Genomic DNA, 72,089 nt, shown 5'->3' with positions numbered 1-72,089 from the left:
GCAATAGTCCATCACTGCAAAGCAAAGTCACCACCAGCTTGTTGAATATGCGCTCATTCCATGTTAAAATCAAAGAGAAGAAGAAATTTAAAAGATTGAAGAAGAGATTAATTGTAGAAAAGCGGTAGTCTTTAGTAACTATATCTTTACTATTTAAAACTTTCTCCCCTCTCCTTTGTGTGTGTGTGTTAAAATACTTAGTATTCTCAAAAGAAAAAACAGTGAGTTAATCTCACATTGAAAAATGAGTGTGAGTTATAGAGTTTTAAAGTCTGTATTGTTTATCTAAGAGTTAAGCCCTTTTGGATATACACTACTATTAGTTTCTTTAAAACCTTCTTCCGTCTTCCTTTATGTGTGTATGTGTTAAAATACGTAGTATTCTAATGAGTTGTGAGCAGATTAAGTCGGTCAAGTTATGGGTTGACGAGTATTTTTTCACGTGCAAAAATAAAAAATAAATTTTAAAAAATACTAAATGTCAAAAATAATAAAATACTCAAAAATAAAAATTAAATAATACATAGATTTTTAAGTTTACACAATTCAAAGTTCACTAATAATATCATGACCATAAAAATTTAGATGCATGACTTTTCGTTAATTACCCAAACCTACTCCTTCAAAACTTTCATATATTTGTACTTCTTTTCTAATGGAGGAAAACACAAAACAACACTAAGTGGTAAGTATGAATCATAAAATGACAATGTCCAACAGCCAAAATGGTCATATACCATTATTTGGCAAAATATTTAGTGATATGCCACTGTTTGTGAATTATTTAACAATCTACCACCTTTTTGAAACTCGAATTTGTGAAACTCGAGTTTGCCACTCGAGTTCTTTGAAAAAAATAGTCTTCAAATTTGCCGTGTCATTTTTTATAGAACTCGAGTTCCAATACCATCAAAAATTTTCCATGGAACTCGAGTTTTAAAAAAGTAGTAAATTTTTAATTATTTCGCAAACAGTAATAAATTCATACATATTTTACCAAACAATAGTACTTGGCCATTTTGGCCTGTCTAACTTGAAAAAGCAAAAGAAAAAAAAGGGAATTTGATACCGTAATAAAAGCTTCCTACACATCAAAATTTTTTATTATTATTATTATTTATTTTATTTGGACACATCAAAGTTAAGTTATATTATATCACTGTTACCTTGTTATTTTTTTTAATGCCACATCACTTTTAACTTATCTTGTCTCACATTTTCAATTTTCTCACCAAAATATACTGTCACGACACTTTTTTTTTCCTCAAATGTTAGAGATACAATAATTTTTACAATAATAGAGTTGGTAAATTTTTACTTATTTTTACTTGGACATATATTAACATTATTTTTATATCTATTATTAATAGTTAACCACCTCAATAATTATGAAATTTTTTGTGACCTTAGAATTATTGATTTTTTTTTTCATGTTTCTCACCATTTTAATTAGTGGGTTCCAAATTTTACCTAAAATAAAAATAATAAAACATTTTATTGACGGTACGAAAACCCCAAAGTCGTCACTATATTTTTTTCTTCCCTCATTTTTTTTCACAATTCTAAACTCTGGGGTTTTTCTATTGTGGGGCCCAGCAATTCGTGGACCAGGCCCATTTGCCCTTAGAGAGTCCGAGGGCCCAATCCGAGGAGAACTGTGGCCCAAGCTCCATGACGCAGAGCACGGACCAATTTTTGGGAGGCAGCCGAGGACAGTCTAGTCCTCGGCTGGCCCATGATCCGCCCAGAATAAAGGGATAAATTCGTAAGAAAATCCAAAATACCTTGGGGCGATTACCCTAAATACCCTTCTGGATAAGGCCCAATGCCTGACAGAACCGTACTCTACAGCTTTATCAAGTCATCCCCAACAATTCCGGGATTAGACTGATGGGACCAATGTCAGTATTTGTAAAGACTGACCCTACACGTGAACGAAGGACATCGAACGCACACTAGTATAAAAGGAGAAGTAAGTGAATCTAGCAGGGGGGGAAAAAAGGGACTTCATGAAGAAGATCGTCGGAACGATCCATGCACAGAACAGAGAAAGTCCTCCGTTGGACAGCCGGAAAGGACCACAAGGGTCCTCGGATCAAGTCCGAGGAGCCCATTCTCAGAAGTGGCAGCATGGCGGGGCTTTAAACGTTTAGGCCCAGTCCATTTTCCACAGGGATCTTTCTGAAATCCAGACCGGACCGTCCCCCCGTGACCAAGCCCAAGCTTTTCAAGCCCACTCTCTACAAATCGTATTGTGAGGGATCTCTCCCGCGTGAACCCAAAAATGTCACTGGGCCACGTAGGAATCGTGTCCTTACAATTGGCGCCGTCTGTGGGGAAGCATGCGCGCTTGGCGCAGGTGGCGGTGGAGTCAACTCTCTACTAAGCAAAAATTCACGAAACTTCCTCCGTCTCCTTTGACGTGCAGCTGTTGTTCCGACATAAACTTCTGCTAGGGGCTACTCCTTGCAGCGCCCATGGCGTAGGCAGCCCTAGGGGCTCTTGGCCTCAAGCCGGCTCTCCCCGCCCTGATCTAGGGGCTTACATCCGAAAAACAAACAAATACCAAAAACAAATCTCACAAGTTTTGGACAGAACCAAGGTCTTGCATGGTCCTCGGACTCAAACCTATGGGGAAACCAAGTACAAGAGATGAAAACCAAAAGTTTTGGACAGAACCAAGGTCTTGCATGGTCCTCGGACTCAAACCTATGGGGAAACCAAGTGCAAGAGATGAAAACCAAAAGTTTTGGACAGAACCAAGGCCTTGCATGGTCCACGGACTCAAGCCTGTGCGGAAACCAAACACAAAAAAAATAAATCTCGTAAGTTTTGGACAGAACCAAGGTCTTGCATGGTCCTCGGACTCAAACCTATGGGGAAACCAAGTACAAGAGATGAAAACCAAAAGTTTTGGACAGAACCAAGGCCTTGCATGGTCCACGGACTCAAGCCTATGGGGAAACCAAACACAAAAAAATAAATCTCGTAAGTTTTGGACAGAACCAAGGTCTTGCATGGTCCTCGGACTCAAACCTATGGGGAAACCAAGTACAAGAGATGAAAACCAAAAGTTTTGGACAGAACCAAGGCCTTGCATGGTCCACGGACTCAAGCCTATGGGGAAACCAAACACAAAAAAATAAATCTCGTAAGTTTTGGACAGAACCAAGGTCTTGCATGGTCCTCGGACTCAAACCTATGGGGAAACCAAGTACAAGAGATGAAAACCAAAAGTTTTGGACAAAACCAAGGCCTTGCATGGTCCACGGACTCAAGCCTGTGGGGAAACCAAACACAAAAAAATAAATCTCGTAAGTTTTGGACAGAACCAAGGTTTTGCATGGTCCTCGGACTCAAACCTATGGGGAAACCAAGTACAAGAGATGAAAACCAAAAGTTTTGGACAGAACCAAGGTCTTGCATGGTCCTCGGACTCAAACCTATGGGGAAACCAAGTACAAGAGATGAAAACCAAAAGCTTTGGACAGAACCAAGGTCTTGCATGGTCCACGGACTCAAACCTATGGGGAAACCAAGTACAAGAGATAAACATCACAAGTTTCGGACGGAACCAAATCGGATGGGAAACCAAGAGATGCTTTGGACAGAACCAAGGTCTTGCATGGTCCACGGACTCAAGCCTGTGGGGAAACCAAGCACAAAAAAAAACAAATCTCACAAGCTTTGGACAGAACCAAGGTCTTGCATGGTCCTCGGACTCAAACCTATGGGGAAACCAAGTATAAGAGATGAAAATCAAAAGCTTTGGACAGAACCAAGGTCTTGCATGGTCCACGGACTCAAGCCTGTGGGGAAACCAAGCACAAAAAAAAACAAATCTCACAAGCTTTGGACAGAACCAAGGTCTTGCATGGTCCTCGGACTCAAACCTATGGGGAAACCAAGTACAAGAGATAAACATCACAAGTTTTGGACGGAACCAAGGTCTTGTATGGTCCTCGGACTCAAACCTATGGGAAAACCAACTACTCGTAAGGAAAAACTACATTACGTAGAATTTGGATTCATCTGAGGAAAGCTCTCCACTCACCATTGGGTCAGTTCCCAAACTGCGGGGATTCGCAAGTCTGCTCTTAGATCTGCAGCACCAGGGGAATCGATGCGACGTAGGGCAATACGTCACCTGAGAAACAATTTGAGTTCTTTACCCTCCGTCAACTCCTCGGACGGTACTCTCATACTTATCATAGAATATTCAATTGTTATTTTTGCTAGTTTCCTGAGTTAAACTTGCTATGAGTCATCGCCGTAATGTTTGGTAGTGTTGGTACATTAGAATTGATTGGATTATGTTTCAAAACTTCCTGCTCTAAGTATCATTGAAGAAACAGACACAGGGAGCACACCCTTCCACAAAATAATGTTGCAAAAAGAGTAGTATTCAAAATAAGTAGGCAAAATTTCCTTTCTTATTAAAACAAAGAAACAGTACAGCATACAACAAAAAGCTGAAATCAACTTGTGATAAAACTTGCTACATGATAGAAAGGAAAGTTACAAGGAAGCAAGAGAAGGCCGAGGAGGTAGCACAGACGAGAGGTTGGCTACTGCTTCGAGGCCTCGTTTCATCCTCAACGCTTTCACGTGCCCGAAACTCAGGCAGCAAAAGAACCTGACCTCAGGCTAACACCATCTACAAAGAAGATGCAGGGAGCCGGAAGTTGGGAAGCCCCCGCAGAAATTTGCCGGCTGCAAGGTAGACAGTGCTGATGGTGGAAATTCCTTCTTCGGACATACCAAAAATCTGGCATGACCAGAACCTGCTTCGGATTTTGACTAAAAGCGTGGGAAACACCCTCTCCCCTCTGTCATAAGGGAATATTTCTTTGAATCTATGCCTTCGTTGCCCGTATATCACTCTTCTGAGCCTGAGGAGAACGTGGCGCCTTTGCGGCGGAGAGAGTTTTTCTTCCCCGACCCTCGTCTCAAACATGACTTACTGCGGGAGGAAGCTGAAGGAGGAGACTAAGGAGCTGGTGCCTAGGCAAAGAAACTTGCTCTCTTGTTTATTTGAGGAGATAGGGTGGTGGCATTTAATTAGCGCAGCTTCCCAAGGAACGCTACAGACAAAACGTCTCCAGCTCGACTTCCAACAAACCTCTGCAACGACAAGACTAAAGGAGCCTCGTCGAGGTGCACCTCGAACATCGGGACACCCAAAAGTACCGCGTGGCCAAAGATTATGGAAATATCTCATGATCTGTGGGCCTAATAAATTCGCGGCCCATGCCCTTGCTACATGAAGGCCCACGGACTACGGCCCACGCCGGGTAATAACTAATGCCGAGGACAACCTCCTGCCCGGCCGCGTACGGGATACCTAAGGAGAGGGAATAAAACAGAACCAGGGCCTTGCATGGTCCTCGGACTCAAGCCTATGGGGAAACCAAGTATAAAAATTATTATTATTACAAGTTATGGACTGAACCAAGGCCTTGCATGGTCCTCGGACTCAAGCCTATGGGGAAACCAAGTATAAAAATTATTATTATTACGAGTTTCGGATAGAATCAAGGCCTTGTATGGTCCACGGACCCAAACACGGCATCAAGCCTCCAGTTCTCTCCTCGGCCAGCATGGGTAATCATTACTTTTCACTGGTCGGCCTTATTGGGCCAAACACTTATATTAGAGTTATGGCAACATCTTTTTATTATCAAGTATTTTGGTCTTAGTTGTCATCGGTTTAGATACTTTCTCATTGAGCCGAGCAGCATTTACCAATATACAAAAACATAAACGGAATATGCAAAATGAAATAATAAACACTTTTATTAATATAAGAGATTATTACAATGTACGAAAAAGGGCTCAAACAAGCCTATACAAAAGGAGAACTGCTGAAGCAACGATAACACTCGCAGTACAGAGAAGTAAACAGTCAGGCTTCTTCTAAAACTCATCTTCAAGGTCTCTTCAGTCTCTGCCTCAACATTGCTCATATCATGACAAGAACCTTCTTCGGAAAAGGATGAAGAACAAGGAAGAAGAATTGAAGGAGAAGGAAGAAGAATTGAAGGAGAAGGAAATAGTAAGGAAGAAATCAATGAAGAAGATGGAGGAGATGAAGGAGGAAGATGGAGGACATGAGTAAAGAAGGAGGAGAAGAAGAGAGAAGGGATGAAAAGAAAGAAAATGAGCAAAAGAGGGAAAAGGGAAGGCACCAAGACGGAACTGGTGCTGGGAAGACTATAAGAGAAAAGCGGAGGAGGGCACCAAGGAGCAAAAGAGGGAGAAGTAGAAGCACTTAGCCCCTGCCTCAGCCCTGACTCCTAACACGTTGGTGCCATATTAGGTATGTTCATGAGGAGCCGGGTGGTGCTGGTCTTGGTTGTTCTCGACTCAGTCACGCCGAGAGTTCGACACGACGAGTCCCTGCTTCGGATTTTGGCTGAAAGAGAGGCGAGACAGATCTTAAGTCTGCGCCACCCTTGCCCTGATCGAGTCATTTCAAGTTTTATCAGAATATGGTGTCTAGAGGAGGGGCATGATTTCTTCATCATTTGTTGCGATCTCAGAAGAATAGAAGGGAGTTAGTACGAAAGTGATGGCCTCCTGCTTGCCTTCTTATAGGAAGAGCAGAACGGATGGCATTAAATGCATTCAACCTTCCCAAAGAATCTGAAGAAAAAAGAGGCGTCCGTTCCACTTCTCCACCTTATCAAATGAGCCGCCGGATATAAATGAGCCTCGTTAAGGGGAATTCATTAAGGGCGCGTCTGGGACATCCAAGCGGCAGGAGCATATTCCGAGCGGATTAAAAGGAATCCCTCAAAAACCGCCTAACTTCCTGGGAAACCGCTCACATAAATGCGGGATCAAGCTAAATGGGCCATATTAAGGGCCCGGGTTTGCCAAAACCCTCCTTTCCAATCCGGAATTCGGATAGAAGGGTTTTGAGGGGCTATTGTGGGGCCCAGCAATTCGTGGACCAGGCCCATTTGCCCTTAGAGAGTCCGAGGGCCCAATCCGAGGAGAACTGTGGCCCAAGCTCCATGACGCAGAGCACGGACTAATTTTTGGGAGGCAGCCGAGGACAGTCTAGTCCTCGGCAGGCCCATGATCCGCCCAGAATAAAGGGATAAATTCGTAAGGAAATCCAAAATACCTTGGGGCGATTACCCTAAATACCCTTCTGGATAAGGCCCAATGCCTGACAGAACCGTACTCTACAGCTTTATCAAGTCATCCCCAACAATTCCGGGATTAGACTGATGGGACCAATGTCAGTATTTGTAAAGACTGACCCTACACGTGGACGAAGGACATCGAACGCACACCAGTATAAAAGGAGAAGTAAGTGAATCTAGCGGGGGGAGAAAAAGGAGACTTCATAAAGAAGATCGCCGGAACGATCCATGCACAGAACAGAGAAAGTCCTCCGTTGGACAGCCGGAAAGGACCACAAGGGTCCTCGGATCAAGTCCGAGGAGCCCATTCTCAGAAGTGGCAGCATGGCGGGGCTTTAAACGTTTAGGCCCAGTCCATTTTCCACAGGGATCTTTCTGAAATCCAGACCGGACCATCCCCCCGTGACCAAGCCCAAGCTTTTCAAGCCCACTCTCTACAAATCGTATTGTGAGGGATCTCTCCCGCGTGAACCCAAAAATGTCACTGGGCCACGCAGGAATCGTGTCCTTACATCTATTAACTTAAATTTTAAATACTTAAAATAATAGAGAAAACATGTTGAATAATTTTTTTTAAAAAAAGTAATCAAGGAAAGTGAACATTATAAACTATTTTGTAAGTATATTGCTATACTCTTAACACTTTGATAATGAAAAATTATTGCAAATTACATGTATATTAGATTTTTGTATGACAATTACATTCCTTTACAATTTTCTATTTATTTATTTTATTAGTATTTATTAATAATTTTCAAATTAATTTTTTCTCTTAATTTTGCCCCCTAAACTGAAATCTTAACTCTACCATTGCTTTTGGATGGTTGATATTATGTTACATTTATAGGGTTTTGCTTTGGAGTGATTTTTTTTTTTTTTTTCCTAATAGAGTTTCAACCTATGGCGTTAACTTCTAATAATTGTTCTCTTTATCATCATACTAAGACACCTATTAGTTTTTGGTGTAGGCAGAGATTCAATCGCAGATTTTTTATTCAACTATCAGAAACTTTACCAGTTGAGCTAGTTTTGAAGTGATTTGTTAGCTTACATGGTCTGCCTTTTTTTAAAAAAAAAAAAGCATGAAATTACAGTAAAGTCATATGTTGTTAGGCCTGTTTTCACCTTACCTACCCATAGTTCAAAACTTAATACTTTACTCACCTAAAACTACCTCTATTTGTTTCTTGTTACCCTCATTTATTAAAAACATGAGTAAATATGGTAGTTCTTCGAGGGAACTAGTCCTCCAATGATTCTTCGAGAGAATCAACCTCCAAGCTAGTCTCAATAACAACTAAGCAAATGCATTCTTATTCAATTCTTCTTTTTACAATCATCTCAGTCTTATATTAGTTACTGTGGTACTGTTAGTAGTAACTAACTAACTAACCACAAGGTACACATATTACAGCTCAACCCTCCAACTAACAATGTACAATACTTTGATGCTTGTTCTAACTAACTCTGTACAAGTACCTATTGCACACAATTATCACAACTATGATGTCTTGTATTGAAGTCCTAACATGTCTCTCTCCTTGATAAAATAAAAAAAATAATAATAAAAACAAACAAACAAACAAGAAAAAATAAAGAAATTATTAAAAACTTTTATGCAATATCTTGGAACTTCAATTGGACAACAAATTAAAACTCCCAATCCAACGCAACAACCTTAATGTTAAAAAGGTTCCAATAAATCAAATCAAGTCTCCTAATTTCACTCAAACATGACTCTTAAAGAATCAAATAAATAACAAACAATCACATAATATGGAAAACATAGACCCTGCTCCTCACGTCTCCCTCTCCCATTCACATGCCAGCCAACAAAAATTTTAAATCCGAAAATCGAGAAAGCAAATTAAAACACCTAATCTGGAACGATAATATACATTGAGATTTGAGACTATAAAGACTAGGATTAATCCTAGTAACTGAAACTTGTAATATATTTGGACAAAAAATTTGTAACCTCCAAACGGCGACGAAAGTAGAGGAAAAATCTCAATTCACGTGGCCACGGCCCTACAATGTCAAAAATTTGACTGTACCTTATTTGACTGAACTTTAATGGGCATGACTGATGTAGAAATATCGCACAGTGATCACAAAGGACGGAAAGGAGAGAGTTGTTATCGTGTGGGGCATGGCGAAGTGAATGATTTAGGTGGCTACTACACATACAAACAAAGATGGTGCCTATTGTTTTAAAAAATTCATAATGTATGAATATTCTGCAATTGTTTAAAATATTACCTTAAAATCAATATTTGGCCCCTCCAAAAATCAAGAGTTGGTTCTTGCAAAAAAAGAATTGAACAAATAATTGTTGGATTCTAAAAAATAGTTGTTAAGAACAACAAACTATCCACCTTGTAAGATAAATAGTTGTTACTTTCAAATTTTTAGTTTTTTCCTCTCTTAATTGGTAAGTTTTGTTTGTTGAGTTCAAAAAATAAGTTTTTAATAAAATAAATTTCTCTTAGAGTTATTTTATTTGAGACTAAGTCTTTTTGTTGTTTTTGTTAAGTTTCAAATTGTTTGTCAAAACTTAATTAGTTAGTCACAAAGCATCAAATAAAAAAAATTAAAAAATTAAAAAAAACTACATTATAGATATGTAATGTTAGAGAGTGACAATAATTAAAAAGTAATTTTCTCTTGGACACACACACATATAATTTTTATATTTAATTTTCAATTTGGGATTAAGTCTTTTATTGTTATTATTGTTGTTAAGTTCTCAATTGTTCTTGGATGCTTGATCTAGACTAAACATGTTGAATGAAAAAAAAAAGTAAAAGGATAATTTAATATTAGGGTAATCTAAAAATTCTGGCTAGGCCCCTACTTGGGGAAGAGTCTGATTTTCAACAATTTACCATTGTTGAGAATTTTCAATGGAGTGCGTGCTAGATTTATGTGGTCAGACTTTAGAGGAGAAAATCAAATATAGACCTCTATACAATTTGAAGGCCAAGGGACCTTTATTTTTTTTTTTTTTGGAGAAACAAGACAAAACTTATTCAAACTTCACGAAAACTTTTGTCCACTAGTGCAAGTTGTTTCACATCATAGGGTATATCATCATACCAAACCCGACTGTGAGAGTACTTGGCTAGCTTTGCCAATTTGTCAGCTACAGCATTCCCACTCCTCTGGACATGCATAAAAGAAAAGGAGTCAAAAAACAAAGCCAAGGTTCTGGCATCGTCAACAATATGGCCAAAGGAAGTAAGACACGTAGAGTCAGAGTAAGGCCAAGGGACATGAATCTACATTAGAAAGGAAATAAGGGATGTGACAATTAATGTGGGTTTAATTTTGTGAGAAGTGATAATAGGGCTGCTCTCAAACTAGCCTACCATGAAGTCAGATTTGGGGTGAAGGTCTGGGGTGAGTTTGGTTCACCATTTTAAAACTGAATTTTTTGAAAAAGTAAAATTTTTAAAAAGTGCGATATGAAAAAATATTTTTTAAAAAAATTAAGTATTTGGTAAAATCTGTTAGAAAGTAGTTTTTGAAAAAATTGAGTGTTTGGTTAGTACTTATAAAAATAGCAGTTTGTAGGGTAAATTACCAAAAATAACAATGTATATATAAAAGAGTTTATTTCATACTTAAATCAACTACTTCATATACTTACTAAAAAAACTAATAAATAATAATAATAATAACAATAATAATAATATTATTATTATTATTGGTATTATTTTAATAATGTTTGTGTTTAGTTCTTTTTAGTGTCATAATTCTTTGTTATTATCATTAATGACTTCTTATCAATATTAATTAAATCTAAATAATTTTCATCATCATGAAGCACAAAATGAAAATGTAAAAAGATGATAAAATATATACCAATGATCTAAGTTTAAATTGTACTACATAAAAATGTAAAAAGATAATAAAATACATACCAATAATCCAAGTTTAAATTGTACTACATAAAAATGTAAAAAATTGTACTACATGAATTCTGTTTCAGTTGCTGCAACATCCCTAAACATTCTATCAAGTTGTTGTAAATTCTGTAGACCTTTATGTCAAAATTTTGAAGCTTTGGGTACTTCCTACAAAATGTAATTGTTATTTCACTCATATTACAATAATATACATAACTATTTCAAACTAACTACATATTAATAAAATACTCAACTCACCTTCAACTTCATGTCCCATCAATCATCACTAGCATCAATTGTTCCCTTCACTGCATCTCAACCTAAATTTGTGTCAAGACCCTTCAATTTTTCCCACACTCTCCAATCTGCTTTTAATGCATCCCACCTACATTTTAATTGTTCCTTATCATGGTTTAGACCAGTCTTATCACATAATTTGATTACCAAATTGCTCTAACCTTTGGCACTTAAGGCAACAAAGAATCCGTTATTCCTAGCTTCAATCTCTTCCGCACAAAGGTTACAAAAAGTAGTTGTCCAACTTGGATCCCCCCATAATGCTCTTGTTTTGTTTGCCTCGGAGTTGGAAGTGGTGTTTTTACCCATCTATAGAGTTAAGCAACCATAAGACACAATAAATCGATTAACTTTGACACACCAACTGAAAATTATTGCTGAGAATCTTTTTAGAAATAAGCTCCTATACCTAGTAGCCTTTAGAAACAAATTCCCAAAGACCAGCTTTGAAAAGAACAAATCTAGAAAAGTACCCTTGCAGAACTCAATCCCCCAGAAGACAAAATTATAAAAAGAAGCACATAAATTTCAGCTACCAAATTTAGAAATACCAAAATGTATGTGTGTTGAAGTAAATTCCCAAACTTAAGAAACTTAAATCTCAAACTGCTAATAAAAAATCAGAACCAATCCCAGTTTATATTTGGTGATTCTATTTTCTGGTAACTATATCTGGTGATAAAATGAAACAAGACTAGGATAGAGCAATCTGTTTTGCACTCATTGTGGTCTTTCTTTGGGTTAAAAGCTATAGACAAGACTACTGTCCAAGCTTTGACTTTTAGCTAGCAGCATGCCAACAACAGACTTTAAATGTGTTATGGGTTTCCCTCATCTGAGCCTAGTGTACAAAACTCAACTACTTCATCAATAACTATTTTTTCTTTAAAAAACAAAAACAAAATAGAAAGACAAAAACCAAACCAACCCACTTGAAGCTAATTCAAAAATAAACTTGGAAACTTCAACAACTTTGCTTTTCATCAACTGGTAAAAACTTATACGATAATAAATAATATACGTGTCAACTACTATATTAATCAAATACTAAAAAAGAATTAAGAGTACTGGCCAACTCTTTCTAGAAGGTCAATGAAAAAGCTGTAAGAAGCAAAGAATAATAGAATGAAATACCTAGATAGAAAGTGCAATCTTGCATGAACAAGAACAACTCAGAAAAATACTACATAGCTGGCATTCTGGGACTGATTTTTTTGTGGTAACTAACATGCACAAACAAATCAAATAACTAAAACTCTAGTCTAATACCCCTCCCTAGTCTAATACCCCTTTTCATACACCTCTCCCTAGTCTAATAACCCTCAATAACTAACTCTAAGCCAGCTGTGTAACCACCTTGCCAGCCCATTCCCTCTAACTAACTAACTATATCAACTAACTCTAATGCCATACAAGACTGATGTAAACATATCACCAATACAAGTAATACAAGTATATCTATACTAAAATACAAGTATACAATGCCAGCTAATCAAATACACCATTATCTAAAGCACAGACACATTATACACTCAGGCTACACTAGCACATGCACACCTCATCAGCTGCACACGCATGCCCCCATCAGCAGCAGACGCACCCCAAATCAGCAACCCATGCACACCCATACACATGCCTCATCAGCATCACACGCACTTCCCATCAGCAGCCCACACACATATACCCCTACACACTCCTAACATTAAGATGTGACACACTAACATGTATTTGCATCCTCAATATAAAAACATATAGGCTCCATGGCACATCTTTGACACATTCTAATTACCAGAACAAATATTTTGTTATTTCCTTTGTCTTCAAGTTTACAACTACAGCCCACTGGTTTTGAATAGTTCATTGACAGCTGTATTTTCTGCAAATAACTTAAAGGTGGAGCTGCCTCAATCTAGCACAGAGAATATATTGTTCAAAAAACTATCCTATTGCCTCAATCTAAACATAAGAAAGTTCAAGGAAGTTGATGAACTAAAATCCTTATATGTCTATCAAGTTAACTTCAGGAAAAGGAATGCTTTATAAAGTTCCCTATTACAAGTTCTCTTAATTTATAAGGTACCTTACCATCTATACTGCCCCAGAGGAACTAAAATACCTAATTCCAATTCCAAAGAAGTCAAACCTGAAACGAAAACTAAAATACCCAATTCCAAAGAAGATCCAAATCATGCTAAACTTAAAAAATCAGATCTCAATCCAAAGTGACTTAAACAGAGAAAAGGGGGTTGGACGATTTTTTGTCATAAATTAAAAGATGACTTGAACATGGAAATATCACATAACTTAGAAAGACAGAGCATCCACAAAAGAAAAAAAAAAATACAAAGCATGTACCCACAAATTTTTTCAGTACCCACAAATTTTTTCAGTACACAAAAGAGAACAAATAGATCATTAGCGAGAACAAATAAAGCATGCGCAGATCTGAAAATTTTTCAACAACTATTTCAAAATCTCTGGTGGTACCTAGTGGTTTTTGGTAGCAGATCAATGTTGTTTGGTATTTTGTTGATCAAAACTCTACCTTGAAAATGTATTTCTCAGATCAGATTAGACATAAATAAAATTTTAAAAAAAAAATACGGAGGAATGCACGTTGAAGAAGACGAAGAAAGAAGAAGAAAAGGAAGAAGATTCAACGGATGACAAAGGCAAGAGAAACTTTTACCACGGAGAGGCTTGTAGCAGCATGGAGAGGGCAGAGCAGAGAGAAGAGATGATGGCGTGAGTGAGCTTCAGGGCAAGGGGCAGAGCAGAGAGATGAGGGGAGTGAGGAATCTGGCGTGAGAACTGAGAACATTTTCTGATTTATCAAAGGGTAAAGTTAGATTTTCAGTAAAATGTGAAGGGCAATTTGGTAATAGCACACAAAGTCCAACGGATATATAAATCAACGCGCACGGGCTTTTCCAAAATGCACCTCACAGCTCCATTCTGCGAATGCGCGTTCTTTTCACAAACCCAAAACGCAACTTTTTTCAAAAAGTTGTTTTTTATACCTAACCAAACACCTATATTATATTTGTAGTTTCAAAACGGGCTTTTTGAGTTAGGAAAGCTGAAACAAACAAGCACTTGAAGTTGTGAACACGTTTTGCATGTGTTAGATATCAGAAATTATTAACATCAAAACAACTAAAAATAGATGTGTGGATATTCTTTGTATGCTATGGAGATCAAAAATGATATAGCATCAGAACAAGTATTTGTTTTTAAACCTACCTCTTATTTATTAAGGCGAAAATATATTTTTGTTCTCTACATTTTGGGCCGATTATCGTTTTGGTCCCTACTTTTTTTTTTTTTTTTTTTTACCAGATTCAATCCTTGAAATTAAAAAAAACGTTCTCATTTTAATCCCTACTATCATCTCACTAACAAAAATTGCCTATGTAGCAAACAAAATGCACCATTAGCATGTTAGACGCTTAAAAATTGATATAATTTATTAAGCCCAACTAATCTTTGTGACACAACATACAAGTACAACCCAAACCAGCAGCAAGTCAGGTTTCATCAGACAGGTCCTGCTATGCAGACTACCCTCTCATCCCAAGCTGTGGTATAGTTGTTTCCAGCCTTCGCTTTCTGCCAGTCGCAAATCCCTATTGACACCAATACTAGATTTTCTAGTCCTGCATTTAGGCAGATAGACTAATTGCTGGTTTTAAACCAATTAATTGAAGAACCCACACATTGCAAAAGTAAAAAAGATTGTGATCATGAAGAACTATAATAATGGTTGACAACCAACCTTTACCATCAAAATTGTGGATTGAACTTGGTTTTTTTTTTCGGATAAGTGGGGATCTGAACTTGATGTTTTAACAATATATAGATGGCTACTGCTAGTTCACATAGACAGCAGAAAATTTATCTCAGAGGACTAGAAAGAATAATGCTTCAGTGTGGCTGAGAGTGCACCACTTTCCAATTGTTTGCCTCATCATACCTTCACGGAGCCAAGACACTGATAATAGTAAAAAATCATCCATCACGGGCAGTGATTAGTCGCTGACTTTTTGAGTTCTCTAAGCAAGTTGTGTTTGTTTTTCTTCACTAGTTTCCTGTGAGTATGCACCATGGCTTTTCCTTGAAATCTCTACAGCAAGACCTGCATGACCTGACTCTAACATGAGAATATGAGATTGAGCTAATTCCATCTTACAAACCCAGCAGGGCCAGCACCCCTCCCCCCTAAAAAAAAATTAAATAACAATAATAATAAGAAGAAGAAGAAGAAGAGGCCAATGATATATATAAATATATATATATATAACCAAAGGTGAAATCAAAATAACAGAAAAGAGAAAAAAGAAAATGTCATACCAAATGCATAAGGCTTCTCGCTTCTATGAGGTCTAGGAGAAGTGGTTAGTAGGCAACTTTACCCGTAATTTTTGCAAAAAGTTGATTCCCTGAAAATACAAAAAATAAATAATAAATTATATTGATCAACAAAAATAATGAATCAAGTACAAAGGAGGTATACTAGATGAATAGCATTTAAGTTCTAAGATTACAATGATCTATAAATTTCAAAAAATTAGGGACAGGATACGTCCCTGCAACTAGCATCCATTAAAACTGTGTTTTGAAAAATTGCATCTTCATATGAAAAAAAAATAATAATAAAATCAAACTAAAATTCCAATTCAACAAAATAATTCTTTATTGGTAAGTTATTTGCGCATCCAATGGATTTCAAACCCACAATCTCACTGTCCATCTCATTTTTTGTTAATTCCCTAGACAACAAAAATAAACTAAAGATTTAAAAATATAACTAAAATTCCAATTCTACAATAATTTTTTATCATAAGTCATACACGTCCAAATCCACAATCTCACTTCCCCATTTTACTATTATGGGAGGAAGTGACATTTGAGCTAGACTCATTAGTGTTCCAATCCTACAAATATTGAGATGTTCACGGCCTCAATTGATTCTCATTCCAATCTAGGAAATAACGTAACTCTAAAATCCCTCAGTTAGAGTTCTTTTCTCATACATAGATTATTAAAGCCTTTAATTGGAGGCAATAAGTCATCAAAGAGCTATAAGGTCTACAATTCATGTTGCTCAAATGATCTAGTGGCTAGGCCTCTGACATATAAATCGAACTGCATTCAATGTTCAAAGATTCCTTAACTTCTTTGATACCCAAAATGAGGGGAACTTGCAAGTCAAAAGATATTCCAACATCCAACGTATTGCCATCTTTTGTAGTCATTTATTCATTTTGAACATAAAGTTTCAGCATTAGGTTCTTCTTGGCAACTTCTGTTCTTTTTTTCTTTTTCTTTTTTAATAATACTACTATTTGAACATTGTTTGGGCTTGTTTTAGTTGATAAAATTATCAGCTGAAGAATGTGGATAAACAATGAATTGCAATATCTATAATGAAAATTATCTAAATAAATTTGTATGCAAGTAGTCTTTCATGTGTTCGAAAGCAATCATGCCCCACAGTGACATTTTTGGCAAAATGGCCACGTCAAGCTTGGCCATGCCATAATATAGCAGTAATGGGATGAAAAAAGGGGGGGGGGGGGGGGGGGGGGGGGGGACATCTTGGTAATGAATACATTGAAAGTAACTTTTAAAAATTAATGTTTCAAGTTTAATAGCAATTTTTAAATCATCACTTTTAATTCATTTTCAATCCCATGCCTTGCATGGATAAGGAGCTAGCGAAAATTATATCAATCTGAGTCCTAGTTAAGTCTAATAACAGATGCAGCATGGTGCCTATAGTTATTTGACCACAGCAATAACAGCATAAATATGAGATTCTTCACAAGTGTAGAATGCAGTTAGGGCAAGTTGGATAATCAAATGAATACGTGTTACAACCAACCCATGCATGTCAATTATCCAAATTAACAGTCTTGAAACTACCCTCCAATATTACCTGTAAAATATGTCACATCCAATTTAAATTATGATTTCCAAATATGTAAAAGCTTGCTGCAAAATTATAGCACTTCCCATTGGCATTAGACATGCATAACACGTGCACCTCAAACCTCACCACTAACAGCAAACACTAAAAGATTATGATTTCACACAGGCATGGGCTATATACCTTCAACACTTTAATATGTCCTCTACTCAGATTTGTCTATTTGATGATAAAACATAAATCATATAGAGGCTGTAAAAAACTAGAGCTGAAGATGTAAATATCCAACTAGATTATTGTTTACCAATCATCCCATCTCAACAGGAACAGGAAGCAAAAATAGAATTCAGATAACTTCACATCATAAGAGTCAACATTGCTAACATGCTTAACAAGAATATACCATATTCAAACATAAAATCCACAAACAATAGAGACCCAAAAATATATATTTTTCAAACTTATTATTATTAATTTTTAATGTAAAATAGAATAGTACCTCAAGTTTCTTTTTTCACCAATAATCCCGGCAAGAGCACAACCCATCTTTGAAATGGTGGAACCTCTTAGCATCTCGTATGATCAATTCTCTGCCAACGATCTTTGAGATGACCTTTAGTGCTGTATGGCAATCACCACAAACACGAAGATTCTTGATTATCCTAATGGGTGAACGAACTGGACTGTTAAGGAGACCATCGGCAATAGCAAGTCTCTCACTATGAGCAAGAAGAGCTTCCTCCTTGGATTCATGGTCTATGTCATGCAACACAAATCTAGTCTCTGGTATGTAACCAGCCTCCTTCATTTGTTCCCTTAAATGCCTAAGTTCTGCATAGAGCTTATCAGTGTTAGGATGAGATCTATCTCCCGCTCGATATTCATGGACCCGGCTCCTAACTTCTAAAAGACTTTGACTTGCTAGTTTCTTCTTCTCTTTCTGTTTTGCAAGGTCTGAAGGTTTTACAGGTAGAAGGCCATCCTTCGTTTGCTCATTCATGCGTGAGGGGTCCAGCTGCTCAACAAGCTCAGCACAGCGATCACCAAGCTCCATGTGCCCATGAACTCTGCAGAGATCCATCAAGGTTTCCCATATATTAACACTTGGCTCCAATGGCATCTTTTCTATGAACTCAAAAGCTTCATCCAGATATCCTGTACTTCCTAGCATGTCTATTACCTTCACATAATGATCCATGGATGGGGCTATGCCATAATCCTTGATCATTGATTCAAAGTGCAACATTCCCTCATCAATGTCTCCCAAAACACTACAAGCAGATAAAACACCAATAAACATTCGACCATCAGGCTTCATTCCTGTTTTCTTGAACTGAGTGAACAAATCAATGGCATCCTCCCCAAGACCATTCTTAGCAAGCCATGTCATCATAGTGTCCCATGACGTCAAATTGCGGGTTGGCATTGCATTAAACACCATGAACGCATCATCCATAGAACCACATTTCCCATACATCTCTATGATTCTGTTATAGGTACTCACTTCTAGTGGTGAGAGTGATCTTATGATGTGTTCATGAACAGATTTTGCTTCCTGCAGAGATTGAGCCTCACCACACTCCCACATTAACTGGAAATATCGGGGCAAATCCACAGGTTGACATTGCTTAACTAACAACCCTAAAACTTCCACAGCTTCCTTCACTTTCCCCTCATTGCAAAAACCATCTAGCTCCTCAAGAGTACCAGGATATTGGTGACTCTCAGGTGTCTCTGAAAATTTCCCCTCTTGTTTTGGATTATTTGATAATTGAGAACCCTCTGTCATACCCCGAAAAGTATTCAAGTTTGGCGGATATTGTACGACATGTTGGTTCTGCTGATACTGTCCAGAGCTTCGGCTATGCTGAAACATTCCAACATTGCCCAAGTTATGATCACCTGGGGCTTGCTGAGTTTGCCCACAGTTTTGTCTGTAGTTCCCATTTAGGCTTCCCTGAGATTCTGAAAGGCCTTGGGAATCAAACCCATATGGGTTCTGCCTCACTTCACTAGCACCCTTGTGGGACGACCCACATGAATTTTGTATATGTCCATTTCCCCCATATACATTATGGTTCTGCAAGAACTCTCCATTGTTATACCCATAATTCCCACCAAAATTCCCATTTTGCTGAACTGAGTGATTCTGAAATCCATCCCTTGTGCTTTCCCTATAAAACCCACTTGAATTCTGCTCCAAACTTGTTAAATTATTAGTATGAATCCCAGTTAGGTTCTGCTGCACCTGCCCAACATTTTGACCACAATTTCCTCTAAAATTTCCATTTTGCCCAGCTGGCTTGTTCAGATATGTACTTCTAAGGCTCTCCCTATAAACCCCACTAGAATTATGGTAAAACTCATTTTGCTCATTAAACCCACTAAAACTCCCATTTTGCCCAACTGGGTAACTTACAAAATCGTTTGTATTGCTTTCTCTATAACCCTCATTGGGATTTGATTTGTGATGAAAATCTGCAGGGTTTTGGCTCTCACTATGTTTTTGTTGATATTCTAAATAATCATCTACTTGGCACTGAGACCCATTGGTGTTTTCAAAATCTAATCTTTGAGCGGCAGTGCTAAGATTCTTGAGGAAGGTGAGGATTTTTCTTGAATTTGAGGAGTTGAGTGAAGAACATACCTTGGATAGTGCTGTGTTTGTGAGAATTGCAGCTCGCTTAGTGGACATTTACGGTTCCCAGACTATTGCTTTAGTAAATACTTCAAAATGAGAGAGTGAGGGAGTTCTTCTAATTACTGTCACAAAGAGAGAATTTCAGGGAGAGATGCTGGAGTTGAACTGTGTTACTGCAGAGCCGAACTAAGTCACTCTATAACGTTAAACCCTGTTGGGCTAAAAACGGGTTGGGCCATCTGTTGATATTTGAAAAACATGCCTTGGGCTTTTATTTGTTGGTGTTTTTTTTTAGAGTAAATTCCAGAAAACGCCCCTGAGATTTGGATTAATGACAGTTAGGTCCAAGATATTTTAAAATGGCCAATTTAGTCCTTAAAAGACCAAAAAAAAAAAAAAAAAACCTTATACACCGTTAACCCTCTTAGCCAAACCATAGCATCAAGACCCAAATCCAAAAATAGCATCACCCCTACCAGATCATAGCCCATCACCAAAACCCTCAAGCACAAGCCAAATTAAACCAACCATCACTGTCAACCACCACTGTCCACCTCAACCACAACTGCGAAAAGCAGCCCATTACAACCCATAACCACCACAATCCACCAATACCAGATCGACCCAAACCACACCAAAAAAAAAAATATCCAAAAAAGAAGAAGCCACAACTAGATTAAAATCAAAACAAGCTGGTAAGAGAGACAGCAATTGGTGGTGGAGGCGTCTTTCAATGGTGGTACTTGAGAACGGCAGTGTGGCTTCAAAACATGGCTGAGATCGATGGTGTGGCTTCAAAACATGGCTGAATATATATATATATATATATATATATATATATATCTCCGTCCTTTATTCATTTTCGTTTATCAGCTGCCTACTCTAATTCTATAGAGTAGGCAATATCTCTTGCCCTTGTTCATTGTCCGCATAAGAAGCTTGTTAGCAATCCACCCTAGTTATTAAGGGTAAAAATTAGTATCCCAAGTTAATGTCTAGTCCCCTGCAAATTCTCTCATCTCAGCTATAAATATATACTCCCTCCGTCCTACTTTATTTGTTTTTTATTCCATTTTGAGATATCCTAAAATATTGTCCTATTTCTAAAAATAAAAGTCATTAATTTACTAATATTCTTATTATACCCCTATTAATTTACTAATTCAATTTTTTGATAAATTTATTTAAGGGTAGTTTTGGAAACTTATATATTTTTAAAAGATAGATAAGATAATAAATGATGTTCGTTTAAAAAATTTAACTTTTCAAACAGGACAAACAAAATGAGACGGAAGAAGTATATATTTTTTGAGAAATATATATATATATATATATATGTATATATGTATTGCTAGAAATAATATAATATGGTGAATGCCACTAAAGAATAAGTAATTCATATATATACTTACTCTCATGTGTTCTTTTTCTTATCTTTATATTTCCCTTATTTTACAATAATTGATGACTTTTTTTTTTTTTTTGGGAGAAGATATTTTAGTGACTTCATCATCCTCAATAAAGGGTTTTTTTTTTTTTAATTTATTTAAGAGAAAATTAATTGGGTTGGTAGGGGTGGAGGGAAAGGATGTGGAAATATAAGATGTTGTGCCTCGTGTGTGGGTTAGAACCAGTTACACATAGTATAACTATTTGTTAATATCGTACCACTTAAAAAACGTTTTATTTGATTATTTTGAAATTACATTATATGCTCACTTTGTTCTTAACACACACACACACCAAATTTCATACTAATACAATGTTATTTATATATATATATATATATATATAAAACCGAAACCTCTGAAACTCCCACAATTTTCCACGTCATCACTATTTTATTTTTATTTTTATTTTAGATTCTTTTTATTTTAGGTTTTATATTTTCTATATTTTTTATTTCTCTTCAATGTGTAATTATCTTATCAAGTGTTACAATAGTTTAGTTTAAATAAAATTCTATTAGATATATGGTTCAAGAGCTTGAAAATTCTAATTCAACTAAAATTCTATAACAAAAATTTCAACAAATATAAACTCTTGCCAAGGTCAAAACTTCATACTCACTAAAATTTTCACAAAGAAAACACACACAGGCAAATTAAAGCCATGGTAGGAAGCATGAAGGTTCAGAAGAAACAGAGAATTGAAAGAGATGATGACAAAGACGAAGACGACATAATTGAAGGTTCATACTCTTATGATTTCCATGTTTATTTTGTTTTTTATTCTACACTTTTTCACTATAACGTATTATAAAAATCAGTGCTCAAAAATTGTTTTCCTCATAATTTATATATAGATAAGCAAAACTAACTTTTAATTATTTTAGGTTTAATATGCATTCACACAACCAAACGTTAACCATTGTTTTCAAGCCACTCCAAAAATTGAGCTGTTCAGGCGGTTTTGTAGGCTTGGTTTTTAATTTTTAAGTACTGTTTTTAATTTTTTTTTTTTAAATATAATCCTCAACCACAACAACTAAATCATGATCTAATATATTTTTTGTGGTCGGTTATAGATGTTTTAAGATATTCGTTAGGATTGATCACATATATATATATATATATATATTCATTATTATCATTTTATGTAAATAAAATTATTTTTGTTTAGTCAAAACTTAATAAGGAGTGAAACTCTATGTATTTAACAAGTCCAACTTAAACTCAAAATCATCATTATCATTTTTTTAAAACAAAATTATTTTTGTTTAATCAAAACTTAACAATGAGTAAAACTTTATCTTTCTAATAATTCCAACTTAAATTCAAACTCAAACGTTGATAATCTATATAAAAACAAAGATTCTGATAAGACTCAAAAACAAAAATTCAACTTTCTTCTTTGATTAATGAATTTTATGTCAAATTTGTTTATATTGTTATTATTAATAAAATTTCAATTCAACATATGTGGATATTTATTTATATTGTTATTAATGAATTTTATCTTTTATGTCGAATTTTTTATTTGCTTTCATATGTGCCTGTGATTTTCTTTCTATCTTATTCTTTTGTTATATTTAGAATTAATTTTCTTTCATATATTGATCTTGATTCTTCACCTTAAATGCTTTTTATTTAGGTTCATGTGATTTTTTGTTTTCTTATTAAAAGCTATGATTTTTGGTTGATTAATTATTTGTTTGGATTAATTTCAATTAATTATTTGTATGGATTCAGCATAAAGATAATGGAATTAGGTATTATAATTTTGAATTGTCTATATTGTTATTACTACGAGAAAGTTATATTGCTACTCAAATTTGAAACTTGGTGTATCTTCCTCATATCATGGCATTTGTTTATATATTTGTAGTTTATATTAGTTTTAAGTGTGTGTATATATAACTATTGGAAGTTTTGCTTTATTAATTTAAGAATTGTAAATTATTTTGTAAGTTTCAGTAACTATACACTTGCAACTCAATAACGTTCAATGTTAGACAACACTTTTAAATTATGGAAAAGTATAGAAGGTAAATATTTCTTCATTTTTTTCAGAGTCAATAGTTTTTCCGTGCATCGCACGGGTTAGCGACTAGTTTAATATACAATCCATTAACTCACATATATTTTGTTTATAAATATTTTTTTCTTAAACAATTAACTTTAAATATTTTATAAATGAGATAGCTATTAATCTCTAATAATCTTAATATTTTGCAACCATGTAGGGTTGTGTACAATGATATAATATAATCTAACAATGAGTTTGTTAAAAAAAAATGATGTCTATTAAAAAATTATAGAATTGTGTAACATTGATAAAATTATATTGTGTACAAAAATATTATACTGTGTACAAAAATATTATACTCAGTGGGTTTGTATATCAAAATTATACTTGAATTTAAATTCTCTTATTTTGTTTGTATGTAATATGTGTGTGATATATAGTATTTTCTCTTCTAGAACGATGCAAAATTATAGGAAAAGAAAAGGTCAACTTTGCCCCTCTGTGTTCCCAGGCCACGTCAAATCATTCATCACAACAAGGTGGTCTACACGGGTCCGAATTAGGTCCATTGCTTCCTATGCACTAACCCCAACACGTGTCATCATCTCAACGAGTCCAATGCCACTAGATCCAAACTACTCCCAATCTACACAACCATACATGAAATGAGCAACCTCACAGCTTCGAGGCATAAAAACGTGGCCAACCCTCCTTGCCATGCCAAGAGCATCCACAGTGGTAAAGCCATAATTTTAGCTATTTGGCCTTCTATTTTACCTTCTCACTTTACAAACCACCCAACATCAGTTATTTTATTTTAGCTTTCAACACAATAAAATAATATAAATAACACAATAAAATAATATATTCACTACAATAAAATAATATATCCATTATAATAAACAACAATTAAAACCACGTTGCCACCACCCCTGCTACCACCACCACCCAAAAGTAGCAAGTCAATATGAATATCCTCGTTTATGATACCCGTGTAATATGGTAAGTCTCCTTGTGACTCCATAAATTAGAAATAGCAATATATATTTCCAAGCATACTGAAAGTAAAGACTAGTACTGTAATAAATTAGAAACAACAAAATATAAACTTCCCTGTACAAAGAAAAATTCATAAACGAACATTTACACCAATAATTTAGAAACAAAAAAACATAAACTTCCCTGCAAACAAAAAATTCTTAAAACCATTTCCAACATAACTGTGGGGACCAGTTAGCTAGAAGGTACTATTTAAATTGTATGAATTGGGCCTATGGCCCAATCCGAGGATATTAACTAATCCGAGGATGGTCAAATAAGGCTATTATGGGAATGGTATGAGAAGAAAAAATAAGGATTGTGTATTGTAAGGACTCGATTTTGCGACGAACCTAAACAGTATTGGGTTCGTGCGTACAAAGGCTCAAACAATATCATTTGTAGAGCGTGGGTTTAAAAGGCTAGGCCTTGGTCACCAGACGGTGGGTTTTTCGTGATGTTCCCACATGGTTAAGTTTTCTTCACCCCTGGAGTCTTTCTCCTGGAGGTGGGCTGGGAGGCTCCGGTTTCTGGCCATTTTTCCCAGCCCCTTCCCTAGGTCACTTATTTTCCCTTTTATACTGGCCTGTGTTAGCTGTCCTTCGTCCACGTGTAGGATCAAACTTTCCAAGACTGATACTTGTCCCATCAGCCCATACCCAAAGTCGTTGGGGGTGGTTGTAAAAGCCAAAGAATGCGGCTCTGTCAGGTGCAGAGCATTGAATGGCCGTAAGGGCAGCTTTCCCCGGATATTTTAGATTTTTCTTCCTAATTTTAATCCTATATCGTTTTTACCCCTCTTTCTGGTGGGACTTTGGGTCTGCTGAGGACTGAACTGTCCTCGGCTGAATCCCAAGGCTATCTTGCCGAGCTTGGGCCATAGCCTTCCTCGGCTTGGGCCTCTGGCCTCCTCACGGGTAAATGGGCCCGGCCCATAAATTATTTGGGCCCCACATGTATGATAGTTCAAAAATCAAAATATGTCTGAAGAGAAAAGTCATCTTGGAAATAGAGATCCGAGATCAGTAAGAATGTTTTATCATCTTGGACACTCTTCAAGGTTGCATCACGATTAGAAATCGAACATTGGATAAGGGATGAGTAAAGGGAGGCAACAAATATCTTCAAAGGCTGCTACCTCCACATTAAATGCATCCCAACTAACTCTTTGGCCTCATTAATGTGGAGCTGATACCTAAATAGTGGTTAAGCAGCCTTACAGCTACTAGTTAAAGGTTCTAGAAGGTGTTGGATGGGACAAGAAGGAGTTCCTAGAAACTAACCTACACGTGTATGGTAGGAATGATACCAAAATTATAGTATATAGCATGGAGAAGTGGCCTAAAAAAGAGGATCGAGAAATCAAGAAATTTTGGTAATAATCCTTTGAACTCATGTAATATTGATCATCAACTGGATATTATAATATAGCTCCTCGGACTGTGCCGAGGACAAATTTTCTCATTTCACTTGTGTTTGATTCTCATAAATAAACAACTGTTTTTGTCTTTCTTACCAAATAGAACTAGTTTTTTTACCCATGCTCTACAAATTCATTGTTTGGCCTTATTGGCCTGAACTCAATCCTATATTGGGTCCACTCCAAACTCTGTCCTTACAATGACATTTATTGTAATAAATTAGAGTTAACAAACAAAAAATCGGGGAGAAGCAAAAACAGAAAATTTATCATTCCAATTCCCTGCAAATTTATATTGCAATATAAAAAAAAAAAAAAAAAAAAAAAAAAAAAAGAAGGTAAACTTCCCTGCACATAGAAAATTCCCAAACTAACATTTACACCAATACATTAGAAACAAAGAACATAAACTTCCCTAGAATCAGAAAATTAACAAAACAATTTCCAATATGACATTTATTGTAATAAATTAGAATCAACAAACAAAAATCGACAAGAAGCAAAAACTAAAAATTTATCATTCCAATTTCCTGCAAATTTATCATTAGAATCAACAAATATAAATTCCCTGCAAATAGAAAATTCCCAACTGACATGGAAAATTTATCATTCAAATTCTAGGAGACTAGAAGCAAAAACCCCAAATCAAAAACCCTAAGCATTACATGATGAAGAAGACGGAGATAACTTACCTGTAAATTAGCAAGCAAGCTTTGAAGAAATTGGTTACCCAAACAGAGAAGAGAGGGCAAGATGGGTTAGAGAGGGTGAGATGGGTCAGCTTGGGACTTGGGGCTTGGGTTAGCGGCGAGGGCAAGATGGGTCAGCGTAGGGCAGGGGAGCTGGGCTAGCGAGGAGTGGAGGAAGAAAGAAAAGAAAAATGAAAGGGAGAAGAGTACCAGTGGCTTGCGTCGGCGGAGAGCAGGGATGGAGCCAAAACTTGAAGTTAGGGGGGCAGTTTTGCTGTTAGTTGCGTGTGGCGGCTTTAGCTTTCGGCTTAGTTACTTAATAACTAATGAGTTTTTTGTGTTTTTTTATGTGTGCATCCAGGTATGGACAAAACTATTTTATTTAAAAATTTTTAAAGGGTCAAGTTGTTTGTTTTAGGTAAAATTGGACGATTGAGTTTAATTTTTTTTAGCTTTACTATTGGTAATTTTTGTTGTTGAATAATTTTTTTGGGCTTGTTTATTTTGCTTTAGATTTTTGTGGGGCCCAAATAATTTATGGGCCGGGCCCATTTAGCCGTGAGGAGGCCAGAGGCCCAAGCCGAGGAAGGCTATGGCCCAAGCTCGGTAAGATAGCCTTGGGATTCAGCCGAGGACAGTTCAGTCCTCAGCAGACCCAAAGTCCCACCAGAAAGAGGGGTAAAAACGATATAGGATTAAAATTAGGAAGAAAAATCTAAAATATCCGGGGAAAGCTGCCCTTACGGCCATTCAATGCTCTGCACCTGACAGAGCCGCATTCTTTGGCTTTTACAACCACCCCCAACGACTTTGGGTATGGGCTGATGGGACAAGTATCAGTCTTGGAAAGTTTGATCCTACACGTGGACGAAGGACAGCTAACACAGGCCAGTATAAAAGGGAAAATAAGTGACCTAGGGAAGGGGCTGGGAAAAATGGCCAGAAACCGGAGCCTCCCAGCCCACCTCCAGGAGAAAGACTCCAGGGGTGAAGAAAACTTAACCATGTGGGAACATCACGAAAAACCCACCGTCTGGTGACCAAGGCCTAGTCTTTCAAACCCACGCTCTACAAATGATATTGTTTGGGCCTTTGTACGCACGAACCCAATACTGTTTAGGTTCGTCGCAAAATCGAGTCCTTACAATTTTAAATCTAGCCTTTAAAAGGAGGAAAATGCTAGAATTACAAACTTTTTTTACAAATGATTAATGTGGTGAGTGATTATTAGTAAGTAAAATTGTGATGTAATTTATGGGCCTAGATGCAAACTAATAAAATTTTACTACTACAACAGTTTGTAAAAATGTTATAGAAAATTTTGTGGTTAGAGTAGTACTCCTAAAAAATGAATAATAATATTAAAGGGGGCAAAGTGTGATTTTATAGAACAAAATTGCTAAAATTGGTGACTATGTATATATTAATTAAAAAAAAAAAATTAGGGGGGCCATTCCCCCCCTAGTCCAAGTCTCCCTCCGTCCCTGGCAGAGAGTGGAGGAAGAGGTGGTCGAAGCTAGGCAGTCGGATGGGTCTGTTGGCGGCTGGGTAGGGCGAGGTTAAGGAAGAGATAAATCTAAGGAAGAGAAGAGAAAAATCTGAGGAGAGAGAAGAGAGACTGAGAGCTGCAATGGTAATAACAGAGAAAAAGGAAAAGAAATCATTTAAATATTCTTCATCAATTTGAACGCATATATAAAATACTTTTTTTTTTACCTTTGAGCTACAGTGCACAACCAAAGATGGCTATGCACCATAGCTGAGAAGCTAAAATATATACATTTAGTTCCACCAATGTGCTCCCATTTTTGTAGTTAGGGCAATGCCACCAAGCTCACCCACATCAATGCTACAAAGAGGAAAAAAATAAGCTGTCACTAGATAGCCTATAAATCTAGAGTCCTTCAACTTGAGACAAGTATGAAAAATCTATGTTCTTATTCAATTAAAGTTCGATCTTTTTGTAGTGAGATCACTAATAATTTAAACATCGGAATACAAATTAGCCCAATTACCTTCTTTTATTGTCTATTTTTTTGTTGAATCACTGCTATTACCTAAATTAAGTCTTTGCTTCTTGCATATTTCATTGATAGGTCAATCACGTAGCCACTGAATCATCATCACCAACATCGATCGTTCGTGTTAATTTTTCTACTATATACTATCCTTTGTGTAAGTTTTATTACTCAATCTAGTGCCAGCTTAATGGGTGAGCCAAATAGGCAACTACCTAAGACCCCCAATGAAAAAAGACCCCTAAATTTTTACCAATAGAGATATTCTTATACTAATAAAAGTATTAATTAAGCCCTAAATATTCACCAATAAAAAAAAAAAAATTGTTGTTTTTTATCAAAGAAAAACCAGTTAAAGAAAAATATTTTCATTGGATGGGTCAAACATTTAATCTCTCACACATAAATGTTAAAAGAATTCATTAATCTTACACTAGTAAATAAATTTATACTCAAATTCTATTTAGAAATATCAAATATATAACTTTATTAAAATTTTCATTCATAATTTTTTAGTATTTGGTTACTTCATTCAATAAATAGTGTTTATTTTAGTTGTATAGTCATTGAATAATGCGATGGATTTGTTTTAATTTGTAATTTTTTTCTAAAAAAATAGATTTTAAATTTAAAAAAAAAAAAAAACCAAAAGTTAAATAAATATTCTATTAATATTCAAAGTATAAAAATAGACCTCATTTAAAGTTGTTGTCTTAGGCCCCACAATACCTTGAGCCGGCCTTGACTTGATCCACACCTGCGAAGACCTTGCAACATGCAAGGTCACGAAGAGAGTTTACCCTTAAATAATAAAATAAATTAAAAAAAAAATGGTTTTAGAGGGCCAACTTGCAATTTGAAATCAACCATTAAATTAAAGTTTGTATCTAAAAATAAAATGCGGTTCAATTCCAACTATTTCATTGTCCATCTAATGGACTTCTTCTGTTGCTACTTCTTAGTAGACTATATGATATTATATACGATATCAATTATGCAAAAATTGTAGCAAACAAAACAGACTACTTATTTATCTTAAATATAAAAGAAACCTACGAGATGTCACTTTTAAAAGTTTCAAAACAAGTTTATGCCCGCTGTACTTATACATGCCCATATGAATGGTTTAATGGCCAAAGAGTGACAATCATAGGACACCAGATAATGCATATAATTGATAATAATTGTTGCTGTCCCCAGACAAAATATAACTACATTACTACAAATATAGGGGTACTTATTATAGTGACTTCTAAAAAAAATAAACGGCGTCATGCGGATTGCTAACAGGCTATTTAATTGTTTTGTAAATTCGTGCTCCCAAAAAAGAAATCTAAATGTGTATGATCCTTGTTTCTTGAAAACATCGATTGGAACTATTGGAACACCCGCCAAAATTAAGAATATATTATGTAGTGAAGTAGCCTAAGAGAAATAGCATTGTACAACTACAAACAAACGTGTTCCTATCGTGAGAATTTGACAAACGTTCGTCTCTTATAATTAAACCCGCCAAATTAGGCTTATTATTAGTGTCAAACATTGTCACAATACTGTGAAACCTACTTTCTGAAGCAAAATGAATAACACTACCTTTGCCCTCCCTCCTAACCTTGAACCAGATCAAGCTAGCCCGGCATGGATGAGCAAAGGTGACAATGCATGGCAGCTCACCGCCGCGACACTAGTGGGCCTACAAAGTGTTCCGGGGCTCATAATCCTATATGGTGGCGCGGTGAAGAAGTAATGGGCAGTGAACTCAGCTTTCATGGCACTCTATGCTTTTGCTTGTGTTCTTGTTTGTTGGGTTTTATGGGGCTATAGGATGTCTTTTGGGGATGAACTGCTTGTTCCATTTTTAGGAACTCCCAACTTTGCACTAGACGAAAATTTTCTTTTGAAGAAGGCATTTTCCGGAAATTTTCCTAATGCCACAATGGTGTATTTCCAATTTGTCTTTGCGGCAATCACTTTTATTTTGATTGCAGGGGCCTTGTTGGGACGTATGAACTTCTATGCATGGATGCTTTTTGCGCCTTTATGGTTGACCTCTTCATACACTATTGGAGCGTTCACTATATGGAGTAATAATGGGTTTCTCTACAAGTTAGGAATCATAGATTATTCTGGTGGATTTGTGATCCATTTTTCCTCAGGAGTTGCTGGCTTTACAGCAGCATATTGGATATGGAAAAAATTTATCCTGTCTTTCTTTAAAAAAAGAAAAAGAAAAAAAAGAGGAGAATAGACATATATTCTTTAAGTTACTTGCAAAAAGATGCTAACAAGTGTGAAAGTTTACTCTCCAATATTGATTCCTCGACTCATTTGCCAAAACAAAACATAGGGCATTAGTGCATTTATCTACCCCTTAAAACTTAAAACCTCAGTTACAATTGAAAGAAAACAAGTACATACCTCTAGAATCGATTCGCCGGTTGTTTTACATGGCCAATAGTACTTCTATATTCTTGCTCGTGGTGGTGATTGTGATAAAAGCAAGACACAAAATCTACAACCTATAATATAATAAAGAGAATCCAAGAGCACTAGAGTAAGGGAGAGTTTTTTTTTTTTTTTTTCTTTTTGCTATAAAGGGAAAGGGAGAGTTATCTTTGTTTTTTTTGCTTTCATCCTTACATTATTAGTTACATTCCTGTTTTTTTTAACCCACCCTCATGTAATGTGTATAAATGTTACATATACAGGAAATCAATTTCATTATGTCATTGATGGGTGACCTGGTTGACCAAGCTTGGCCAACTTTTAGCAAACAATAATCACGTTTGGCCAAAACCTCTATAGCAATTAACACGGTATTACTATTTCTATGATTTTTTACATCATAAGTGGGTTTCTCTTCCCCCTCCCCCACTTATGATGTAAAAAATCAATAAATAAACAATAATCACACATTTGAGAAAAATGACATATTACTCTCCATAATAATTCATGGCAGGTTGGTCCTCGTCTATACAAAGATAGGGAACGGTTCCCTCCAAACAACATCTTTCTCATGTTAACTGGGGCAGGATTTTTGTGGATGGGTTGGACAGGGTTCAATGGAGGTGACCCGTATTCAGTAAATGTTGATGCTTCCTTGGCCGTTTTGAACACGCATGTCTGCACCGCTACAAGCTTGCTTACTTGGGTGATGTTGGATGTCTACTTTTTTGGGAAGGCTTCCATTATTGGGACGATTCAAGGCATGATCATTGGCTTGGTTTGCATCACCCCAGCAGCCGGTAAGTCTACTGCCCATTAATAGAAAACACACCCTATTTTCATAAATCACTACAACAAAAGTGGACTATGGTGATGAAACCAATCGTCACAATATGTCCTTATTTCGTTACCGAATACATATGGTGACGAAATGGTGACGAAACAGTGTTCGTCACCTAAGCTCCGTCACAGAATGTATTGGTGACGAAAATGTTTCGTCACTAATAAAAAAATGATAGGTGACGAAATTTTTTCGTCACCAATAAAAAATGATAGGTGACAAAAGTTTTTCGTCACCTAATATTTTCGTCACTAAACCTTATTTTCAGTGACGGAATATTTCGTCACCAAATGTTTTTTTTTTTTCCAATTTCAATAGATTAGGTGACGAAGTTTTGCGTCACCGTTTATTTTATTTTTTTATTTTTTTATTTTTAATTTCAATAGATCAGGTGACGAATTATTTTGTCACCAATTTCTGCTTATAGTCAAATATGGCGATGAAAATTATCGTCAACAATTTTATTTTTTTTATTAATATTCTTTACATTTATTTGCCATTACATTAAACTGCTCATTTCTAACCAAATCCATAAAAACAAACATCCATTCATTTCTAACCAAATCCATAAAAAAAAATATCCATACAATCTAAAAATGCAATAAAGATGTTCACAAAGTAATTACAACCATTTATATACAAATGATGTCTTAGCTTCCAAACTTTATAGAAAATTATTTGAGTTCAAGTAGCCTCACAAAAGCTATCTTTTTCCCACCAATCTCATATCTGCACAAGTATAAAGGAAAATACATCAATAACAAACTAAATTGCAAACCTATATCCCTAATAAGATGTACTGCAACAAAAAATATTATAATTAGTAAGACAATGCAGAAAAAGTCCACAAAATACCCAATAACAAACTAGACAAAATAATCATAGTGCAGCATCATATGAAGCCAAACTATCGAAGAAAGAAGACTCACAACATTCTCATCAAATAAAAACCAAACCCCCATTACAAATCATGGAGAAATCATAAAGAATGCAAAAAAATCTCAATTTAAAACAAAACAAATAGAGTGAAATCCAAAACAAAAACCCAGCCACCATCATAAACACAAACCCAACCACCACAACGAATAAAAAATCTAGCCAACACTATTTAAAAAAAAAAAAAAAAAAAAAAACTAGCCACCACCATTAAACAAAAACCACAGCCACCACCATTAACACAAAACATAGCCACCACCATTAACAAAAAAACCCAGCCATCACAATAAACAAAAAACTCAGCCACCACCATAAACAAAAAACCCATCACCACTATTAAACAAAAAAACATAGCCACCACCATTAACACAAAAACCCAACCACTACCATAAATAAAAAAACCCAACCACCACCATTAAACAAAAAACACAGCCACCACCATTAACACAAACCGAGCCACTACCATAAACAAAAATCTCACCACCGCCATTAAACAAAAAACATAGCCACCAACACAAAAACTCAGCCACTGTTATAAACCAAAAACCCAACTATCACAATAAACAAAAAGCATAGTCACCACCATTAATTAACACAAAAACCTAGCCACTATCATAAACAAAAAACCCACCACCACCATTAAACAAAAAACACAGCCACCACCATTAACATGAAAACTCAGCCACTGTCATAAACAAAAAACCCAACCATCGCAATAAACAAAAAAACCCACCACTAACATTAAACAAAAAACTCAGCCACCACTATAAACAAAAAACCCACCACCACCATTAAACAAAAAACACAATCACTGCCATTAACACAAAAACACAATCACTGCCAAACAAAAAACTCATCCATCACAATAAACAAATAACCCACCACCAACATTAAACAAAAAACCCAAACACCACCATAAACACAAAAACCCAACCACATAATAAACAAAAAATCCAACCACCATTATTAACACAATCCACCACCACCATTAAACAAAAAATCCAACCACCACCACAAACAAAAAACCCACCACCACCATTAAACAATATAGCAACATATACCATATACAAGCCTCAATACTAATGCTGGAAAAGTATTTATGTCTTTAAACCGTTGTGACAAGCTTAATTATCATCTTAATTGTAAAAGAAAAAAAAAAGATTAAATCCACTTTTGCCTTTGAAATTGTTGTTGTTGCATGATACATGTCTTGTCCTGAGAGTTGATTAATTTACTTTTGTATCTTTCAGGGAATAGTTAGTGAAGAGAAAGTGGACTCCTTTAATATTCCATTGTATTACATGTCTCCCCAGGAACTAGAAGTTGCTGTGGATTGAAATGGGTATTTTAGTATAGAGAGAATGGAGGACTTACCTCCCATTCAAGAAATAATTACTAGTACCATTCCTAAAAGCCAAATAGTTGCATCTCACATGTTTCTTATGTCATGTTTTGCTAAATTTGAAAATATTGACTAAATTTTTTTGAAAGATCTGTTCCAGATTAGCAGACGAAGTAAGCACCAAAAACACACTTAAAGAGTTGACTAGAACTGAAATTGTTAAACAAAGTGCACCACTTTGACTAAATATTGCTTAGTTTGAAAATGATATTAACAAGTAAACCAATGTTACTGACAAGTAAAGTAAGCACACAAAAACATAGAAACTCATAAAACAAGCATTTTGGGTACACAGAAGTCAGCCTCAAAAAAACCAAAAAAAAAAAAAAAAAATTCTTTAAGGTCCTAGAAAAACCCAAATTCAGTACCAAACAAAAACTAACAAAACCCACAAAAATTAAACTTAAAAATCTAACATATCAAGTCACAAAATTGCATTTATTTAATAGACACATTTATGCACACGCATGAAAGGGAAAAAAAAACTATAAAAGCAATGTCTAGAATCCATAATGATATACATAAATTTGCTGCTAAGTTTAAATATTATAAAATCAATAGGGATTGTTGTTCCATATCTCAAAAAATCAATATGGAAAGACTCATTACCTTCTCCAATCCCAAAAGCTATGTCCTAAAATCAACACCCTCTCTAATCCAAAAGTCAATATCCTGCTAATCCTGGAAGAAGAAAAAATAATCCACAAAGTCACCAAGTTTAACATAAGAGAGAGAGATAGAGAGAAGAGTGATGTGAGAGAGAGAGAGCTTACCAGTATTTTTAGGAGAGGTTGAGAGGCGTGGGTCTGTGTATGAGAGGAGAAAGAGGGAGTAATAGTGTTTTGTTTACACAAATAAAATAAAATAAAAAAAGTAAGGCTTATCTACAATACTTAGATGTTGTTTCTTAGATGCTATTTTTTAGATCACTCGCTTAAGATTTTATCACGTGGCTTTTTTCTCATGATAGAAGTGTATTTTTAAAATTAAGTAGCCACATGGAAAAATCTTAAGAGAGGAACTTAAGTAACAGCATTTAAAATACTGTATATAAATTTTACCCAATAAAAAATAATGAAAGAAAAAGAAACCTTAAAAATTTAGAACCCGCCTGGAAATTAGTCACCGCGCGAAAAGAAATAAAAAAAAATTCACTACGTGTTGTGCACTACTCAAAACAAAAAACTGAACCTCTACTTTTAGTTTACAAACTTTGTGTTGCTTTGCTAGTCTGCTAATTCTATTTGTATACACAACCATTCAATGAGAGCCACACCTTTATTTTTTAGTTTTTAATATAGAATGAATGTGAGCCACATAACTTTGATATTCTTTTAGGCCTTGAGATTTTGTTTTACTTGCAACACTGTACATTACACTACTTTCTTCTTTTTCTTTTTTGTTGAGTGTACATTGTACTACGTACTACATCTCAAAAACATTATTATTATTATATATATATATATATATATATATATTACAACTACTACTTGATAATTATGATTAGGAAAAAAAACAGTAGTTTTGATTAATTAAGTGAATAAATTTAAAAAGTACTTAATTTTTCTCTAACATTAATTCATTAATATATATATATATATACACAAATAAACAAATAATAAACATTTTATTTTTAAGATTACAATTCAATATATGTGATGGTCCATTTTGAAAAAAAATAATTAAATCTAAATGAAAGTATCACTAAAATATGTGGTAGTCCGTTTTTAAATTTTGCTATTTTTATTTTCTAAATATAAGATATGAAAACCCTCAAAAATATTTTACAAATTTTTACCAACATATTATTAGTAATAAAATTATTATATTTTTCCTTTTATAATTATAAAATAAATATTTATGACGTCACGGTCGGACCAAAAAACTAGTAACTAGTTACTTTTTTAGCTCCTTGTTCGTATCAGTTTTTAAAACTAGACTAGACTTGCCAATTCAACCAGGAACCAATCAATGATCTGGTTTGGTTATAACTAAAAACCGAAAAATAGTAAAAAACCAAGATTAACTACGAATTGGTTGATCAACCGTGAAAACTGAAAACCAGGACAGCTCAATCGGTTTTTGAATGTTTCTATTAAGATGCCAAAATGATCCCCAAATAATAGTTGTTATAGCAATAAAAATTCATATCAAATTAAGAAATATAGGGCTGGGTTCAAGTTACACCTAATGTAACTCTAAAAAATATTACACCACCCAATAACTTATTATTGAATTCATATTTTGAAAATTTAGTCGTTGGATTACATTTTCTATATGTTCTTAACATGCATGCCAATTTTCATGCCAATCGGATGTAGTTTACAATTTGATCTTTAAACTCTATTTTTATGCATTGTTTTAAACTACAAAAACTTAAATTTAGACAATTGATTGATGACATGCCTATTAATCTTTGATCACCTTAAAATTTTGTAAGCATAAAAAATATATGAAGATAATGTAATCTAACGATAGATTTATCAAAATTCACATCGAATTAAGAAATATAGAGCTGGGTTTAAGTTACACCTGATGTAACTCTAAAAAATATTACACCACCCAATAACTTATTATTGAATTCATATTTTGAAAATCTAGCCGTTGGATTACATTTTCTATATGTTCTTAACATGCATGCCAATTTTCATGCCAATCGGATGTAGTTTACAATTTGATCTTTAAACTCTATTTTTATGCATTATTTTAAACTACAAAAACTTAAATTTAGACAATTGATTGATGACATGCCTATTAATCTTTGATCACCTTGAAATTTTTTAAGCATGAAAAATATATAAAGATAATGTAATCTAACGGTAGATTTGTCAAAATCCACATCGAATTAAGAAATATAGGGCTTGGTTCAAGTTACACTTGATGTAACTCTAAAAAATGTTACACTATCCAATAACTTATTATTCAATTCATATCTTCAAAATCTAACCATTGGATTACATTTTCTATATGTTCTTAACATGCATGCCAATTTTCATGTCAATCGGATGTAGTTTACCCTTTGATCTTTAAACTCATCTTTTATGCATTATTTTGGACTACAAAAACTTGAATTTAAATCAATTGATTGATAACATAACTATTAATCTTTGATCACCTTGAAATTTTGTAAGCATAAAAAATATATGAAAATAATGTAATCTAACGATAGATTTATCAAAATTCACATCGAATTAATAAATATAGAGCTTGGTTTAAGTTACACCTGATGTAACTCTAAAAAATGTTACACTATCTAGTAACTTATTATTCAATTCATATTTTGAAAATCTAACCGTTGGATTACATTTTCTATATGTTCTTAACATGCATGCCAATTTTCATGCCAATCGGATGTAGTTTATAGCTTGATCTTTAAACTCTATTTTTATGCATTATTTTAAACTACAAAAACTTGAATTTAAACAATTGATTGATGACATGACTATTAATCTTCGATCACTTTGAAATTTTGTAAGCATGAAAATTATATGAAGATAATGTAATCTAACGGCAGATTTGTCAAAATTCACATCAAACTAAGAAATATAGGGCTGGGTTTAAGTTACACCTGATGTAACACTAAAAAATGTTACACTATCTAGTAACTTATTATTCAATTCATATTTTGAAAATCTAACCGTTGGATTACATTTTCTATATGTTCTTAACATGCATGCCAATTTTCCTGCCAATCGAATGTAGTTTACCATTTAATCTTTAAACTCATCTTGTATGCGTTATTTTAAACTACCAAAACTTAAATTTAGACAATTGATTGATGATATACCTATTAATCTTTGATCACCTTGAAATTTTGTAAGCATGAAAAATATATAAAGATAATGTAATCTAATGGTAAATTTGTCAAAATTTACATCGAATTAAGAAATATAGGGCTGGGTTTAAGTTACACCTGATGTAACACTAAAAAATATTACACCACCCAATAACTTATTATTGAATTCATATTTTGAAAATCTAGCCGTTGGATTACATTTTCTATATGTTCTTAACATGCATGCCAATTTTCATGCCAATCGGATGTAGTTTACAACTTGATCTTTAAACTCAATTTTTATGCATTATTTTAAATTACAAAAACTTGAATTTAAACAATTGATTGATGACATGACTATTAATCTTCGATCACCTTGAAATTTTGTAAGCATGAAAATTATATGAAGATAACGTAATCTAACGGCAGATTTGTCAAAATTCACATCAAACTAAGAAATATAGGGCTGAGTTTAAGTTACACCTGATATAACTCTAAAAAATATTATACCACCCAATAACTTATTATTGAATTCATATTTTGAAAATCTAACCATTGGATTATATTTTCTTTATGTTCTTAACATGCATGCTAATTTTCATGCCAATCGGATGTAGTTTACCATTTGATCTTTAAATTCATCTTTTATGCATTATTTTAAACTACAAAAACTTGAATTTAGACAATTGATTGATAGCATGCCTATTAATCTTTGATCACCTTAAAATTTTGTAATCATGAAAAATTTATGAAGATAATGTAATCTAACGGTAGATTTGTCAAAACTCACATCGAATTAATAAATATAGGACTAGGTACAAGTTACATCTGATGTAACTCTAAAAAATGTTACACCACCCAATAACTTATTATTGGATTCATATTTTGAAAATCTAATCGTTGGATTATATTTTCTATATGTTCTTAATATGCATGCCAATTTTCATGCCAATCGGATGTAGTTTACCATTTAATCTTTAAACTCATCTTTTATACGTTATTTTAAACTAAAAAAACTTGAATTTAGATAATTGATTGATGACATACCTATTAATCTTTGATCACCTTGAAATTTTGTAAGTATGAAAAATATATGAAGATAATGTAATCTAATGGTAAATTTGTCAAAATTCACATCAAATTAAGAAATATAGGGCTGGGTTTAAGTTACACCTGCTGTAGCTCTAAAAAATGTTACACCACCCAATAACTTATTATTCAATTCATATTTTGAAAATATAACTGCTGCTATATGTTCTTAACATGGATGCCAATTTTCATGCCAATCGGATGTAGTTTACCATTTGATATTTAAACTCATCTTTTATGCGTTATTTTAGACTACAAAAACTTGAATTTAGACAATTGATTGATAGCATACCTATTAATTTTTGATCGCCTTGAAATTTTGTACACATAAAAAATATATAAAGATAATGTAATCTAACGGTAGATTTGTCAAAATTCACATCGAATTAAGAAATATAGGGCTTAGTTCAAGTTACACCTGACGTAACTCTAAAAAATGTTACACCATCCAATAACTTATTATTCAATTCATATCTTGAAAATCTAACCATTGGATTACATTTTCTATATGTTCTTAACATGCATGTCAATTTTCATGCCAATCGGATGTAGTTTACCATTTGATCTTTAAACTCATCTTTTATGCATTATTTTAGACTACAAAAACTTGAATTTAAATAAATTGATCGATACCATAACTATTAATCTTTGATCACCTTGAAATTTTGTAAGCATAAAAAATATGTGAAGATAATGTAATCTAACGGTAGATTTGTCAAAATTCACATTGAATTAATAAATATAGGACTTGGTTCAAGTTACACCTGAAGTAACTCTAAAAAATGGTACACTATCCAGTAACTTATTATTCAATTCATATTTTGAAAATCTATCCGTTGGATTACATTTTCTATACGTTCTTAACATGCATGCCAATTTTCCTGCCAATCGGATGTAGTTTACCATTTGATCTTTAAACTCATCTTGTATGCGTTATTTTAAACTACCAAAACTTGAATTTAAACAATTGATTGATGACATGATTATTAATCTTCGATCACTTTGAAATTTTGTAAACATGAAAAACATATAAAGATAATGTAATCTAACGGTAGATTTGTCAAAATTCACATCGAATTAAAAAGCATAGGGCTTGGTTCAAGTTACACCTAATATAACTCTAAAAAATGTTACATCATCCAATAAATTATTATTGAATTCGTATTTTGAAAATCCAACCATTGGATTACATGTTTAATATGTTTTTAACATGCATGTCAATTTTCATACCAATCCAATGTAATTTACCCATTATTATCCATTTAACTAATTAAATCTTATCCAAACCTAACTCAACCAAATTATTATGATTAAACCCCAACCAACCCAATTACCCAATAATCAAAATTACCAAATTGCCACTAAAACTTGCAAATAACCAAAGTACTCCTAAAATCCTCTAAAATTGCCGAAATGCACCCTAAACCTAAAAAATGACAGAAATATCTCTAAAATCATAAAATTACCAAAATACCCCTTAAACTTAAAATATTACCAAAATATCCCCGGAAACTATAAAAATACCAAAATACCCCATAAACCTAGAAAATAACCGAAATACCCCCGAAACCATTAAAATGACTGAAATACCCCTTGAAACTTAAAAATGACAAAAAATACGTCCTAAACCTAAGAAATGACTGAAATACTCCCCAAAACCTAAAAAGTACCAAAATGCCCATGAAACCTAACAATGACCAAAATACCCTCGAAATATTAACATTAACAAAATACCCCCCCTAAACATAAAAAATAACTGAAAATACCCTCAAAACCTTAAAAAATGACCAAAATACCCCTTAAACCTAAAAAAATTACCAAAATAGCCTGAAATTATGAAAATGAGTATTTTGGTCATTTAGGGGTATTTTGATCATTTTTAGGTTTAAGGGTATTTCGATCATTTTTAGGTTTAAGGGTATTTCGATCATCTTTTAGGTTTAAGTTATATTTTTATCACCATATAGGTTTTAGGGCCATTTTTGTCATTTTATAAGTTTCAGGGGTATTTTAGTCATTTTTTAGGGTTTGGGGGGGTATTTTGGTCATTTTTTTAGGATTAGGGGTATTTTGGTAATTTTCAAGCATCAAGGCTATTTCGGTCAGTTTTTTTTTTTGGAGGTATTTTGGTATTTTTTTTTTTTTTGTTTCGAGGGTATTTTGACCAAATTTTAGGTTTTAGGGGTATTTTGGTCATTTTTTAAGTTTCGTGTGTACTTTGGTCATTTTTTAAGATTTGGGGGTTTTGGTCATTTATTAGGTTTAGGGGATATTTTGGTAATTTTTAGCGGTTTTTGAGCATATTTGGTAATTTTAGGGGTATTTTGGTCATTTTTGAGGTTATTTCATGGGAATTTTGCTCATTTTAGAGATTTTGGGATATTTTGGTCAATTTAGTGGTTTTTTTTTAGCATAATTGGTGATTTTAGAGATTGTAGGAGTATTTTGGTCATTTTAAAGGTTTCATAAGTATTTTTCTTATTTTAGAGATTTTGAAGATATATTGGTCATTTTAGTGGTTTTTGAAAATATTTGGTGATTTTATAAAAATTGGCTTTGGGTAGAGTATGGATATCTATGGATAAACAGACCGGGTAACAATTGGGTATGAATACTAATTGGGTAAGGTAATCAGATATCCATGGATAAATTAATTGGGTCGGGTATATATGGGTATACCTTGCCCATGACCATCCTTAATAGGTGATGAACACTTATTTCTTCACCAAAAACACCTCCGTCTTAATATTGGATGATAAATTTGGAATTTTGTCACCCTTCAGTTAGTCTTCGGTTAAACAATAGGTGACCAAAATTTAATTCATCACCAAACACACCTACATCCTAATATTAGGTGACGAATTTAGAATTTCGTCACCTTTGGTAAGTCTTTGGTGACATGAATATTTCGTCACCCTATGTTTGCCTTTTTTTCATGACCTATAGTGACGAAATAAATATTTCATCACCAATTTGTGCATCTTTGGTATGAAATATTGATTTCGTCACCAATTGGTACATCTTTGGTGACAAAATATTGATTTCGTCACCAATTTTAAAATTTTTATAATATTTGGTGACGAATTCTTCTTTTCCTCACTAAATGTTATCATTTGGTGACGAAATTGTTTATCCTCACTAGATTTCGTCACCATAGCCCACTTTTGTTGTAGTGAATAGTAAGGAAAATTATTTTCCTAAAACAATACCAAATCCTTGAGCCTTGTGGCTTGTGTATATGTTTAGATATATGTAATGATTACATGAATTGCTTTTTTTCATATTACAAGCAAATGTAATATATAATAAATAGAGGTAAATATATGATTTTGCTATATATATGTAATATATAGGCATGCAACATTATGTATAAATATTTACAAAAGTAAAATTTGCTTACAACACTACAACAAAATATATTTTCAGTGACGAAAAAATTCGTCACTAAAAGTCTAGTTTTTCGTCACTAAGGACCTTTAGTGACGAAATTGGACTTTTAGTGACGAAACTCATTTCGTCACTGTAGCCCCGTCATTAAAAGTCCTGGTGACGAAAAATTTCGTCACTAAAAGTCCGATTTGATTTTTTTTTAAAACTTTTAGTGACGAAAACGTTTCGTCACTAAATGTTTTCCTCACTAAAAACACTATTTAGTGACAAAAATATTTTGTCACTAAAAACACTTTAATTTACTAAATCATATTTAGTGACGAATAATTTCGTCACTCTATTTTTAAGAAAATCTAGGCACATATAGTAACGAAAATTTTCGTCACTAAAACCATTTCTTACAAAATTTTGCAATATTCAGTGACAAAATTTTCGTCACTAAAACAATTTTTTGTTGCTATATTTGTGACGAAAAAATTCATCACTAAGACTTATTTTCTGTTTTTATTTTTTTTCATGGCTTTGATATTAACCTGTAACCTGTCATTACATTATTAAAACCTCACATTTGAATAACACATTTATTTCAACACATTTATAAAAAAAAAAAAAAATCCATACATTCCACAAGTAAAAACTAAAACAAGTATCCAATTCAAACTCCTTCCATACAATAATTGTTTGCAATACATACAATAACTCTACCTAAACCCTATTTTAGAACTAATGGAAGATGTCCTCATATGTCTTCAAGTAATACCAAACGTAAATCCCCTAAAAGCCACCAATAAGAAATCTGCACAAATATAAAAACAATATTTCGTTAAAATCGTAAAGTAAAAACATTAACTATGTTATAAGAAACATTTCTAACAATGCATTAAGAGTAACCACAAATATCACAAGTATAGAGTGTTTACAAGTATTGAAATCAATTAAAATACTATTTATCACATCTAATCAAAAAGTTCCATTCACATTTGCAAGAAATGAAAAACACTCCCAATATGAATTTAAACAACCTTATAACATCATGCAAGCCACCCGCTTGCTCCAACACAACAATCCACCACAAAATCAATCACAAACACCACACCATGCAAGCCACCTACTTGCTCCAACACAACATACTACCAAAAAACCAATTTCCAACATCACAAATATAGTGTTTACAAGTATTGAAATAAAATAAAATACTATTCATCACATCTAATCAACAATACTCATTCACATTTGCAATAAATGAAAAACACTCCCAATATTAGTTTAAGCCACCTTATAACACCATGCAAGCCACCCGCTTGCTCCAACACAACATACCACCACAAAACCAATTTCCAACATCACAAGTATAGAGTTTTACAAGTATTGAAATGAGATAAAATACTATTCATCACATCTAATCAACAATACTCATTCACATTTGCAATAAATGAAAAACATTCTCAATATTAGTTTAAGCCACCTTATAACACCATGCAAGCCATCCGCTTGCTCCAACACAACATACCACCACAAAACCAATTTCCAACATCACAAGTATAGAGTTTTACAAGTTTTTAACTAGAATTTACTTACTTTGGTCAAGCTAAGTTTACAACTTTCAGAAAAAATCCAAAGTTACTGCAAACAATGTGTATTTAGTCTACAAAAGAAAAGTTAAATTTATAGGTACAAAAGTTAAAGAAAACCTTGTAAAAGCTCATTAAATACCATAACCTAATCCTAGGAATCAATTTAACAAAAGCTCTTAATCATATATGACAATGAACACCCATGTGGGGGTATATGTATATTACCTAAATCTAATGTTTATGAGTATTACATTTTTCTACTGGAAGGCAATTTCATTACAGAGTTGCACTGCATCTTTAAGCTACAAAATTAACCATAGCCATCAGACAAGCCTACCTCGACAAGTGGAAGTATGAAAGTTGAATCCCAGCATTATGATGGCTAAACTAAAGGGCTTTTACAGGATTTCATATTCCAAAGAGGTGGCAAGTCAACGAATAGTATAGAAAACAAGTGGAGTTTTCAGCATTGCAAACCAAACAGCAAGGGATGATTACCTTCTAGCCGTAAAATCAAAACTGAAACTTGGCTTATATAATGGAGTAGACATGTGGAACTAGTGCCTAATTATCAAATGGGTGGATCTCATCTAGACTTGGTCATCGATTTTTATGCAAGGATGTGAACAATACCAAAATTACATGAACAATTAACCATATCAAAAGATACCAATGGCAGATTAAGAATTTCAATGCCTTTCCTTTCTTGTCAAAGTAATGTTCGTTTTGACATGCCAATGGACTACTAAATTTAAAAGGAAATAAAATCAATTTCCGTTCAAAGAGAACTAAAGCCATAACTAGCTGCTATTCATTTCAAATGATACAAATCCTTAAAATCAAATTGAAAATTTATGTTGTGCTTAACATAAATGAGATTTAATAATTCCAAAGAACTAGACAGGATGCTCATATAATTTACCAACAAAACATATACCAGCCACGATGATCCCTAAACATTATAAACTACCTTTGATCCAAAGGAACTAGAATCATTAAACAAAAATTAACAAAAAATTAACTCAAAAGGAAAAAAAAAAAAACCCATTTTGCATATACTCATTACTGTATGAAACAAAAAAATACCCAAAGAACAAGAATCATTAAACAAAAAAAATTAACATCAAGCATTTCGAATCACTAAACAAAAATACCCAAAGGAACTAGAATCATTAAACAAAAATTAACAAAAACATTAACTTAAAAGGAAAAAAAAAATATCGGAAGGCGAAGAGTCGCCGGCTGGGTGGAAGGCGAAGCGTCGCCGATGGTGCGAAGGACTGAAGCATCACCGAACCAGCGAGAAGTGAATCGACGACGGTGAGGCGCGAACCATTGCGAGCTGAAGCGTCGCGACAGACCGGCGAGAAGCGAATCGGCGACGGTGAGGCGCGAACCGTTGCGAGCTAAAGCGTCGCAACGGACCGACGACGGTGAGGTGCGAATCGTTGTGAGCTGAAGCGTCACGATGGACCGGCGAGAAGCGAATCAGCAACGGTGATGCGCAAACCGTTGTGAGCTGAAGCGTCGCGACAAATCGGCAACGGTGAGGCGCGAACCGTTGCGAGCTGAAGCATCGCAACGAACCGGGGACGGTGAGGCGTGAATCGTTGCGAGCTGAAGCATCGCAACAGACTAGCGATAAGCAAATCGGCGACGATGAGGCACGAACCGTTGCGAGCTGAAGCGTCGCGACAGACCGGCGAGAAGCGAATCAGCGACGGTCAGGCAAGGATGAATCGGTGACGATAAGGCGATGCTTTTTGTATCGGCGACAGTGAGGATTCGTTTGGAACTTTGTGTATTGGCGACAATAAGGATTCGTTTGGAACTTTGTGTATCGGTGACACTTTGGAACTTTTTGTGAGAGATGACTAGGTTTGGAACTTTTTGTGAGAGAGTGAGGAAGTGAAATAACAAAACAAAAAGGGCTGAATATAATTTTTAGTGTAAAACTTATTGTGACGAAATTTATATTTCGTCACTATTAGATACCTTTAGCGACGAAAATTAGCTTCGTCGCTGGATACATCCACCGATTTTTATTATTTTGTTTTTAGTGACGACTTATTTTAGTCACTATTTGTGACATTTAGTGACGAAATGGTTTTCGTCACTAATAGTATTCTTATCAGCACCTTTAGTGACGAAAGTTTTCGTCACAAAAAACTTAAACTTTTAGTGACGAAATAATTCGTCACTATAGATGAATTTTGTTTGGTGCCTACATTTTCGTTTGGCGCCTTTAGTTCAACCCAACATATAGCGACGAAATTTATTTTTCGTCACTAAATTTTACTAATTTTTTTATAAATAGTGACGAAATATAAATTTCGTCACTAAATGGTACTTTTTAGTGACGAAAAAATTTTCCTCACTAAAATTCGTCACTGAAAATACATTTTATTGTAGTGCAATTTAATTTTGTAGGGGTCGTGCAAGGATGGGCAGCAATAATAATGGGGTTTGCTCAGGCTCAATTCCTTGGTTCACTATGATGATCATCCACAAGAAATCCAAGCTCCTTCAAATGGTTAATAATACAATGGCAGTTTTGCACACCCATGCACTTGCTGGCTGTCTCGGGGGAATCCTAACCGGCCTTTTTGCAGAGCCTAAATTAAACAATTTGTTTTTTAACTCACACGGTGATTATGTTGGCCTATTTTATGGTTTTGAAATGGGAAATTTCAAGGCCTGGTTTCAACAAATGGGGATTCAGCTTCTTGGGTTTTTTTTTTTTTGAGAATCAAGACAGTTAAATATTATTAGCTAAGGCCACTCAAATCAGCCATGTATACAGAGTTAAGGTCTGGTGGTATTTCTTCTATCCAGATTGACAAATCAGGGGTAGAGGATGCACGTCGTGCTAAGGCATGTGCCAGACTATTACAATGTCTCTTAACATGAGATAAACTAAGCAATGAAAACCGAGTCATGAGAACATGAATGTCTGCAAGTAAATGACCATAGTGAGCTAGAGAATTGTCGCCCTTTGCTAAAGAGTTAATCAAAACTTCAGAGTCCCCTTCAAGAGTGATGTTGTCAAAGCCAAGCTCAATTGTAAGCTCCAATGCTTTCCGTGCAGCCAAGACTTCCACCTCTATCACTGAACCAGGTAATGGTATTTGCTGAGTAAGAGAAGCCATGATCAGTCCATGACTGTTACGGATCACAACTCCCAAGCGAGCAAGTCCTTCCTTTGCAAATATCGCGCCATCGAAGTTGACTTTATAAGCATGTTAAACAGGTGCCTGCCAAGCCGCTACCTGGTGGGGTCATGGCTATTGAAAATCAGCGTTGCAAGAAGCTCTCTCCAGGATTCGATCTTGAGCAAAATCCACCACCTGACTGAGTGAGAGTGCAGGCTTGCCCAAGCGCAAATTATTCCTTCTATTCCATAGAGTCCATAGCACAGCAACAAAGAGTTTGGGTTCTCTATTACCTGCAAAAATAAGCTCAAAAATATCAGTGAAAGAGGAGCATGCTTGAAGCGTGCTATGATTCCATTGAGTCCGAGACCTCCAAACGAGTTGCAAAGCTGGGCAACGGAACAAAGCATGAACCACATCCTCCTGGTGCAATTTGCAAGCATTACAGTAGCCATCAGTAATGACCTTTCTACGGATTAGATTAGTCTTGGTTGGCAACGAATCCTTACAAGCCTTCCAAGCCAAGTGCTTGACTTTATTTGGAACTTGAAGCCCCCAAATTTTCTTCCAAAGAGGCGTGAGCACTGAATTGTCTGAGGGCCCAGGTAAGCCATGTTACTACTGCTCATGTAAATACCGGTATCCAGATTTGACAGAATAGACTCCACCAGGGTTAAAAGGCCAAATTAGGATGTCATCTTGTATGTTTTTGCAGAGAGGCATATTTTTGATAATGGCTGCTTCAAAGTCATAGAATAGATTATCAATGACATTCACCTTCCACTCCTTAAAGGCCGGATCAATCAAATCAGCCACCAAACTCACTCCCCTCCCTTTAACCCGTGGTGATAAGACCTTAGGATGACTTGAGTTGAGCAACCAATTCTCACCCGAAATATGGACAGACCTGCCTGACCCAATCCTCCATTTTGCTCCTCGTTTAATCACGTTCCTACCCTTCATAATACTCTTCCAAGCATACGAGGAGTTGGCTGGAATTTTTGCCTCCATAACCAAAGTATCAGGGAAGTATTTTGCCTTGAACACACGGTAGAATAAAGATGATGTATCATGTAACAAGCGCCAAGTTTATTTGGCCAAGAGTGCATCATTGAATAGAGACAAATCTTTGAACCTCATACCTCCCTGTGTCTTAGGCTTACAAAGTTCCGACCACTTCACCCAGTGAATCTTCCTATTATCACCCCTTTGCCCCCCAAAAAAAAATCTACAAATCATGCTCTCGAGATCGTGACAAAGTGAAGTAGGAAGTTTGAAGCATGTCATGGTATAAGTTGGGAGGGATTATGCCACCGCCTTAATTAGTATCTCCCTACCCGCCTGACTGAGTAACTTAACCTCACACCCTTGAATTCTCTTCCATACTTGCTGCTTGATGTATGTGAAACTTTCCTTTTTATTACGGCCCACTAATGAAGGAAGTCCAAGATATTTCTCATAGTGCCGAACAACATTAACACCCAACAAGTTTTGAATCGTTATTTGAGTGTCTGCATTGGTGGATTTACTTAAGAAAATAGTGGTCTTAGTACAGTTGATTTGCTGCCCAGAAGCTCTCTCATACTTTGCCAACACTTCAAGCAAGCTTTGACATTCCTCTTCTTTAGCTCTACAAAAAAAGAGGCTATCATCGGCAAAATATAGGTGAGTGATCCTAGGTCCATTCCGGCAAAGAGATACACCCTGAATGTCACCATTGTGGGTTGCCTTACTAATTAAACCATGTAGACTTTCAGTACACATGAGGAAAAAATAGGGGGACAATGGATCTCCCTGGCACAAACCACATGTTGGAGTGATATGCCCATGGGGCTCCTCATTAATTAGCATCGAGTAAGAGGTTGTAGTGATACACATCATCATCAATTGTATCCACCAAGCATGGAAACCCATCTTTATCATCACTCTCTCCATGTACTCCCACTCCACCTTATCATATGTCTTGCTCATATTAAGCTTCAAGGCCATAAAGCCAGATTTCCCCTTATTGTGGTTCCGCATATAGTGTAGAGTCTCAAATGCCACCAATATATTATCTGAAATCAACCTATCAGACAAGAATGCACTTTGATGCTCTGAAATAAGATTAGGCATAATAGCTTGCAACCAATTAGTGAGAACTTTAGCAAAGATACGATACAAAACATTGCTTAAGCTAATACGTCTAAATTCAAAGACATATGAGGGATCCTTTACCTTAGGAATCAATGTAGTAAAAGAACGGCCAAGGGCTTGGGGGAAGGAACCCGAATTGAGATAGTGCAAAATAGTGGTTAACACATCAGATCCAAGTAAGGACCAATAACTTTGATAAAAGAGAGGAGGCATACCATCCGGACCGGGGGCTTTTAGGGGTGCCATCTATTTCAGAGCAACCTCCACTTCCTCAATATGGAATTCAGCCATAAGCATATCATTCATCTCATCAGTTACAACATATGGAATAGTCTCAATAACCTCCTCAAAATTGCTAAGGCTACCCGAGGTAAAAAGATTTTGATAGAAGTCTACAATGGTGGCATTAACTTGATCTTGGCTTGAGCACCATCCTCTATTAGCATCACGCAACTTGGTAATATAGTTCCGCTGGCAACGTTGAGAGGCTTTGCTATGGAAAAACCGAGTATTATGATCACCATCACGGAGCCATGCAATTTTGGACTGCTACCTCCACATTTTGGCTTCCCTATCAAGAAGTTGATTAACCTCATCCTCTAGCAACCGCATGCGGCTTAAGTCTCCAGACCAAATAGCATGGTTCTCAGCTACTTTCAGTCGTTTACGAGCAGATTCCAATTATTTCTTGACACTACCACAGGACTTTTTACTCCATTTCGACAAAGCAGCCCCACATGACTCAATCTTCCTTAGCACATGGGTATCCCATGATTCAATGCAATTTATACTCCACACAGCCTCCACGGTGTCACTACAACCCTTGTTAGTCAACCACATTTGTTCAAAGCGGAAGGGTTTTTGAAAATTACAATGCATATGCTCCGATGAAATCCATAATGCTTTTATGGTCTGATGATGTGACATCTAAGTGGTGCACCTTTGTACCTGCAAACATTGAGAACCACTCATTAGTAGCAACTGCTCGGTCTAATCTTTCTCATATGGTAAAATTGGGATAGTGTTTGTACCAAGTGAATGAAAAATCAACAAAATCAAGGTCCATAAAACCACACTCGTCAAGAATATCTCTAAAAGCCTACATTTGATGATGGGGCCGAGAACACCCACCTTGCTTCTCAGATTGCTGTGTGATTTCATTAAAATCACCTGAACACAGCCAAGGTGGAGACCCCTGGTTTTTTAAAGCTCACAACTTTGACCATGCTTCATGTCTCTTAGTGGTGTCCAATTCTCCATAAAACCCAGTGAACCTCCAGGCATTCTCCTTGCCCTTATTGATGACAGAATCAATGTAATTCTTTGAATACTTTACAACCTCCAAGGGAAATCCTTCTTTCTACAAAATGGCCAACCCTCCCGCCTTACTACAACGGGGAACCACAAAAAGATTTTTAAATTGAATACGTCTTTGAACCTATTCTAGCCTTACTTTATATGTTCATGTCTTGGCTAAAAACACAACAGAGGGATCTTTTGCCCACACAAAATCTGCAAGCTGGTCTTCTGTATGCAGGTTCGACAGTTCCAAACTAAGAGACTCATTGCTTCTGGTAGGGCTGGTAACCAGCCGCCACTAATATCTGTGTATTTTCTTCCCCAACCTGTGAAATCGCATGACGTTTACTTGGTAACTCAGGCTGATCCTCATTTAGAGCACGCTTACTACCACTGAGTGAGCTTAAATTGTGTGTGTGTGCAACAGTGGCTTTGAGAATTCTTTTCCAAGATGAGATATGGCTCGGGTGGGGAGGGGAGTTTGGGTTGGTTGGAATATTTGAGTTGGTGGAATGGGTGGAGTGTGTGGGTGGGAGGTCAAACGGTATTGTGATAAGGTTTGAGGTGTCAACGTCTTGGTCATAGTGATGGGGAGATGGCATATGGTAATGTGGGGTAGGTGTAAGAGGTGAGACCTGCATGGGATGATCAAATTTCATCAAGTCCTGATCTATAGCTTCTAACTGTTTGTCAAAGGTTAAGTTCGAGGTGGAAACAGGTCCTGGGTCCATGTGGAGGTGTATGAGGCCAGTTGTATCTTTTTCTACAAGGACAGGGTCAGTTGACATAGAAACAGAAAGAGAATTATTTTGGAAAGAATTAGCCTTGACCAAATCAAAAAGGGAATTACCATATTGGGCTTGTGGCAAGTCAGAGGGCGATGTGAGTGGCGTAACCCTAGCTGCCATTGAGTTCTTTGTTTCATCGAACCGCCGTTGGCCTATACATTCAGCCTTCATCTTCGAGTAAAAACCAGGTACCTCAACTACAAAATTACGAGCTCCAGACCATGGTGAAGCTTTCAACCATGCCCATATTCCTTATCTGCATCAGTAAGTGATCCTTCGCTCTCAATCCAACGATCACAGTCACGGTCATTGTGTGTAAGGCGATCGCACCAGTAGCAAAGGTTAGGTAGTCTCTCATATTTGAAAGAGACACAGAGTTCTCTATTATCATCAAGTGTAACCATCCTCCCACGGCAGAGTGGCTATGAAATATCCACCATAACCCGAACTCGCATAAAACCTCCACGCTCTTCAGTCTTTGCGTTTGGGAGTTTCAAAATCTGCTTAGCGGGTTTGCACAGCATTTCTGCCATTGTCGTAGTCATAAATTTCACCAGAAGACCATGTAACTGAATCCAGAATGGGGTGCTATTGAAGTCCAAGTCCTCAATTTTACTAACCCCATCATATTTTTGCAAACTCATCAAGTGTTTATCAAAACTCCATGGGCTGTTTGCAAGGATAGTATCAACCTCTGTTTCACTATCAAAAGTAAAGAGCATGATATGGTTTCCCAGGTTCTTGATTTTGAAGCCACGTTTAGACCTCCATTTAGGCATAAAGGTGGCTGCAACGGCCTCAAGGTTAAGTGCTCTTTTGGTGAGGAACTTGGCAGCGATAATGGAGACAAAGGCAACCATCTCATCCTGGAGCCGAACCTTGGGACCTTCTCTCTGGGAGATGGTGAGGCCGGACCACTGCTTGGTGAGATTGTCCATGAAGCAGTCGTTTGTTCCTACAACCCGTAAGAAAGAAAATAAAAGACAAAAGCCCTAGGGTAACCGTGTTACTCCAAGGGTACAACAAACTCTTCCAGGAAGAGACGGCGATTCTACAACCTAGGAGAAGATGGCGAGCACCACCTTTCACTAGCGACAGAGAAACCCTTGTTGACTGCAGCTTCTTGGGATTTTGTTTATTGTCAAACTAAATATTGTGATTACAAGCATAATCTGTATCTTGGTGCGATTTGTGGTTCCTCTAAGAATGTCCATTGAAGATATGGAAATTAGTGATGGAGCAGCTCACAAAGAAGAAGCTTATGCTATTTGGGGTCAAGGTGAAAAACTTGGTAAATTGAGACATGAAGCTGCAGTCTACAATGATATCGAATCGTCAGTGACAAAAGGCAAGGCTATTGGTCAAGTTGAAATGACATGAAATTCTGAGGAAAAACAAAGAAAAATTCTAGGACCACGACTTATCCACACTCATTTTCATAACTATTTGATGTGATTGACTATAAATAGTGGGTCAATGTAAAATTGACATGCAACCAATTATAATCTGTCACATAGAATTCTTGTGAAAATAGGTGTAAAATAGGGTTTGGTCCTAAAATAACTCATTTGGGAAAGTTATAGACCCTTACCAATATATATATATATATATATATATTGTAGCACTTTCGATCGTATTAGTGTTATTGTCAGTCTTTATCCATCTGGAATGGTAGATTGGGCTCTTACATGAGTCTTCTTTACCCTATTATAGAGCTTTCTTGTCCTTCCTATGGATTTTCCATTGCCCACGGCGGTTTAATCCTTTGTGGGTCTTGAGACGAATAGTGGTCCTAGTCTATATATGGTCTAAATTTGAGCTCTCTCGTATCAAATCATTTAGATTTAAGGATTCGGAGCTCAAATACCTGGTGGTTTCCCCCCTTTTGTCTTTCGAGTCCCTGTGCCTTCATGGTGGGGTTGGTTTCTCTACAAAATATCTAGTGTTTTCCCTAAACCATTGATACCTTGAAGGTGGATTCTTTGAGAGAATGGGTCTTATGTTTGTTCAAATTTGTACTTTTTCTTGGTTTTGAAGACACCACTCTTGTATTGATGTTTCATAATTTAGTTGTAAATTGGGTCTGTATTTTCTTCGAGAGTTGGTCAATCTCCCCAAATTATATTGTTTTGTTATTTTCTCTTTCTTAATTATTTTTGTAGAAATAAAATATCATTTTTCCAAAAAAAAACATCTTGCAAATAGCTTCATAGCTTAACTGACACTTTATTTCTAATGAAGACGAGTTCAAATCTTCTCTTCCCCAATTATCAAATTATAAAATTTAAAAATAAATAAATAAATATTGACCACTCTAACCTTTATCTCCACCCATTTTCATTATTTTCTAAGTGTCTTTTTAATAGAGTTAATTTGTATTGGTTTATTAGGCTAAACAACTTTTAAAAAAATGTGTGTGTATATATATATATATATATATTAAAGTAAAGTAAAAAAAAGTTATACATATTATAAATAAGCTAAAAAAAAAACAATGAGCCCAAGAGTAGCCATTGTTTTTTATGTTTTTATTTTTATTTTATGTTAAATTTATGGTACAAATGTAGATGCCCCATTTGTTATATTAAATAGAAGTGGTACCATGTCTATGCTTGCATAGGTAAAGTTCCTTCTTATGTCCCCATTACATAAACATTTAGTTTATGAACTTCATGTTCAACGAGTCGAAGTAGTTTAATTCTTGTTTGACATTTCTGGGCCTAGCCTCTTGGATTTTTTCGATTCCTATTTGACCGGTTTTAAATTGAACAAAAAAGTTTTTGTAGAATTTCTGATAATTGTTTTAGTATCTCATATAATTGTAATGCCTTGTAAACATTTTTTAAAAAAAAACTTATCCAAAGGTGTCTTTTGACGGGACATAACCCTTAAGTATAAATAGTGATCTATATTCATTTTGTAACCACTCCCTTTTCACTATCTTATAGAAATTTATAAAAAAAAAAATCTCTCAAAAATACTATTTGAAGAATTCTAGGCTTAGTTGTATTTAGGGCAAGTTTGGAGTAACCCTTTAATATATATCTTTGTGGGGACAAATGATCACTTCTAAAACTTTCAAAACATGTTTGTGCCTACTGTTATACATGCCCACATGAATTATGAATGGTGCAATCATTGTTTTAAAAATGAACCGGACTGACCGGTCTGATCGATTCAAGTGGGAATCGGATACCAGTCTGGTCCCGTAAAAACCAGTAAAAACTGGGTAAAATCAGGAAAACTGGCCAAAAAGGGGGAATCGGAGGCAAATCCAGTTTTGCCTCTGATCCAATTTTTGAAACCATGGGTGCAATAGCCAATTGGTGGCAATCATAGGACACCACTCCAGATCATGCATAATTGATAATTGTTGCTTTAATTTTGAATAAATATATAACTATAAGGGAAATGTTAATAGATACCCTAAGGGCATTAGTTTATAAAATATTTTTAGAAACTTTTTATGTAAAAATAAAAAATAATTAAGAAAAAAAACTGATTTTTTTGTAACTTTTTATATTTTCCATGAAAATAGAATTAAATTTTCTTTAAAATTGTCAATTAACAAATGTTACTTGTGGGTACCTAAGGCATGCTTGGCAACATCCTAGGCATGCAAACAACATCCTCGGCATGCTTGCAACGTCCTAGGCCGACCTTGGCATGCTTGCAAAGTCCTAGTCGTCCCACATCGAACGGAAACCCCCCCACTTTCTACCTTATAAGCATTGACGCGAAGGAGTAGTGGGGGGGTTTCTGTTCGATGTGGGACGACTAGGACTTTGCAAGCATGCCAAGGTCGGCCTAGGACATTGCAAGCATGCCGAGGACGTTGCAAAGCATGCCGAGGACGGTCAAGGACGTTGCTTGCATGCCTAGGACGTTGCCAAGCATGCCTAGGACGTTGCCAAGCATGCCTTAGGTACCCACATTACTATTACAGTGACTTTTTATATGTTATTTTTTGAATGTCATCAACAATATTGCTAAACAAGGTCGTACGTACGTCTTCGGCGTATCTGCCAAAAACCCAAATTAAGTACTTCTTCAGTTCATCTATTTACATATTTTGTAAAGGGCAATATATATATGTTTATTGTACTCCGAAAAAAGAAATATAAATATGTATGATCTTCTTGACCCTTGTTCCTCATTGAAAACGTCGACTGAACTGTTGGAACACCCGCCAAAATTAGGAATTATTTATGTAGTGAAGTATTCGAAGAGAAATAGCATTGTACAAATAAACAAATGTGTTCATATCGTGAGGTTCAATACAAATGTTCGTCTCATACATGATATAACTAAGCCCATCAAATTGGCATATAAATCCGCCATTATACTTGCTATTACATTGTGAAACGTAGGGGGTATTTGATAATGTTGTTCTAATAAAGTTGTTTGTATTTTTTGAAAATACATATGGGTGAAAATATGTGTGAAAATACGTGTAATGTTGTTTAAACACTGAAAACCATTGTTTAAAATACCTTACTAAACACCCCTTAGTTTCTAAAGAAAATGAATAATACTAGCTTTGCCCTCCCTCTTATCCTTAATACAAGACAGGCTTGGATCAGGGGTGGCGCCACCTTATGGCCAAGATGGTCCTAGGACCACCCTAACCTGGAAAAAAAAAATATACATAATAATTTAAAATTTTATATTTATCTACCTTTAAAAAAAAAATTGGGAACACCCTAAAATTTTTTTTATGCCAATAAAAGTAAATTTTGGTCCATAATTTGAGCAATTTAACAATATATTAGGATCTTTCAAGCTAAAAGAACCACATGCTTTTATATTCTTTTAAGCATATACTACGGCTTTACTTTTAGTTTTTATTTTACCTGACACAGTGTCATTGTACGACTACTTTTTCTTAAAAACATTATAATATATGTAAGGGCGACGTTTTGGTTCCCAATCACAAAAGGTGGAAGGATTTAGGTCCAAAAAGCCCAACACAATAAATTTGTAAAGAGTGGGCTTAAAAACTAGGTTTCAATGGATCAAGTAATGGGCACAGTGGATTAAAAGTAATAAGAAAGCAAAGAAAGACAAGCTTTATGCAAAGAAATCCTTCCTTGGCGAAATCTGAGAAGGGTGGTTCTTGAATATAATTCTTTTAGGCTTGGTTACAATTTCAGTTCTTGTTGATATAGTGTTTTCTCTATAGATTTTCCGATCCCTTCTCTCTGGAGGGTCTTTTACATTATATAGCTCCCTTTAGATGATCTTGGCCCTCCATTTGTTGATCGTCCAAGATACCACTTGAGTGCTTGTCCCATCAGACACCTTCCCAAACTCCTTGTGGGTTGCGGCAACCAAGACAGCACTATTCAGGGGTCTTCTCTACATAAATGCAGCCAAGAGGTTTGGTAGGATGTATTAAATGTGGTGGTAGCCACCATCCCTTCAGTCATGTCAAGGCTAACCCCTTCAGTCATGTCAAGGCTAACCCCTTCTCTGAAACTCTTTCTCTACAATATGACCTCATTTGGTAATGTGCCACTAACGTGACCTTATTGTTTGAGAGTGTGACCTCCTCAGCACGATAATGGCCCCCTCGGCCATGGGTATGACACGTGGTGCAATTACCTTATTTAAATTCCTGTACCCCACAATAGCCCCTCAAAACTCCGGGTTTTTTCTCTTATCCAAGGAGAAAAATGGGATTTTGACCTTGGATAATTAATTCCACACGTTTCTTTGATTTCCACACGTGAGAACGTCACTCCGTGTGCCTCGCAACCATTCTGGCGCTTCGAAGTCCGCAACGTCTCATTAAATGCTCCAAGCGGCACTTTGTTCCCCACGTCCTACAGTGAGATGAAGATCCTATGGCTGGCATTTCTCCTCAAATTTTGGGTGGGATAACTCCCACCCAATTCTGCCTCTTATATAAGGCGCTTGGGAGATTCATTTCTCTCATTTTCCAAATCTTTGAACTCTCAAGACTTCCTAAATCTCCAAACTTTCAAGACTTCCCAAATCTTCAAACTTTTGAGAAGCTCCAAAAGTGACCCTTGTTCTTATTTTCGTAAATTTTTTTGTTCTTAGGCTTTTTCTCCTCGGCCCATCTCCTCGGCCTTCTACTCTTTACTTCTTCTTCACAAATATTTCCTTCACTTCTCTTTAGTCTGCTCTGATGGGTAGATTCGCTCATTTAGTTGATTCCTCCGCAAGTATAGAGGGGTTTAGGGCCCTGTATCAGATCCCCTGAGGCATTTCCTGTGGTACTACCCTCCGGGTGAATGGATAGATCTTAGGAAGGAAGGAGAAGTAGTTATTCCCATGATCGCCTTCATAAAAGGGGGATGAGGCTATCCATGGGGAGGGTGACTAAGGACTACATGATAGCCCATAGGATCTACCCTCACCAGTGTGCGCCCAACCTATTTAGAGTCCTGAGTAATGTAAACGCTCTCAACAAGCAAATGGGGTTAGGCCTCACTTGGCACAACGTCGTTTGGATGTACGAGTGTCATCTACTCACAAATTCGGGCTACTACCTTAAGTCTAGGTCCTCCATAGTTAGGCTCGTCTCATGTCTTCCCAAATCCAACAAGGGCATGAAAGACGACTTTCTGATCATCTTGAGTGAATGGCATGACGGTCTTCACTACCCAGTCTAGGAAGGAGAGTCAGGTGGGGTACCCTAGGTTTAGTTTTTTTTAACATGGGCACTAGTTTTGTAGTTTTGCTGCTTTCTCCTTTCCTTTAGCATTTCGTTTCTTTCTGATGGAGGGCTTTATTATTACCGTGGTTTTGCTTCTTAGCTATTTTTGTAGATAGAAGATACGTGGCTCCCAACATTAACTTCATCAACGTCCACGATCTCAATAAGGTGCTGAGGTCCGAGGTGTTTATGAGCGAGGACAGATAGCTGAGAGTCGTCCATCTCATCCTCAACTTCTAGCCCTTATTCGACAAGTTCTAGGACGTGGGCCATGCAATCAAAGCTGGTGATCCTCAGTTGGCTCGGATAGACATTTTAGTACCCGGGTTCCTAGCCTGAGAAGACGTTGTGCAAGTTGAACTGCCCTCTCGTCGCTCTCCCCGTGAAGAACCTGTTCTAAGAAAAGAGATAATCTCCTCACGCTTATCACTCGAGACGAAGATAGACCAATTCCATCGAGAGAGAGGAGCAGGGAGAGCTTATGATCTAGGTCTCAGACTCGGAAGACGAGCTTGACAGGTCTTCGAGCGTTTGTGCTCCCAGCCTCATAGTTACACATATAGACAACAGTTCCTAGGAAGAAGAGGAAGGAATGTCTCTAAACAAGAAGAGAGGTCTACGTGAGCTCCTCGCAGACAGGGCGAAGGGGTTGGCGCCCAAGGACACCTTGGGGTCACAACCTCCTTTTCCCTTTTCCCCTCCTCCTCCTCTAGTAGTTAACCTTTTTGCTCTAGCCAACCTAAAGAAGAGGAAGAAAGAGAAGGAGGCGGCTAAAGAGAGGGAGTTGGTCCCTCAAAATGAGGGGGTTCCCCCCAAGCAGCAAAAGACGGCCAAAGGCAGAGGGTGGGCCTCCTCAGTCAAAAGTAGGGAGGACTAGAACATGGTCGAGGTGCGCCTTCAAAATCCCATGTGGGACCCTTGACTTGAGCTGGATGGGGTAGCCATTCCATGGAACTCCACCATTAGGGAGTTCCAGAAAGGGCACGGCCATTACCTCGCCGAAGCCCTGGAGCAGCCCCTCCTTTTACCAAAGGATATAGCTGCGTTGAAGAATGTGAGGTAGCCAAACCTCTTTCTGTTCTTGAAGAGGGATCTGGCCTTGGTAAGTCTCTCGACTTGTCTTACTAACATCATGTTAGATCACCTTCCTTTTATTTAATAACGTACTTGTCTGTCGTTTCTGTGCAGGCCATCCAGGAGGTGTTTATGGCCGAGGAATGGATGAAAGATGCCCGTAATGAGGCTAAGTCGAGGCCAACCTTCATGCCGAGACTAGCAAGGCCTTGGGTGCAGCTGAGCAGAAGAACCAGAAGCTCATTGCAAAGCTGGCTGCCAAGGAAAGAGGGCGGAAAAGCGCTGAGGCCAGCCTGAAGAACGCCCAGGACCAAGCTGAGAAGCAGCGCAAAAGGCTCTATTATGCTAAGATAGAGTTGGCCACAACGAAACAGCAAGTCCTGGATTTGAAGGCAGATTTGGAGAAGGACATGGAAGCGGCTTGGGTGGCCAAGGCAGCTGCGAAGGCTTTGGAGTAGAGATCCTATGACCTTGGCATCCAGGAGACTGAGGCCCACTTGACGGAGGAGCTCACTAGGGTCTGCAGGGAATACTGCCAGGAGGTGTAGGTCGAGGCCCTAAACCTGGCAAGAGTCCCTACAGCCTCGGACTGAAGGAAGGCTGAAAACATCTACTACCCTGAAGACCTCCGAGAAACTCCTGCAAGACCTTTGGGCCCTGAAGCAGATGCTGCCCTTGCAGCAACTATGCCTGAGCAGCTTCCTAGCCTTCAGGTCTCTCTTCCCCCCCTTCTCCCCCTCTGAGGCTTCCAAAGGGCCTAGTAAGGCTAACGACCAGGGCCAGGGGGTGGAAGTGGCCAAAGGCAAGGAAGCTGGCCTGGGTAAAGCTTAGCCAGAAGACAAAATAAAAGACAAAGAAGCCAAAACTCTACTAGAGACCCAGGGCCTAGAGGCTGCTCCCAAGGCCAAGGAAATTGCTTCTAAGGCCGCTGACCTTCACGTCTCCCAACCAGCCAACAAAAAAGACCCCCCTCCGGCCAAGGCTTAGCTTAGGACTTTATTTTTTTTTAATGTACCTTTTCTTTTGTTGTGGCAGCTTGCCATTATCTATAATGTATTTTTCTTTTGTTCAATGAAAAGACATCAACTTTTGCTTTTATGGACCTTTGTTTTTCTTGCAACATTTGTCTCTGGTTGGCTGTAGTTATTGTTTTGCTCTTTGCTGAGACTTTAGATTGATGATGCTTCTAAGGGTGGACACCCATACTTTAACAAAAGCTAATAGTAATGAATTGTTGTTAATTTAAACAAATTACTCCCATGTAAACAGTGAGAAAAATTACTATCACCTTGATTAAGATATATTCTAACCCCTAAAGTTTACAATTACTCATGCAATTAACAGTCCAACTATTATCTTTCATGTGGTTGCCAGTGTAGTTGGACAAATTTACCTTGTTCATGGCACTTGGCATCTAATAACTCAACCTCAAAAAAAAAAACTTTGTGTACCCCAGGTAAATAGCTCAAAGGATGAAGTGTACTTTTGGATTTTCTTCTTAACCTCAAATGATAGTGAAGTTCATGTCTATCAAGGGTATGTAATCCAAGAAGGCCATCATACTTTGAATTTCACTTAGCACTTCATTCCACAGTAGACTTGTATAATTATAAGTGTTAATTTACTCAAAGCATGTGGTCTGAGGGACCCAACATTACCAAAGTTTTGTTTAACATTTAAAGAAACAATAGGAAGTATTAATTTACCCAAGGCATGTGATTCGAGGAACTAGACATGACTAAGGTTCTATTCAATACTTATTGAAGTAATGAGGAGTATTAATTTACCCAAGGTATGTGGTCCGAGGAGTCAGACATGACTAAGGTTCTGTTCAATACTTAGAGAAGTAATGAGGAGTATTAATTTATCCAAGTATGTGGTCCAAGGAGCCAAACATGACCAAGGTTCTGTTTAATACTTAGAGAAGTAATGAGGAGTATTAATTTACCCAAAGTATGTGGTCCAAGGAGCCAAACATGACCAAGGTTCTGTTTAATATCCACATAAGCAATTAGGAATATTAATTTACCCAAGGCATGTGGTTCGAGGAGCCAGTCATGGCCAAGGTTCTATTTAATATTCAAACAAGTAATTAGGAATATTAATTTACCCAAGGTATGTGGTTCGAGGAGCCAGTCATGACCAATGTTTTGTTTAATATTCAAACAAGTAATTAGGAATATTAATTTACCCAAGGTATGTGGTCCGAGGAGCCAGACATGACCGAGGTTCTGTTTAATATTCAAACAAGTAATCAAGATGACACATAACTTTAACAAAAACATGGCAGATTTGCCCTTCATTAATAATAATACCGTCGCAGATTATTTACATTCCAAAGACGTGGTATAACATTTTCATCCAGATCTTCTAGGAAGTATGCACGTATTCCAGTTACCGAGGTGATACAGTATGACCCTTCCCAATTAGGCCCTAACTTTCCCCATGTCGAGTTTCTTGTTGTACCCACGACCTTTCTTAGTACCAAGTCCCCTGAGGCTGATGGTCTTAACTTTACACTTGAGTCATACCTCTGTTTGAGCTTTTGCTGATAGTATGCTAATTGAACCGTGGCATTTTCTCTCTGTTCTTTAGTTAAATCCAAGCTCTTTTCTAGTAGGTTGTCATTGTTGTCTTGAGTGAATAAGCTCGTCCTCAGCGTTGGAAATCCACTCTCCAAAGGAATCACAACCTCAGCTCTATAGGTCATTGAAAAGGGTGTCTCCCCTGTGGACCTACAAGGGCTAATCCAATATGTCCAAAGAACATGTGGCAGCCCTTCCACCCATCTACCCTTTGCATCATCTAGCCTCTTCTTAAGTCCACTCACCATAACCTTATTGACAACCTCGGCCTATCCATTTCCCTGTGATAAGCTGGGGTAGAGTACTTATTCTTGATGCCCAAATCACAATAGTACCTCTTGAAGGCTTTGCTATCAAACTGAAGGCTTTGTTGTAAGGAGAAAGATTCAAACCCTAATTGTAAACGTCTAACTTGACTCAAATAGTCCTGCATCCTCACATCTCTGGCTTCCAGTTCTCTTTGTACTTGGCCTACAACCAACATCGAATTTGAATATATCTCCACCATTCTTCCTCCCATTTTCTGAACCATAACCATTCCTACCAACAAAGCCTCGTACTCTGCCTCATTGTTCGTGGTTGAGAAGCCCAGCCTTAAGGATTTCTCAATGATGATTCTTTCAGGAGATACTACAACTAGCCCCATTCTTGATCCCCTTTGATTTACTGTACCATCAACATATATCTTCCAAGATAGAGGTTCTTGCAAGGACATCATCCCATCCTAACTGATTTTCTATCCATGCTCGGCTTTTCACCATTTTCTTCTAGGGAAGGCTCGGCAAACTCAGCCACCAAATCTACAAGGACCCGACCCTTCATAGAAGTGCGAGGCAGATACTTGACATCGAAAGCTCCTAGGATCGTTCCCTGTTTTGCAATCCTCCTTATGTAATCGGCTTTTTGAAGCAGTGGTCAAAGAGGGAGTTGGGTTAGAACCACAACAATATAAGCCTAGAAGTAATGTGGGAGCTTCCGTGTAGCATGTACTACTGCCAAGATGGCCTTCTCCAAAGGTAAATAATGAACCTCTGCCTCATGTAGTGATTTGCTCACATAATAAACTAGTCTCTGCACCCCATCATCAACCTATATCAGCACCAGACTCACCGCATGTGAGGCTACAACAATGTAGGCAAATAGAACCTCCTCCTCCTCGAGTTTGGACATGATAGGTGGCAGAGAAAGATATTCCTTCAATTGTTGGAAGGCTGAGGAGCATTCCTTTGTCCATTCAAATCCCTTTCACTTATGCAATAACTGGAAGAAGGGCCTACACCTATTTGCTGACCGAGAAATGAATCGGTTCAAGGCGACAATCATTCTTGTCAACTTTTGGACCTCTTTGGGATTCCGAAGAGGCTGTAGGTTGTTAATTGCTCTAATCTGATTAGGGTCAACTTCGATTCCGCAATGGGTAACCATATGACCTAGAAACTTGCTAAAGCCTACGCCGAAAGAACACTTAGCGGCATTAAGGCACAATTTGTATTTCCTCAGTATCCCGAAAACATTCCCGAGGTCATCTATATGCTCAAACTCTACTTTACTCTTCACCACCATATCATTTATATACATCTCAATATTTTTATCCAACTGAGGTTCAAACATCCTGGTCATCTTCCTCTGGTAAGTAAACCCTACATTTTTCAATCCAAAGGGCATTACTTTGTAGTGGTAATTCCCAAAGGGTGTAAAAAAAGCAATCTTTTCCTGATCGTCCAGAACTAACGGTATCTGATGATAGCCCTGAAAAGCATTCAAAAAACTCATCCAAGGATAACCTACAGTTGCGTCCACCAATTGATTTATCTAAGGCAGGGAGAAAGGGTCTTTTGGGCAAGCTTTATTTAAACCTGTAAAGTCTACACATACTCGTCACTTCCCAGTTTTCTTTTTTACCACTACTGTGTTGGCCAACCACTCGGGGTAAAATACCTCCTATATCGCCCCAGCCTGCTTGAGCTTGAGTACTTCCCCCTTGACAACTTCAGAATGTTCCTTAGATGAGCGCCGAGGTAGTTGCTTCTTAAGGATGACATAGGGATTGACGTTTAAACGATGGCAAATGAAATCCAGATCCACCCTAGGGGCTTCGTAGGCGCTCCATGCAAACATGTCAATATTTTTTCTGAGAAAATCTTGCAGCTCTTGCCTTTCCCGAGGAGGCAGTTGAACTTTGACCATAAAGAACTTCTCTTCATCGTCACCAATGACCACTTTTTCCAATTGCTTGCATTTTTCCCCTTCTTCCTCTACCTTCATGGACAATACTGGCACCTTTGATTGCTATAAGTCCCACCATGCAAAGGCTGAGGACTCACCCCCGTTCTGTTGTCTAATCGCGGCCACCATGTATTGCTTGGCCATAGATTGGCTCCCCACCAACTCCTCAACCTGATCCCCAGACAAATATTTCACCTTCAAGTGCAAGGTGGAAGGTACGGCTCCCATGGCGTGAAGCCAAGGCCTTGCCACAATAGCAGTGTAGGGGGAGTAGGCATTTACCACGATGAAGTTCACCTCCACGACCTCTATCCTTGTCTGAACGGGTAGTCGGATTTGGCATTTTAGAAAGACAAACTTCCCGTCAAACCCTATAAGAGGGGAATTATAGCAAGTCAGGTCCTCGGACCTCAGCTTCAATCCCTTAAATAGGTTAGGGTACATGATCTCTGCGCCGCTGCCCTGATCTACCAACATTCTCTTCACATCGTACCCACCTATCCTGAGGGTGACTACCAGGGCATCATCATGTGGTTGCAAGGTCCCAACTTTATCCTCATCCAAAAAGCTCAAAGCCGGCCGGACTTCCATTCTACTCTTCTTCGAATCAGAGGGCAAGCCATCTGTAGATGGCCGAGCTACAAACATCACCTTGGATGGCTAAGAACCAGTCCTTCCCGAAGCAACAAGAATGACAATGATTGTACCTAAAGGTGGTCTTGCAGAAGCATCTCTCTAAGCCCTCAACCTTACCTGACCACCCTGTCCATTAGGTTGATACAAGAATTGCTTCAACTTTCTCGCCTTAACTAATCGCTCCAGGTGGCTATACAAAGTCCTGCAATTCTCGGTAGGGTGCCCTCATTCTTGGTGGTACTGGTAATGAAGACTTTGGTTGCACCTCATGGGGTCTCCCCCCATCCTGTTTGGCCATTGAAAGTATGGCTCATTCTTGATTTTTTCTAGGATTTGGTGTATTGGCTCTCAAAACACAATACTAACTACCTGAGTAGTAGTAGATCCAGAATACCCCGTAAAATCTCTCCGAGGTCAGTTGTTATTGTACTTGTTCGACCTGAGATCCCTTCTATCCTAAGGGACTACCTTAGCCTTCCCCTTTCCTTGCTATTGATCCTACTCAACCCTCTTATACTCATTGATACAATCTATGAGTTAACGCACACTCCCAACAAGCTTCCTTGTTAGAGACTTTCTCAAATCGTGCTCTGCGAGCGGACCGACCTTAAAAGCCCTTATGGCCACGTCATTGAAGTTCCCCTCAATCTCGTTAAACATCTCTCAATACCTATCAGAATACGTTTTCAAGGTTTCTCCTTCCTGCATTATCATGGACAACAAAGAGTCCAAAAGCCGAAAGACCCTGCTGCAAGTAACAAAAAGGGCCTCAAACGCCTGAGTAAGCTCCTTAAAGGAGTTGATAGAGCCTTCCTTTAGGCCATTAAACCACCTCATCGCCACAGGCCCCAAGCTGGATGGGAACACCTTGCACATCAAGGCCTCGTTCTTGGAATACATGGCCATTCTCTAGTTGAAGTGGCTCACATGCTCCACAGGGTCCATTCTGCCATTATATAGGGTGAACATTGGCTGGGTAAACTGCCAAGGAAGTTTTCCCCCTTCAATTCTACGTGTAAACGGTGATTTAGAGATCTGGTTAAGAACCGTGCTCATAGCATCATTGTCCAGTCCTTTGTAAGATGGACTTTTGCTCCTCCTCTTATAATGACGGTCTTCATCATACGAAAAAGACTCACTGGAAGGAGTCCTGGACCGAGGCCTATTGCTACCATCTTCATCATCATCAAAAGAAGGGTCAAAATCTGAGATAGTCCTTCTCCGTCACTTGCGGCATAGCCTCCTGCGAAGGTAGTCAATCTCCAACTGCATGCCTCTAGTATTCTCCTCATGAGAAATGTAACTCCCACCTTGGGACTGGCTCTTGCTAGTATGCGTGCTATGCACACTAACCTCGCGATCCCTCCTTCGTTCAAGGTTGAGAAATTGGTCCTAACGTTGAAAGCCAACAGACTCTTCCCGGTGAGGCCTCGAACCTACCATAGCTAGATGTTGATCTCACTAAAGCTCAAGCTTTCCAACAGAAGGCGCCAATTGTAAGGGCGGTGTTTTAGTTCCTGAGCCCAAAGGGTGGAAGGATTCAGGCCTAAAGAGTCTAACATAATAAATTTGTAGAAAGTGGACTTAAAAACTAGGTTTCAATAGATCAAGCAATGCGCACAGTGGATTAAAAGTAATAAGAAAGCAAAGAAAGACAAGCTTTATGCAAAGAAATCCTTCCTCGGCGAAATTCGAGGAGGGTGGTTCTTGAATATAATTCTTTTAAGCTTGGATACAATTTCAGTTCTTGTTGCTACAATGTTTTCTCTACAGATTTTTTGATCCTTTTCCCCTGGAGAGTCTCTTACAATATATAGCTCCATTTAGATGATCTTGGCCCTCCATTTGTTGATCGTCCAGGCTACCACTTGAGTTTTTGTCCCATCAGACACCTTCCCAAACTCCTTGTGAGTTGCGGCAACCAAGACAGCACTATTCAGGGATCTTCTCCACATAAATATAGCCAAGAGGTTTGGTGTGATGCATTAAATGTGGTGGTAGCCACCATCCCTTTAGTCATGTCAGGGCTAACCCCTTCTCCAAAACTCTTTCTCTACAGTATGACCTCCTCTGGTAATGTGCCACTAATGTGGCCTTACTGTCTGAGGGTGTGACCTCCTCGGCACAATAATTGCCCCCTCGGCCATAGGTATAACACGTGACGCAATTACCTTATTTAAATTCATGTACCCCCACAATATATATTATACATCTAATTGGTCAAAGTTACGAAAATTTAGCTTTTTTATTGTATAACTACTTTTCTTTTTTCTTTTTCCGATAATTTTGATTAGAAAAAAATAGTAGTTTTAGTTAATTAAGTGAATAAACTTAAAAAGTTACTTAATTTTTATATAACATCAATTAATTCATTATATATATATATATATATATATAAAATAAAATTTTATTTTTATGATTATAATTAAACATGTGATTGTCCATTCTAAGGAAATTTGATTAAATTTACACGAAAAGTGTCCCTAAATATTATGTTTTTACAATTTGCTATCATATTATTAGTAATAAACTTATTATATTTTTATTTATATAATTTAAAATTTTATTAATTATATTATTTATGACATCACCGATTCAACCATCGATCGGATCTCGGTCTGACCAAAAAACTAGTAACTAGTCTCTTTTTTGGTTTTTTCACCGTACTGATTTATAAACTTAACCATGGAAAAAACCCAAAAAAAAAAAAAACTCGAACGAAAATCTAGAAAAAAAAAAAATTATAATAAATCCACTAACAAAGCCCAAACCAAATGCCAATAGAAAAGCCCAGTACAAGATCAATCTCATCTTAGACTAAGACTATCACTACTCCAACACCAACACGATTATGTTTTTAATTCAACAAATATTAAAAAAAAAAAAAAAAATCCTCACTGCCTCACAGATTCACAAGTCATTAAACAATTTAAACTAAAACTAAATCAAACCTAAAGGCTAAAAGGAAATAAGAAACTCACTTACTCTCCCCAACTATCGCAGTCCATCCCTGTTCAACAACACTAACAATAACCACAACTGAACTCCACAAGTTTTATATTGTAAAACTTTATGTATTTGCGTGTTTTTTTATTGTTGTTGTTGTCGTCAATATATAAACTTTTCTTTTTATTAGATTGTATAATTTATACTCTTAAGGAACACTCTAAAAAAAATTCCTGGAGCGCCATTGGCTTGGATGAACAAAGGTGATGATGCATGGCAGTTCACTGCTGCGACATTTGTCAAGGGCCTACTTAGAGTTCTGGGGCTCATAATCCCATACGGTGGCATGGTGAAGAAGAAGGAATAGGCAGTACTAGACTACTAGTGAACCCAGCTTTGATAGCACTCTATGCTTTTGCTTGTGTTCTTGTTTGTTGGGTTTTATGGGGCTATATATGTCTGTTGGGAATGAGCAGCTCATTCCATTTTTGGGAATTCAATTCCCAACTTTGCATTAGACGACCTTCTCAAGTTGAAATTTCCAATTCGTCTTTGCGGCAATTACTTCGATTTTGATTGCCGAGGCCTTGTTGGGAAGGATGAACTTCTATGCATGGATGCTTTTTGTGCCTTAATGGCTGACCTTTTCATACACACTTTCAACGTTTACTATATGGAGTCCTAATGTGTATCTCTTCAAGTTAGGAATCATAGGTTATTCTGGTGGATTTGTGATCCATTTGTGATTTGTCCTCAGGAGTAGCTGGCTTTACAGCAGCATACTGGGTATGGAAAAAATTTGTCTAGTATAAACTGATAAAAGAGATACTGAGAGAGAGAAATATGGCATTAATTAATGCATTTAACTACCCCTTAAACTTAAACCTCAATTACAATCGAAAGAAAACAAGTACATTCCTCTAGGATCAATTCACCATTTTTAATGTTCTTGTTTACGGTGGTATTTACTACAAGAGCAAGACACACAAAAAGACAAGCAAATAGTGCGATTACAAGCATACTATGTTCTTGGTGCAATTTGTGGTTTCTCTAAGGATGTCTGATGAAGATATGGAAATTAGTGATGAAGCGGCTCACAACGAAGAAGCTTATGTTATTTGGGGTCAAGGTGAAAAACTTGATAAATTGAGACATGAAGCTGCAGTCTACAATCATATTGAAGTTTCAATGACAAAAAGCAAGGCTATTGGTCAAGTTGAAATGACGTGAAATTATAAGGACAAAATTTTTAAGGACCACAACTTATTTCACACCCATTTTCACAAATATTTGATGTAGTTGACTATGAGTGGATTTTCCATCTCCCATAATGGTTTTTCTTTGAATCTTTTGTGGACTCATTTTCACAAATATTTGATGTGGTTGACTATGAGCGGTGAATTCATGTAAAAGTGATAGATAGTCAGTCACAGACTGCTACATAAAAATAATTGTGAAAATAAGTGTGGAATAAGTTGTGGTCCTATAATTCATAAACAAATGGTTTGGGAAAAGCGATGGACTCTTAAAAAAATCTGTTGTAGGTTCTTTCTTATTAGATTAATTGTCAATCTTTAACCATCTTGAAATGTAGATTGGGCTTCGACGTGAGCCTTTCTATGTCCTATTATAGTGCTTTCTTATCTTATCGTGGATTTTCCATCTCCCATAGTGATTTTTCTTTGAATGAGCTCAAATACCTTGTGATTCCCCCATTTTGGCTTTCGAGTCCATCTGCCTTCACGGTGGGGGTGATTTTCTCTACAATATCTATTGTTACCCCTTAACCACTGATACCTTGAAGGTTTGTTCAAGTCTAAAGACTCGACTCTTGTATTGATATTTCTTGAGTTGTAAATTTGGTCAGTATTTTCTCTTAAAGTTGGTCGGTCTCCCCATTAATGATATAGATGCAGACACCCCATTTGAAGTCACTTGAATGATTAATATGGATCCAAGTAATTTAATTTACTAATATGAAATATATATATATATATATATATATTTATATATATTTGTACAAAATCACACACAAGGGATGCATGAGATCATTTCCGAGGCAATTTGAAATATAAGATTGATCAACAAAATAAATTTTATTCTTTCTTGAGCACATTACATTAACTCGGAATCAGTGTGTCAAAGGAATTGGTGCAATGGTTTCCAAGGCCTCGTGAGATCCATGAGGTCATAAGTTCAAAATTCCTTAAGATCACTCTCAATAATTCCCCATTATAATTACTTGACGTGTGTAGGACCAAGAGACTACACAGTCTACATACACTTAAGATAATAATTAAGTATTTAATGAACTTTGGACACCCATGTTATTAAAAGAAAAAAAAAAAACAGTTATGCCTTAAAAAGGTTTTAATAATGCTTAAGGATAATTATGCTCTACCCACTTGTGGTTTAATTCAATTGCATTTTGCCTACCCATAATTTAGAATGTATCACTTTACTCGCATGAGGTTAATTTTTGTTACTTGAAAGAAAAAGGTAATTTTTGTTATGTAGTTGTGACCCACCAGACTCTATTGTTAAAGAAAACATTAAAACATAATAAACCATTAAGAAAAGCAATAAAAAAATGTTATTTAAAAAAAAAAGTAAAATTTAAGAAAACTCTTCAATCGAAGTAGTTCTAGGGATAGGGTACAAATACTGGTGAAAGGCATTGAGATTTCTTTCGCAATGAGCAAAATTTCATCTTTTTTTTTCTCATTAATGTTCGTGACACAAGGTATGTTTCCTACATGGGATTTTCAAAATTACAAAAATAGATGAATTTTACACGTGAAATTTGCAATTTCTTTTTTGTATTTAGGTAATATCAGCCCCAACCCCACTTTGACTTTTTCATGAGATCTTAGAGACATGTGTGTCTTTGTTATTTGTTTTCTATCCCTTTCCCGGGTATTTATTTGCACAAATAGCTCTAGTTAGGTAAATCTATGATTAGGCACTTATGTTTATTTGATATATTTCCAAACCTAGATTAAAAGGAAGTCTAGGGTTCCTAATCTAAGCTAAGGTTAAAATAAATAAAAAATCATATCTCCAAGTAAAAGACATGAGTCTAGAAGTTTGATTATATGTGAAGAAGTTGTTAGGCACCCCGTGATCATTTTATAATGGTACCTTTTTTTGACTTATTATTAGGATTTATTCAATGAGATAACTTAGGTGTTGGGAATTAATTTTTAGAAAAGAATTTTAGGCTTTTTAAAATTTATTTTGAAAATACGATGTGGCCTCTACTCTAGCTTTTCTAATTTGCATGATTTTATACTACATTTATATTGTGAAAATCTTGCAATAATTTAGTGAAGTTTCATGTCAATTTTGACAGAATCCCATGTTTAAATGATAATATGCACCAAATAGCATCTCGCTTTTGGTACTTTGAGGGACATTGATAATTTCATTTTCAAGTATGTATATATCTCATCCTATGCATATTTAGCGTATTAGTTCACAATTACAAGAGAGGGATAATACCTTTATATTTGCCGGAAAATAAATTTATTGAAATAAATACAACTAACCTGAGTCCTTTCAAAAGTAGAGTGACTATGGTGTGCAATTTATTTCAAAAATTGACATCTCACATAAAAGTTTCCAGCTTCCATATGTTTGGCTTGATTTTGATATCCATGTAGTTGTAAGTCATAAGCCATCTTTAGTTTCAAAATATCGTCTGATTCCTTCACTTAGGGGCTGATCATAAATAAGGGGCCCAATTTCCTTTACCATCTCATCTCTCTTCTAATAATAGGGTTTTATTACAATTTTCCTTTGTCTTTCTACAATTTTATTAGTGACCATGTTCACTACACTTAAAATACTTTACTCCTCCCCCTTGGGACTATTTTCTAACATGTACATAGTTTGAATTAGGCTGGTTGGATGAAGGCACACAAAATTTATAAGTTTTTGCTTGTTTCTCATCAAGGTCATCAACTTTCACATCATTTAAAGAATAACAATCTTGGAGTAGTGATGAAAATGGTGTCCATGCCTTGAAACGATTCAAATTTGTTGTTTCGCCACTAAAAGGGCTAGATTATAAGCCTTGAAAAACATCCAAAAGGAATGCAACCCAAGGATATCTTAAATGGATGGATTTGATCCACTAAGATACCTTGTTACCATATACTCTTTATTTTCATTCAAAGAACTCTTATTATAAGTTTTTAAAATGAATCGATATACACCTCCACACTACCAACCTATTTAAGGTTGTGTAGATTCTTGTAAAAGGTTTACATGTAATTGAAAGGAAGAAATTGCTCATTGAGCTTCTTCTTCATATTGCACCAAACTTTCATCTTGCTCTTGCCCATTATTTGTTGATTCATTTGCAATTACTCCGACTATGTAGAAGCCCTTCCCTTAAGTCAAATCGACAATAATTTCACATTTCTCTCTTCGTATTAGTTGAACACCCTTTAAATCTTGTGCGACAAATCAATGAAGTTATTGAGCTTGAGATTTCTTTGAACTTCTAGAATTTCAACATTGATGTTCTCTACCACTTGTCCT

At 36.3% G+C, this 72,089-nt stretch overlaps 1 protein-coding gene, 1 long non-coding RNA gene and 1 pseudogene across 5 annotated transcripts; 1 reads left to right on the top strand and 2 right to left on the bottom strand.

Moving 5' to 3' along the window:
• Positions 1–15,179: 15,179 nt before the first annotated feature.
• Positions 15,180–20,091, bottom strand: LOC115974991 (pentatricopeptide repeat-containing protein At4g32450, mitochondrial-like). 4 transcript variants are annotated; one of them, XM_031095609.1, is made up of 3 exons: positions 17,791–20,091; positions 15,713–15,801; positions 15,180–15,580 (listed from the first exon to the last, which is right to left on the bottom strand). In XM_031095609.1, exon 1 carries the CDS (start codon positions 19,984–19,986, stop codon positions 17,806–17,808), a length of 2,181 nt encoding a protein of 726 aa, XP_030951469.1. In that variant the 5' UTR covers positions 19,987–20,091; the 3' UTR covers positions 15,180–15,580; positions 15,713–15,801; positions 17,791–17,805. The 4 variants fall into 4 exon arrangements, with proteins under 4 accessions (XP_030951469.1, XP_030951470.1, XP_030951471.1 ...); XM_031095610.1 differs by having other exon boundaries at positions 15,180–15,512; XM_031095611.1 differs by having other exon boundaries at positions 15,180–15,506.
• Positions 20,092–30,144: 10,053 nt separating this feature from the next.
• LOC115961286 lies at positions 30,145–52,772 on the top strand (annotated as a pseudogene).
• Positions 32,461–35,308, bottom strand: LOC115978146. Its single transcript, XR_004088651.1, has 3 exons — positions 34,963–35,308; positions 34,799–34,870; positions 32,461–32,580 (listed from the first exon to the last, which is right to left on the bottom strand). It is a non-coding gene; the product is annotated as an uncharacterized LOC115978146 (long non-coding RNA).
• Positions 52,773–72,089: the final 19,317 nt, after the last annotated feature.

This window comes from Quercus lobata, chromosome 2, assembly GCF_001633185.2.
Source record: "Quercus lobata isolate SW786 chromosome 2, ValleyOak3.0 Primary Assembly, whole genome shotgun sequence".
NCBI classification, from domain to species: domain Eukaryota; kingdom Viridiplantae; phylum Streptophyta; class Magnoliopsida; order Fagales; family Fagaceae; genus Quercus; species Quercus lobata.
The sequence above is the reverse complement of the archived record's forward strand: the minus strand, read 5'-3'. Positions and strand labels throughout refer to the sequence as shown.

Excerpts from the sequence above, each read along its gene's own strand:
- LOC115974991 (XM_031095609.1), bottom strand. The coding sequence starts at position 19,986 with ATGTCCACTAAGCGAGCTGCAATTCTCACAAACACAGCACTATCCAAG.